Source organism: Rattus norvegicus, chromosome 1, assembly GCF_021556685.1.
Source record: "Rattus norvegicus strain SHRSP/BbbUtx chromosome 1, alternate assembly SHRSP_T2T, whole genome shotgun sequence".
NCBI classification, from domain to species: domain Eukaryota; kingdom Metazoa; phylum Chordata; class Mammalia; order Rodentia; family Muridae; genus Rattus; species Rattus norvegicus.
Window position 1 is genome coordinate 84,913,386 of NC_141534.1, and position 68,715 is coordinate 84,982,100.

General features: G+C 47.3%; 5 protein-coding genes and 1 pseudogene across 13 annotated transcripts; 1 reads left to right on the forward strand and 5 right to left on the reverse strand.

The window, feature by feature from the left end:
- Nucleotides 1-1,271: 1,271 nt before the first annotated feature.
- On the reverse strand, nt 1,272-5,421 carry Zbtb45 (zinc finger and BTB domain containing 45). Of its 3 annotated transcripts, none has more exons than XM_087554439.1 (3): nt 5,341-5,421; nt 2,614-3,916; nt 1,272-1,968 (listed from the first exon to the last, which is right to left on the reverse strand). In XM_087554439.1, exons 2-3 carry the CDS (start codon nt 3,914-3,916, stop codon nt 1,712-1,714), a joined length of 1,560 nt encoding a protein of 519 aa, XP_087410565.1. In that variant the 5' UTR covers nt 5,341-5,421; the 3' UTR covers nt 1,272-1,711.
- An 11,124-nt stretch (nt 5,422-16,545) lies between these two features.
- Nucleotides 16,546-18,709, reverse strand: LOC148007242 (uncharacterized; annotated as a pseudogene). The gene has a single exon (XR_015649755.1). The product of XR_015649755.1 is annotated as an uncharacterized LOC148007242, transcript variant X2 (transcript).
- Nucleotides 18,512-25,166, forward strand: Trim28 (tripartite motif-containing 28). Its single transcript, NM_053916.1, has 17 exons — nt 18,512-19,140; nt 19,430-19,542; nt 19,766-19,898; nt 21,786-21,921; nt 22,003-22,119; nt 22,190-22,304; nt 22,435-22,581; nt 22,685-22,799; nt 22,903-23,009; nt 23,106-23,142; nt 23,229-23,274; nt 23,363-23,615; nt 23,801-24,120; nt 24,218-24,341; nt 24,425-24,511; nt 24,590-24,727; nt 24,814-25,166. The coding sequence occupies exons 1-17, from the start codon at nt 18,795-18,797 to the stop codon at nt 24,985-24,987; spliced, it is 2,508 nt and encodes an 835-aa protein (NP_446368.1). The 5' UTR covers nt 18,512-18,794; the 3' UTR covers nt 24,988-25,166.
- Nucleotides 25,167-25,829: 663 nt separating this feature from the next.
- Nucleotides 25,830-28,342, reverse strand: Chmp2a (charged multivesicular body protein 2A). Of its 3 annotated transcripts, none has more exons than NM_001416000.1 (6): nt 28,219-28,342; nt 27,426-27,639; nt 26,457-26,636; nt 26,251-26,381; nt 26,107-26,168; nt 25,830-26,032 (listed from the first exon to the last, which is right to left on the reverse strand). In NM_001416000.1, the coding sequence occupies exons 2-6, from the start codon at nt 27,591-27,593 to the stop codon at nt 25,905-25,907; spliced, it is 669 nt and encodes a 222-aa protein (NP_001402929.1). In that variant the 5' UTR covers nt 27,594-27,639; nt 28,219-28,342; the 3' UTR covers nt 25,830-25,904. The 3 variants fall into 3 exon arrangements, with proteins under 3 accessions (NP_001402929.1, NP_001102376.1, XP_087432121.1); NM_001108906.2 differs by lacking the exon at nt 28,219-28,342 and adding an exon at nt 28,087-28,216; XM_087575995.1 differs by having other exon boundaries at nt 25,834-26,032; nt 26,251-26,636.
- Nucleotides 28,343-28,358: 16 nt separating this feature from the next.
- Ube2m (ubiquitin-conjugating enzyme E2M) lies at nt 28,359-31,899 on the reverse strand. Of its 3 annotated transcripts, none has more exons than XM_087568431.1 (7): nt 31,774-31,867; nt 31,218-31,299; nt 30,124-30,218; nt 29,991-30,029; nt 29,794-29,897; nt 29,425-29,488; nt 28,827-29,337 (listed from the first exon to the last, which is right to left on the reverse strand). In XM_087568431.1, exons 5-7 carry the CDS (start codon nt 29,847-29,849, stop codon nt 29,197-29,199), a joined length of 261 nt encoding a protein of 86 aa, XP_087424557.1. In that variant the 5' UTR covers nt 29,850-29,897; nt 29,991-30,029; nt 30,124-30,218; nt 31,218-31,299; nt 31,774-31,867; the 3' UTR covers nt 28,827-29,196.
- A 5,221-nt stretch (nt 31,900-37,120) lies between these two features.
- Nucleotides 37,121-48,527, reverse strand: Mzf1 (myeloid zinc finger 1). 2 transcript variants are annotated; one of them, NM_001108470.2, is given in 6 exon segments: nt 37,121-38,670; nt 45,291-45,411; nt 45,530-45,600; nt 46,002-46,185; nt 46,554-46,992; nt 48,351-48,527. In NM_001108470.2, coding segments are annotated over 5 exon segments (2,208 nt in total). In that variant the 5' UTR covers nt 46,953-46,992; nt 48,351-48,527; the 3' UTR covers nt 37,121-37,237.
- Nucleotides 48,528-68,715: the final 20,188 nt, after the last annotated feature.

Consider the following 68,715-nt stretch of genomic DNA (forward strand, 5'->3'; position numbering starts at 1 on the left):
TAAGGAAATCCCCTATCCCTGAATCCTAATTGGTAGAAAAATGCAACTTGGCACAGATATTTGTGGTTTTTAAAAGCCCTGCAACATTCTGGCTGGGGGTGGGATGGAACAGGGAGTTGCAGTTCAGCTCCCGAGTCTGCATTCCTGATCTACCAGTAGCGGATTGATTACATTTTTGTTTTGTTTTGACTTGCTCTTTGAGTTGTGCTGAATCTGAGCAGACCTCGTAACATTGGAACTCAGAGGCTGAGCTATGCTTAGAACGTCCAGCCATAGTGGAGCCCTCTGGGCCCAGAGGACACACAGGTAGGGCTAGGGCCTGGCTTTGCAGGAGGCTAGAGCCCTTCCCCTGGCACTGATCCTTACAGTGAGGTATGGATGCATAGGACCTGGGAAAAAGACAGGGAGGGTGATGCCTGTGTGAGCGGATAACAGGTCTAACGCTGGCTGCTTTGACACGAGGTCACTAGATCACTCATCGGCAAGCTGGCTCCCAGCCACACTAGGTCACTAGATCACTCATCGGCAAGCTGGCTCCCAGCCACACTAGGTCACTAGATCACTCATCGGCAAGCTGGCTCCCAGCCATGCTTGCTTCCCGCTCAGCTGACACAGCCATCCAGTTCAGTCTGGGTTCTCTAGTACTTAGTGCTTAACATCCAGGGTTCAAATGCCCTCAAAGCACGCTGGCCCCAAAGAACCTTCCTTTTTTTTTTTTTTTTTTTTTTTTTTTCGGAGCTGGGGACTGAACCCAGGGCCTTGCGCTTGCTAGGCAAGCGCTCTACCACTGAGCTAAATCCCCAACCCCTCCAAAGAACTTTCCTGAGCATCTCACAAGGAGGTGTCCATCAAAATGGGGGAGGTGGAATCTCAAATCTAAAAGGTTTCCGGTCCAAAGGGGATTCCATTTCTGCATTGTCGAAATGTAGCAGCTGGAGCTGGAGAGATGGCTCAGTGGTTAAGACCACTGGATGCTCTTCCAGAGGTCCTGGGTTCAATTCCCAGCAACCACATGGTGGGTATAGAGGAATCTGATGCCCTCTTCTGGTGTGTCTGAAGACAGGAATGTAGCAGCCAACATTGGGCCTAGGACTCCTGTGCCCACAGGGCTGAACATTCAAGACTGTTATATATGCAGCCCGCCCATGCACTGAAATCCCAAAACACATCGTGCCTACCTGCTCAGGAGATTCCAGGACACTGCAAAAGTGCAAGTCAGGACCACAGGGACCAAGCCCCAACCCCATAGCCCAGAAAGCCTATGAATCATGTACTGGCCCAGTGTCCTTTATTAGATTGGAGCCTAAAATCCCAAGGTAGGTCCATCTGGGCCTCTATAAGTGCCCAGTGAGGAAAGGGTGGCTCCAGAGGTCAGAGAATTCTAGCCCAACACAGGGGCAGAGGACAACCCTAGACACCATACCTGGTAGGGGGTAAGTCACAAATCCAGCATCAGGTACCAAGAAAGTGTTTGCCCAGCCCAACCTGGAAATGGTTCCTGAGGTGACAGGGGCCCTGATCATCTCACTGTCCCATCGAGAGAAGTTAAGCAAGTGTAGGAAAGAAATAGGATTCTGGGTCCCAAGTCCACAGGGGAGAACAGGGTCAGGGTGGGGAAGGGAAAGGGTCCATATTCCAGAGACTTCTGGTGGAGTAGACCTAGTCCAAGGCATGTGACAGCATCAGTCAGCTGTGTGAAGCTGGCTCCCAATCAAGGTGCAGGGTGAGCTGCCAGGTGTCGCTCTAGCAGCGCACGGTGTGAGAAAACTTTGCCACAGGCAGGGCAGGGCGCACGTTCAGGCCTATGTGTGCGCATGTGCACGTTGAGTGAACTCTTCTGAGTGAAGCGCTTGGCACACACTGCACACTGGAAGGCTCGCACACCGGTGTGTGTGACCATATGTTTGAGCAGGTAGTCGCGTAGCGAGAAGGATCGCCAGCACACAGCGCACTGATGTGGCTTCTCCCCTACAATGACAAAGCAAACCACATTTTAGTTCAGCATGCTCTTCCTGGACCCTGTCCGTGGTAGGGACTCCTCTATTCTCCCCTCCTGAGTCAAGTCAGGAAACTTCTCTGGAATTCTGCTCTGCAGGGAACTCCTCTCCTGCACCCTTATCACCATTTAACTATGCTATTGTCTACCGGGGATCTAAAAAGAGAACACTGTCTGGAATGACAACCATTGCCTATTTGGACTACATTCACAGATCTCACCCAAACTCAAGGACTCTTCTTGCCCAACTCGCACCAGACTCCTCTATCCAGACCATTATTATGAGCCACTTTTATGGGAATTAATCCCATCTTCCTTCACCTCAAGCCTCTTCCGGCAGCTCCCACTGAGGAAGCTGGCAAATTTCCCACCAACACTTCCTTTAATCTGGCTACGCCAGGCTGAGTCTTTCCCAAAGGCCTTGAAGGCTTTTTTGGAAAGTTAGGCTCCCACTTCCCAATTAACCGCTTTATAGGAAGTAGTCAAATTTCTAGGCTTTTAGGATTAACATAAAACAAAGCCCAATTGAGTGCCCAATCCCATCCAGGAACCAAATCTCCAATGATTTAAGGATCTAGGAATATGTGCGAGTAAAGGAGATTTCCTTTTCCACTCACCAGAGTGGATGAACATGTGCTTGGTGTAGTTTTTTCGAGAGCTGAACGTCTTGCGGCAGTGGCTACACTCATAGGCGGGTTGCTCAGCCCCTGGGGCACCGGGGGCACGCACAGGAGTGCCTGAGATGGCTGTGGCCTGAGCAGCAGGGGCTGCAGGCACAGCCGGTGTTTCTCCCAGCTGAGCACTGGGGGCTGCATCTGGCTGGAGCGTGGGGTAGAAGGTGGGTGGGGGTGCAGGGGCTGGCCCAGATGGAGTAGGAGGTGTTGGCGCTGGGGGACCAGGAGCACCCAAGTGAAAGGGAAAGAGAGCCACTGGGGGACCAGGGGTCTTTACACCGGTTGGGCGAGGCCCAGCCAGGGCACAGTCGGGTGGAGCAGACGTTTCCACCGGACAACCTTCTGGACCTCCGCTGCCTTCCTCATGCCAAGCGGACACATAACTATCTGGAAACACATCTTCAGTGACCCCAGTCCCCCGAAGGAAATCTCTTCCGGCACCACCATAATCAGTGATGCCAGTGGATGCAGGTGGATCTTCTCGCGCGCTGTCAGCTGCAGCGGTAAGGAAGCCCCCTGCACAGTCGGGGAAGGCAGGGGGAGCCTGGCCTTCACCCGGGCCGCCAACGCCTTCACCTTCTTCAGCGTCGGTTTCTTCATCGGTCTCCTCATCGTCATCCTCTTCACCTCTGTCTTCAGGCGCAGCAGTCAACACTGGCTCGGTATCAGGCCCCTCGGCCTTGATGGGCGTGGGGGGTGCAGGTAGCTGAAGACGCGCGGGCTGGCGCTGCTTGCGGCTGTGCGCGGCGTTGGGATGACCTGGGGGACGAGCAGCCAGCAAGTGGCGCAGACGGTGGCGCAGCTGCGCAGGTGCGAGTGGAGGGGGCACCGGTGGTGGCAGTGGCGCAGGCGCCGGGGGGTTGGGGACACGGGCACGAGCGATGATCTGTGTGCACTCATCAATGACGGTCTGGATGCGAAGCACCGATGCTGCAGTGAGTACCTGCAGTGCTTCGCCTTGTGCCACCACTAACGAGCCGCTGTACAGGAACTCGACCAGCTGGCGCACTGTCTGCGCAGGCACCACTGGTGGCACACGAATCTCCGAGTGGCCAAGCAACAGCTTATCCTGAAAGAAGGGTGAGCCTGCGGCCAGCACACAGCGGTGAGCACGCAGAGAAGCCTCACGGATGCGCACAGTCACATCACAGAAGTGACCACCTAGCCTCTGCCCATTGAGGGTCTCCAGTAGTGAGCGTGAAAAGTTCTGTAGGTGGATGTGGTGCACTGCCTCTGTGGCTGCCATCTGCAAGATTAGGAGACAAGGAGGATGGCTTTTCTTCTTTTCGTCTCTAGTCTACTCTAGTCCGATATCCTTATCCTAGCACCACTAAGGCCCCAAGCAGATCTAGGATTACCCCAAGAACCAAGCCCATTAACTAGTATCATGTGGAGGCTTTCACAAGGGTTGGGATGGATTTGCCTTCTGGCAGAATGATTTTGGGAAAAACCTTGTTTTTCTTTACATCACCTGAAAAGTGCTAACTTTGGGCTTTCAAACTGCACAAGGGAATGTGAAAGACCAGCAAGCTGAAACTCAGCGTAGTTTAACAATTCCCATACTTCTTATGAACCCGAGACTATCAGCCTGGCTGGCTGGCACTGATCATACTATCGTACTGAGGGACTGGACAAGGGAAGATATTCTCCTCTCTCTCTCTCTCTCTCTCTCTCTCTCTCTCTCTCTCTCTCTCACACACACACACACACACACACACACACACACACTCACACACACACAAAGGAGCTTGGAATCAGATTTGTCAGTTAACCCATCAAGCAGATAACTCCAGGTCTATGGGCCTGTTTCTTATTCAGCAAACAAGGGTGTTTCACTTGGATCAGATTGCATACACTACTCTAAAGGAAGAGAACCAAGATACAGGATACACCCTGACATCTATCCACTGTCCACCAGTCTGTCTCTCTAGGGCCCTGGCCCCAGAGCAGGGCCCCATTAAATCCTGCCCCTTACAAAGGGACGACTGAGATCTCAGACTCAACGTTTCTAGAACCTTAACACAAAAACACTCTTCCCTTTGGCGCGGCGATATTTCTCCCTTTCTCTCAGAGTATTGTATACATTGTGCCAGTTACCACTGGCCTGGACTGCTGGAAGCCACCTTGCAGGTCCCTTCCACAGCCCTACTTTTAGGCCTTTCCTTCACGCGGCAGCTAGGGGGAGCCTGTGAACCTAATTTATCTGGGTCCTCTATGACGATGTATTAGTTCTTAAAACGGACCAAGGCTTTGAACCTGCCTCTACCAAGCGGCCTCCTTTTTCAAATAATGTGCCAACCCATAACTCCTCAAAACCCACCTCACCTGACGCCCAGACTCCTAAGATGTAGCTGAACCTTCCTGGATGCCTCAGAACAAAGGCACACTCTCCCACATCTACTACTGCATCTCACCACAACTCCCTCGCCCATGCCATGTACCTTGCTCCATCAACCTCACTCCCACCCTATGCCAAAGACCCCTTCACGCCCATTACATCTGCCCCCACCGTTTCCCGCCTCCGCATCCTTGCCCTCACCCTGCCCCGATCCTGCAGCGCCCTCTTGCGTTCGCAACCTGCACACCGATCCTCACGCGGGCTTCCCTCTCCTGGCACGCCCCAGCCTTCTCTGAGACTCTGAGGCAGGGGGATGCCCGCTCGTCCCCCACCTCCGACTCCTCAGGCACCAGGCCCTGCAGTGGCTGCCTCCTGCTTGTCAACTTGAAGGCCGCACTTCCGGGCCCCGAAGCGGAACCGATAGCCGCGGCGCAGGCGGAACGATAGTCGGGAGCACGTTTCCGCTGTTCCCCCTAAAACTGGGGAGTCGTTGAGCAGAACTTCCGGTATGGTCCGCGCCAGAACCAAAATCGCAGAGCTGGGGATGATAGAGCTAGGGATCCCTAGGCTGGAGCACGCTTCCGTCGTCTCCTGGCTGATCCGAGTGAGCTGTCAATCAGTCCTCGGGCCACGCCTTCAGTATGCTGAGCCAGTCTGGAGAGGGCGCTGGAATCCGGGGACTGAAGGCCCGGACCTGTTCTGGTGGTTTTTCTCCTACACAGGAGAGGAAGTTTCTTTTGAGTCGCTTATGCCTTCACCCCAGAAGAAGCTTTGCAGAGCTTCCCTGCAGTCACCTAAAGAACACAGGCCCACCTTCCCAAGGAGGCGTCCTCATTCGGTCCTCCCACCTCACCCCACCCAGACTCCCAGGAATTCACGGCTCTATAAATGAAAGGTTGAAGAACCCCAGCTTGGCCACAAATAAGAATGTAGGACATGAAGTGAAGTCGAAAGTAGTCAGATACCAAGCAGCAGGGACTAAGTAAAGTGCCTAGCCAGGGAGAACAGCCCAGAGAGTCATCCAAACGGGGCTCCTAAGTGGTCCTTTTGTTGTCCAAGGCACCCGTAAACCAAACCTATCAAGTGGTGGGTTGGTCTTCCCTTCCCCTCTATTCTTGGGACAATCATCAGCCACCATGTAAGGTCAGGTACCAGTAAGTAGGGCTAGGGAGAGGCATAGAGCTCTGGGTCTCCTTGTAAAGTGGTATTGTGGAATCTAGCGGGTGGTGCCTCAGGGAGAAGATGTCAGGATGTTTTGTTTCCCATCCTGGACCCAAGCTGGACAGCTGTGTTGTAAATGTATTTGAAAGTCTGGTGAAATGTGAGCCAGGGAAATCTTATTAGAATCCAAATCTAGGACTGGGAATGTAGGTCAGTTGCTTGCCTTGGGTCAGAGGTCTTAGGTCTGATCCTCAGCATCACAGAAATCATGTGCATTGGGTCACACTTGTAATCCAAGCACTTGAGAGGTTGAGGCAGGAGGATCAGAAGTTCAAGGTCACTCCCAAATATCAGAGTTGAGCCCAATGTGGGCTACACAGGATGGTATTTGAAAAAGAAAAAAAGAAAACTCAAAATTTAACAGCTAGGAATGCTGGCAATCCTATAACTTGAGAGGGAGAAGCTGGAAGAATGGGAATTTAAGACAGCCTCAGCTGTAAGAACCTGTTCATCGGGCAGTGGTTAAGAGCAGGCACTGCTCTTCCAGAGGTCCTGAGTTCGAATCCTGACAACCACATGGTGGCTCACAACCATCTGTAATGAGATCTGATGCCCTCTTCTGGTGTGTCTGAAGACAGCTACAGTGTACTTATATATAATAAATGAATAAATCTTTTAAAAAAAACTTTATCAAAACAAAACAAAACAAAACAAAAACCACCCCAGTAAAAGAGCTGGGACAATGGCTTGCATGCATGAGATCCTGGGTTGAGGTAATTAACAGCAAAAGGACCAAGCATAATGGTGTGTCATCTTTATCTCCTCAGATTCTGAGCCCAAGGAAGAGACTTTGCCTTCCCTCACAGAATCACTTTCTTCATCCTGGACAGCCTTCTCTTTGTTCATTTCTCCTCAGCTAAATGGACCCCTGCTATGTGCCCTTGTGGTTCCCTCACTTTCTTACTAGACTGCTATGCCACCCAGGCCCTCCCTAACTTCATTTCATCTTCTGTCATGTAAATTAGAGCCTCCATCTCGGAGCCTCCTATGGTAACACACAGACACAGCCCTATCCTGAGTTGCCTTTGAGCTTTTCCCTGTTGGCCGATGAAGCATCACCAAATTAATCTGAGAAGGAGTTCAGCTCCTAAAACCATTCCCCCGAATCTGGGTGGGGTGGCATATCCCCGAACTGCGACTTTGAGGCCAACCTGGTCTAGAGAGTGAGTTCCAGGATAGCCAGGGCTACACAGAGAAACCCTGTCTCAGAAAAACAAAAACAAACAAAACAAAAAGATTCAAAAGGCAAGAAAAGTTTATTTAAGAGAGGCTGATCTAGTAGAGTTAAAAATAATAGTAACAAAACCAGGGCAGGCATAGCATAAATACCCAGCAGAAGAAAACAGAGGTAAGAAAGAAGACAAGCTAGCCATACTGTTTGAGTTAAGCCAGCATGGAAGTCAGCCACACAGTGGACAAACAAACACACGACAGGAACAGGAGCTTTACAGAAAGAAAAAGTACCAGAAAAAGTGTATTGGCCAGCATTGAAAAGAAAAAGGCCGGGGGTTGGGGATTAGCTCAGTGGTAGAGCGCTTGCCTAGCAAGCGCAAGGCCCTGGGTTCAAGTCCCCAGCTCTGGAAAAAAAAGGAAAAAGAAAAAGGCCAAAAACGAAACAAAACAAAATTGTACTTCAGCAAGATGGGCAGACCCAATGGAAACTCATGGAAGCTTGTGGGGATTGGGGGAAAGGAAAAGTACAGTAGGTCATTAAAGGTGTAATTATTCTGCCATTTCTCTGTTGTCATTTAAGATGAGGCCAGCTTCCTAGGTGTGGCCCCACCTTTCAGAAGGGCTGTCCCTTGGCCAGCTGATTGACCAGCCCATCTGGATTAACTCTCTTACGTTTTGAGTTGCTTGTAATGTTATGTCTCCACTACTAGTCTCCCATTAATGGGCATTTACTGCTGTTGTAGCACCGTCAGTCAGGAGGCTAAAGTAGGAGTATTACTGTGGGCTACAGAGTTGAGAACCAGGTTGGGCAGAGCTGCGTAGCAAGGACCCTTGTTTTTAACACAACAATAATGACAACAAAAATATCTGGCGCTCAAATCCCCAGAACCTGTGTCATGTTGAGTGAATACTCTGAAGAAAAAGTTTTTGCAGATGTGATCAACGTTGTTCATCAAATACTCTTAAAATAGGGGACCACTGAATCTTGCTGCTCATCCACAGTGAAGAGAGAGAGAGAGAGAGAGAGAGAGAGAGAGAAGAAAGAGGGAAAGGATATGACTGCTTCTAGGTATGTATGTGAAGGAGAAATTTTACTGTAGATAAAAGGGAGAACATAGCCAGTGGCAGACACATCTGGGAAAGTCCAGAGTGTAATGGCTCTGAGCCAAGTAAGCAGGGCAGGAGGGGAAGAGAGAGGAAAGAAGAACCAGGTGCATCAGCCAGGAGGCTCAAAAAAGTAGATGAAAAAGATCAGGTAACCAAAATGGTTAGATTATATAGGGAAAATCTGGAAAGGGGATAACATTTGAAATGTAAATAAAATAGCCAATGAAGAAAAGATTATATGGGGAAGGACGGGGGAGAACTTGGCAGCCATTTGTCCCAGGTTTGAAACCTAACCAAGAGGACCCAGGTTCAAGTCCTAGTGCCCACTGGTGGCTCACAACTATGCACAGCTCCAGTTCCAGGAGACCTGATATCCTCTTCTGTCTTACCTGAGCACCAGGAACTTGTGTGGTACACAAACATACATGCAAGCAAAACACCTATACACCATAAAGTAAGTCTTTGAGGTTTTTTGGTGTTCTTTATTATTATTATTTTTAAATAGATGATACTGGATGGGGTAACTCCAAAGTAATGAGAAGGATTCTTAGAGGCAGACATACTTATAGTTGAACAAGATTCCAGAAGCTTAGAAAGAGGTAAGCATGTGACAGAATGAGGGGGCAGAAACATTACATGCACCCTAGACAACGAGCAGGAGGAAAACACGAGCCTGAGGTACACAGCTGCACACAGGTAGATTTGCCTGCAACCTGATGATCTATTAAGTGGACTTTTCTCTGGGGCTTTCACATAAAGCTTGCCTGTCAGTGTGAGGCACAAGGATGCTCACTTTAGGTAGTCAGTTTCCGGTCACTCTCTAAAGTGGCAATAGGTGACAGAAGTATCTGGGGGCTGGAGATGTTTCTAAATTGGGATCTCCTACACTGCATGAAATCAGGGAAAGCAGACAGATCTCTGTGAATTGGAGGTCAGCCCGTTCTATGTAGCAAGTTCCAGGGCAGCAAGGACTACATAGTGAGATCCTGTCTTAAAAAGAAATAAATTAGGGCTGGAGAGATGGCTCGGAGGTTAAGAGCACTGACTGCTCTTCCAGAGGTCCTGAGTTCAATTCCAAGCAACCACATGGTGGCTCACAACCATCTGTAATGGGTTGTAACCATGTGGGTGGGGGGTATTGAACTTGCACCTGGTGGCTAGTGGGTGCCTTTACAGGCTTAGCCATCCATCTGTCTGGACCAGAACATGATGTTTTATCAGACTACATGGCTTGCAAATATTTTTAAAATTCTAGACCCTGGAGGGGAAAGAAGAGGTAGACAGTATGGATCAGTCACTGAAGGGAAAGAGAGGTCACAGTGACCAGTCCTGCAAAAATATTAATAAAAAATTAAGATTAGGGCTGGAGAGATGGTTCATCGGTTAAGAGCACTGACTGCTTTTCCAGAGGTCCTGAGTTCAATTCCCAGCAACCACATGGTGGCTCACAACCATCTGTAATGAGATCTGGTGCCCTCTTCTGGTGTGTCTGAAGACAGCGACGGTGTTCTTATATATATGATAAATTAATCTTAAAAAAAAAAAGATTAAAGTAGCTGAACCATACAGATCTTCCTCCTTTCGGTAAGTTGGGTCTTGTCTTTGAGTACCCTCAAGTGGGAACTGCTAGTTAGCATCTTAACCTCCTCTTGTAAGCTAACTTCATCTAAGGTCCTCCACTGGGACTCTTATTATCCAGGGTAAAGTACAAAACTCAGGTCTTTTGTCTACAAACCAAGCCTCACCCTAGTGGGCCTAGGCTGTCTCCAAAATACAGACATCTTGTTCTTTTTGTTTCCATTTCACCTAGGGAACAGACACTCAAAATACCCCAGGGAAATTGCTTCTTGATTCAAGACAGATTGGAGGCTGGAACAACCCCTGGCAAGATGCAGTGTGAGCAAAAAGGGACAATTTAGGAAGGGAGGAAATGGGAGCTCCTGAGTTGGGGAAGGGTAGTTTAAAACCCCAGAAAAGCCTTTTAGACTGCAGTTTAAGGTGGGGACCAGAGGAGACCCAAGGAAGAAGTAGAAAAAGGAGACTGGTCACATCCCGCTCTCTCCAAAGTTTACCATAAGAAATAATAGTATCCAGACAGAAATTAAAGACAACAAAGGGGGGTGGAGACGAGGAATGTGTGCTGAAGGGGAAAGCTGTCGGGGAGGAGCTTTCATATGTAAAAACATTCCTGTAGCTCTGAGCAAGAGCTGCAATTTCATGTAGAGATCTTCTTTAATTACCTCTGGAGGTTTCCACAACACATCTGGATCTGGATGTGGGGGTGAGAGGGGTATGGTATTCTCACTCTAGCCTTTGCACCACGTAGGGACAACTTTCCCTTCCTGAGAGCTTCAGCTTTGAAGGTTTCCCCACTTACTGGAATGTGACCTTATCACCTGCTGTTCAAACAGGAATCCCAGAAGGTCCAGTCTCTACTGGATTCTCACTAATCTAAAGTCACCTTGAAGCAATGGTTTGGGGCAGTACCTAGATGTGAAGTTAGACAATATAAGGTCTTGATATCTACTCTCTTAGTCCCTGTCACCTTCCCTTGGGCTCCAGATCCTCCAAAACATGAAAAGTTCTTTTTAATTAGAAAAAACAAATTATATTGCCAGTTGGGGTGGGGATTGAAGGGTGAGGCGGTATTGATGGTGGCACAAATGTTTCGTGCCAGCACTTACTTGGGCTGGTAGGCTGTAGGCAGATCTGAGTTTGAGGCTAAGTCCACAGAGCTAGTTCCAGGATAGCCAGGGCTACATACCTGTCTCAGAAAACCAAAATAAGAAAATTTTTATATTTTGGTTGTGAGCCTAGCCTTTAACGGCTGAGCCATCTCTCCAGCCCGAAAATTTTTAAAAAATGAAAAAAAAATCCATGAGTAATCTATAAGTACTTGCCTGCATCTATGTCTGTGCACCCCGCAAAAGCTTGGAGGCCAGACGAGGCCGGAACTGGAATTACAGACACAGCAAACCACCATGTAGGTGTTTGGAATTCAACACCAGTTCTCTGGAAGAGCAGCCAGGATTCTTACCCACTGAGCTACCTTTCCTGAAACTAAGACACTTAGCTTATGTGCTGCTGAGTGTTGAACCCAAAACTTCATGCAAGCATGTGTGTGTGTGTGTGTGTGTGTGTGTGTGTGTGTGTGTGTGTGTGTACTTATCACATTTATTTGTTGTGATAGGCCACACATGCCATTGAGTGCTTGTGGAGATCAGAGGACATTTTGGGGGGAGTTGGTTTTCTCTTTACTCAATTTAGGACATCAATATCTAGACAGCTGATTTTTTTTTTTTTTTAAATACAAGGATTCAGGGCTGGGCTGTGGTGGCATGCCTTTAATGTCAGCACTTGAGAGGCAGAGATATGTGGATTGCTATGTGTTGTAGGCCAGTATGTGGTTATGTGGTTGCTGGGAATTGAACTCAGGACCTCTGGAAGAACAGTCAGTCTTAACCACTGAGCCACCTCTGCAGCCCCTTCTCTGCCTCTTTCTTTGCCTGCCATTTATAGGAACCTCTATAGGACCCATGGATGAAAAGCCGTGCATACCTAAAGACTTACTGGAAAGCAGTGTAACAGCCCACGCTGCAACCACAGCACTTAGGAGGAGGGAACAGATCTGGGAGTGGTGGTGCACACTTTGAATCCTAGCACTTAGGAGGCAGAGGTAGGTGGGCCCCTGAGTTCAAGGCCAGCCTATTCTACAGAGTGAGATCCAGAACAAGAGGGCCACACAGAGAGACCCTGTCTTGAAAACCCAGAAGAAAAACCAGACTACCCACCCACCCACCCAACCAACCAATCAACCAAAACAAAATCAAGTGGAAGTAGAAGGATCAGACATTGAAAGTCATCCTCAGCTAAATAGCAAGTTCCAGGCCAGCCTAGGATCTATGAAACCCTATCTGAAGAACAAATAGATGAGGCTGGAGAGATGGCTCAGTGGTTAAGTCCCCCTCCAGAGGACTGGGGTTCAATTCTCAGCACAGACATGGCAGCTTATGCCTGTCTGTAACTCCAGGTCTTAAGTTTCTGACACCCTCACACAGACAGAACCTGAAGGCAAAATGCCAATGAACATAAAACAAAAATAAGTTCTATGCTAAAAAACAAAAAACAAAACAAAAAAAAAAAACAAAAAAAAAACAACCAAACAAAAAAACCAGGCTGATGAGATGGCTCAGTAGGTAGGCTCAGTAGGCAAGCCTGATCACCTGAGCTTGATCCCCGGGACTTGTAAATTGTCCTCTGACCTATGCACCCCCACTCCCACAACAAGGTAAGTACATAAATTTAAACTTAAAAAAAAAAAAAAAAACTTGCTGAGCTTCGGGCTATGTGCTCTTGGCTTACAGTCCTTCACCAGACATTGGCTAACAGCTGCTGCATCTGATGTGTGCCTTAATGTCGGCAGGTGCCAGCCTGACCTTCCTCTACACTATCAGGTATCCCCAGGCACTGACAGGACACATCCCTGGGCACCTCTTTTAGAAAACATAAGCAGATAATCCTGTGTTGCTCAGGGATTTCATTGCAATTAATTGAAAGGCGCTGTTTTTCACATTTTAGCATCTAATGATCAAGCAGTGTTCTGTAAGCAAGCTGCAGTGCCATGTGTCCCTGAGATTCTGTTCCCTCAGGGAAGGCAAGATTGATGCCAGGTTCTCTAAATGACTTTGACTACAAGGGAGCAAGCACCACAGCATCGTGTGGAGTCAGAAGGAGATATCTATATCTGTATCTATATCTATATATCTATATCTATCCTAGCTCACTTATTTTTATTTTTTATTTTTTTCAATTTATTTTTTATTTTCTTAGTACTAGGGATCAACTGAACTTACCACAGCCCACCACCCTATTTGCTTCCCCCACTCGCCCCCCCCCCCCTTTCTCCCAGGCTCTCACTCTAGCCCAGGCTAGCTTAGAATTTTTTTTTTTTTTTTTGGTTCTTTTTTTCCGGAGCTGGGGACCGAACCCAGGGCCTTGCGCTTCCTAGGCAAGCGCTCTACCACTGAGCTAAATCCCCAACCCCTTAGAATTTAATCTGCAGCTGAGACTGACTTGAATTTGGGGGTGATCCTCTTACCTCAGCTTCCTACTGCCCCAAGTACTGGCATTACAGATGTGTGCTGCTTTGGCTATTTCTTTTTTGTTTGTTTATTTCTTTGTTTTTAGGTAAGGCTCAGGTTGGCCTCCAGTTGAGGATGAACTTGAACTGCTAGTTCTCCAGTCTCAACTGCCCAAGTCTCTTGGGAGATAATATCTCAGCAAGTGGTTCAAAATTGTCTGGAACTCAATGTGTAGCTCAAGGTTCTTCTGCCTCAGTCTCATGAATGCTGGGATTACAGTGTGTGCTCCTGTGCCCAGCACCTTGAGCAGTGGGCATAGAACTCTGGGCCTTGTCATGCTAGGCAGGCAACTCTATCCCAAATCTGGCCTTCTCTCTAGTTTCTTTAGTGTGTGGATAGGGATCATGGATTCAGTGTGTTAGTTGGTGAACTGAGTGATTGTTCAGGCTAGTTTTCATGTCAACTTTACACAGGCTAGAGTCATTTGGGAAGAGAAAACCTCAGTTGAGAAACTGCCCCCATCAGACGGACCTGGAGGAAAACCTTGTTTTGTTTTTTTGAGATTGGCCGTTTCTATTATGTAGACCAGGCTGGCTTTGAACTCACGGAGATCTACCAGCCTTTGCTTGCTGAGTGTTGGAATTAAAGGTGAGCACTACCATGCTAGGTCTGTGTGGGATTTTAAAAATTAGTGCGAGATTTTAAAAATTAGTGATGGATGTAGGAGAGTGCAGATGGGTATCGCTGTTCTTGAGCAGGTGGTTTTGGGGTGTATGAGAGAGCAAACTGAGCCAGAGGCGGTGCTCCACGCCTTTAATCCCAGCATTAAGGCAGAAGCAGGCAGATCTCTTAGCTGGAAGTTAGCCTAGTGTACAGAGAGAGTTCTAATACAGTCAGGGCTACACAAAGAAACCCTGCCTCTGTCTTGAAAAACCAAAAATAACTAAACATACAAAAGGAAAGAAAGAAAGCAAGTTGAGAGAGCCATGGGGAGCTGGCAGGCAGCACTCTCTCACAGGCCCTGTGTCAGTTCCTGGCTTGATGTTCCTGGTACTGCTTCTGTAGCTGACAGATGGACAGACAGCTGTAAAATGATACGAACCCTTTCCTAAGTTAATGTTGGCCATGGTGTTCTGTCACAGTGTAGAAACCTTAACTAAGATAGTGGTCAAGCCTCTTTCTGTGGATGCTCTCTATTAGCATGGATGTAGGTGAGTACACGTATACACTGCGGTGCTCACATGGAGGTCAGAGGACAACTCTGTGGAGCTTTTTCATCCTTCCAACTTTTTTTTTTTCTTTTTCTTTTTTTTGGAGCTGGGGACCGAACACAGGGCCTTGCGTTTGCTAGGCAAGCGCTCTACCACTGAGCTAAATCCCCAACTCCCATCCTTCCAATCTTTAATGAAGCTTGTTGAACAATGGGCTTTGACCCTCTCCACCTTCTCCAGCATATATAGATTCTTCTTTTCTTTTCCCCTTGAGACAGGGTTTTTCTATATACTCCTGGCTGTCCTGGAACTCACTCTGTAGGACAGGCTGGCCTCAAACTCAGAGATCTGTCTGCCTCTGCCTCCCTAGTGATGGTGTGTCATTACTGCCCAGATAATTTTCTTAAAAGAGATTCAATTTTTTGTTGTTGAACGATTTATGTTTGTAAACATGAATGAATTTATGTGTGCCGCATGAGTGCAGGCTAAAAGGGTGTTGGATTCTCTGGAGCTCAAGTTGCAGGTGATTGTAAGCCACCACATAGGTGCTGGGAATTTACTTCTAGTCTCCCATATGAGCAGTAAGCACATTTAACTTTTAAACTGTCTCTTAAGCCCCAAGATATCCAAATCTTTCTTAGTGGAAAGTCTCTAGGAGTAGACTTGAGGCCCTTACAGTTTGTACATTTTTGTTTTGAGACAGGGTCTCTATTATGTAGCTCTGGACGTTTTGGAACTAGCTTTGTAGACCACCCTGGCCTTGAACTCACACCTTGATCTACCTGCCCCTGCTATCAAGGTGCTGGGACTAAAGGTATACAGACGTGCCACCACACCCAATCTATGTTTTAAAGATTTTTTATAATTTTATTTTATGTGTATGGCTGTTTTGCCTGTATGTATATGGGTACCACATATGTTGTAATTTATGAGGGGGGGGGCAGGAATATGTTAGATAGATCGAGGAGGTATGGTGAGGTGGGAGGCATTTCTTCCCCCGAGGTACCAGGCATACGATAGGTATAATATGGAATAGAGGTTATTATTTAGGGCATGGGAAGGGGAGTTGGGAAGGGAGGGGGGAGAGAGGGGGGGAGGGAGGAGGAGGGGAGAACAAAGAAGAGGAAGAAGCGGAAGAGGAGGAGGAGAGGAGGCTGGCCCCGGGAACACGTGGAGAAAAGGGGAGCAGGGGGAAGGGGAGAGAGGGGGAAAGGGGTCAGGGAGAGAAGGAAGTCAGAGAGAATAAGAGTAAGATAGAGAGGAAGGGGCAAACAGCCCCTTTTATCATAAGCCAGGCATACCTGGCTGTTGCCAGGTAACTGTGGGGCAGAGCCTAGAAGGAATGCTAACAAGTGTGCTTGGTACCCATAGGTCACAAGAGGATGTCAGGTCTCCTGGAACTATAGTTGTTTGCTACCATGTAAATGATGGAACCAAATCTTGCTCTCTGCAAGAGCAACAAGTGCTCTTAAACTCTAAGCCATTTCTCTAACCCCTTGCCACCAGGAGTAAGTTAGTAATGTCTAGTACATTATTAGTATTATTATTACTGGTTGTTGTGGCAGAGTATGTGTCCAGTTTGACTTCACTATGTAGCACAGGCTATATATACTTGGACTCATACTCTTCTACAAGTACCTGCATCTGTCTGTCCTGCCTCAGAGTTTAGCACCTGTTTCTGTCTACATTCTCTTTCCTGTTTGGGGACAGTGTCTGGATAGTTTTCTACCAATATCTATGTATATTTATTTTTTGTTTTTTTTTTTTTTCTCTTTTTTCTGGGGCTGGGGACCGAACCCAGGACCTTGCGCTTCCTAGGCAAGCGCTCTACCACTGAGCCAAATCCCCAACCCCGTATATTTATTTTTTAAATTTCACTAGGCATGGTGGTGCGTGCCTTTAATCCAGCACCCAGGAGGCAGAGGCAGGTAGATCCCTGTAAATTGGCTAGCTGAGTCTACAGAGTGAATTCCAGGATAGCCGAGGCTGTTACACAAAGAAACCGCCTTGAAAAACAAACAAACAAGCCCCAAAAGAAACAAAAAATTAAATTACATCTGTTAAATGTGTACTGAATACACACGCATGTGCCTCAGATTGAGCATGGAGTCCGGACAATCTGAGGGGGTTGGTTCTTTGCTTCTACTTTGTGGGTCTTGTGGCAGGTAGTGCCTGTGTTCATGAGCCACCTCTTTGCCTCTATCGCCGCTCTCTCCCACCTTTTGCCGTGGTGGTTCGGGTGTGCTGAGGATACAGTTTAGGGCTTTGTACAGGCTAGGCAAGCAAGCGTTCTGCCACTCATTCAAATTTCCAGTCCCCATCCCTTATTTTCTTTGACCTTGTGTCTCTGGTATCCTAAAGTCTGCTCCCGGGGTTTAGGTAGGCTTGGCTCACAGGCACCCTACCCTGGTGAGTCTGGCCCCAGCAGTCCGTGGGGCCGTGAAAATATTCGCAAATATTTCTACGGGAAGCCCGCACTCAGCTTCCAGATTATACTATCCTTTTCAGAGGTAGAAGTGAGAGTCCAGAGGCTGGGTCTGGTGGGGGCGTGGCCCGCCGAATGGTGAACGCAGAACTGCCGAGATAGGAACAAAGGCTGGGGCGGGGCAAAACCTTGGGCCCCCAGCTTGATTGGGAACAAAGGCCACACCCGGGACAGTGGCGGGACACTCCTCGCCTCTCCGCTGCCACGTGGGTGAACACCTGGTTCTGCACGGAGGAGGTAGACTCTTGTTGAGAACCCTAGAGTTGCTTGTGGGCAACTCACTCTAGCCCAGACCCAGACCGTACCCAGTACACTGCAAGGCTGCAGAGGCATCCACTCAGCACGGCAGTAGAATGGCAAGGGGTACAGGTTGCCTTTTTAACACTGATCCTGCATCTGAGATGAACCGCTTCACCGCTCTTGATCCTGCTATTCTTTTCCTTAAATCAAATTCTTCAGCCAAGGTCCTGCTCCTCATGCAAGATTATTCCCCAGGTCTTATTTCTCCCTCAGATGAGATTCATCACTCAGATCCAACTTTTATTCCTTCGCGTTAGATGTTCAGTTCTTCCACCTCCAAAAAACCCACTAAAACCAGAATAGCAGAGGACTAAAACAGAAGAGGCTTTCGAAAGACTGGGCAGAATTTTACAGAATGGTTTCTCAGTACCTCTCTGTGATCTGCGGTTTGACTTGGACAACTTTCCGCTTCCCGAGTTTAACAATAAAAAAAGTTTGGGTTAAGACCGCCTCCACGCTCGGCGGGAACTTCCTGCCAAAGACCCCCTCACCCCCTCCACCTGGGCTCGGTCTCTGTGCTCAGCCGTGGCTCCGCCCTCTTCGGATTGTCCCGCCCCTCTTCGCGGACTATAGGCCAAGCTGCGGCTGCGGACGTCGCCACGCCTGCTAAGGAGGCGGGGCCTAAGGTACGGTTCTGCACGACTCGCGCTTTCCAGCACGCGAGGAATAAGCCTCGGTGCACTGTACGGTGGGCATGGGAGACATCACGCACGTACTCCGCGGGTGAATTTCCTACCGGTAGTCTTGCTATCCTGGACCTAGAGGGGCGGCTGCGAGTAGAAGGGAGGGCCCTGGCGCGTGCGTAATCTGCCTGCGCCCCGCCCCCAGGCTGCGGTGCCCAACGCGCGTGCGCGACGTCGTCGGCGCCAGATATTTCTGTCCCGCCTCCAGGCCGCGGCTCTTTCTGCGAGCGGCGCGCGGTCGGGCGGTTGTTCGCAATTCTTGCGGCGCGAGTCTCAGCAGCAAGGGAGGAGGCGGCGCGGGTGGCGGCGCCGTCGTCTGTAGAGAGGCCGGCAGCCAGCGGCTTGGCCGCATCTCGGCAGCGCCTGGGGCGCGGCGGGCGTCGGCCCAGGAGACGCGTGGCGGCGCTCGGCCTCGCGGCATCGGCGGCTGCCTGGCCGTTGGCGGCGAGCGCACTTGCGCCTGCGCAGCGGGCTCGGTGCCCCTCCTCCCCTGGGCGGCCCCCCCAACCCCCCGGCGGCGTGTGAATGGCGGCCTCGGCGGCGGCGGCGACTGCGGCGGCCTCGGCCGCGACGGCCGCGTCAGCGGCCTCTGGTAGCCCAGGGTCGGGCGAAGGCTCGGCGGGCGGTGAGAAGCGCCCCGCTGCCTCTTCAGCCGCGGCGGCCTCGGCCTCCGCGTCGTCCCCTGCGGGGGGCGGTGGCGAGGCGCAGGAGCTTTTGGAGCACTGCGGCGTGTGTCGCGAGCGCTTGCGGCCTGAGCGGGATCCTCGGCTGCTGCCCTGTCTGCATTCGGCCTGTAGTGCCTGCCTTGGCCCCGCTACACCCGCCGCAGCTAATAATTCGGGGGATGGCGGCTCGGCGGGCGACGGCGCTAGTGAGTACTGGGTGGCCAGGTGCCCCTCCCCCCTCCTTGAAGCCCGTGCTCGGGACTGCGCCTGTGCGAGAGTATGGGGGCCCGGGTAGGGTTAAGTAGGCCTGCTGGTTTAAGAGGGGGCGGGGAACGGGTGCTGGCGGCTTGCAATGCCGGTTACCAGGTCTGGACACCGAGATGCAGACTGTGGGGTAGAAGTCAAGAAAGCCGAGTGTCTGGCTCGACTTTTGAGTTGGGGGCATAGCTTAGGTGAGCATGCAGTTAGTTTTTTCACACATTCTTGTCTTGGCAGTGGTGGATTGTCCAGTGTGCAAACAACAGTGCTACTCCAAAGACATCGTGGAGAATTACTTTATGCGTGATAGTGGCAGTAAGGCCTCTTCTGATTCCCAGGATGCTAACCAGGTATGTCCTTTGGGATATCTTGTAAGAGAGGGAGGCATCTTTTCTGAAGCATCTCACCAGCTTAACTAGTTTGGATAGTATGTTCATAACAGTCTGAGTCTCTGGAAGGGTAGTACAGATTTGAATGCATTATGTAAAATTTAGTTTGTGTTTTCTGGGAAGTAAATAGAGGTCCGTTGGATAGTTCTGCCTGTTCTAACCCCCGCCTTTACTTCACTCACAGTGCTGCACTAGCTGTGAAGATAACGCCCCAGCCACTAGCTATTGTGTGGAGTGCTCTGAACCACTGTGTGAGACCTGTGTGGAGGCTCACCAGCGGGTGAAATACACCAAGGATCACACTGTGCGCTCCACGGGTATGTTGAAGATTTGAAGGCTGTTGGAACTGCCCTTTCTTGGTTGACTCAAGTGCATACTTGCAGGATGGGACAAGGTGTTTTTTTTAGGAACCTGACACAACTCAAAAATGCTTTGGTTCTGGAGCAGACTTTGGAGGTCTAGGTGGAAAGGGAAAGGCCACAGGTAGAGGATGTGTAGGGTTATTTAACACCTGCTACAAGTCAATACTAGGGATTCAACTAAGGTCATCTTGGAAGTCTCCAGGGGAAGGTTGTAGGTCCTGGTGGTGGGTCGATTAGCATAAGCAGCTAATGAAGGCAAGATGAAGTGACTTGGATTTGGATGTTCTCTGGCACCTGGCTTTAGCTGCTGAAAAAGGGCTTTTGAACAGGGAGAATTTCTTGACAAGTTAAGACTCTTAGGCCATTGTTTAGGGTGAGTCCTGGAGTAATTCAGCAGCAAGCCTTCAGCATCTTCCTAACTAAAGCTTATGGTCAGATTGATACCTTGTTTTCTGGGTTTGGTCCTGACTCTGATGTGATGGTGAGTTTCTTCCTACTTGGAAGGACATTGTTAAGGTAGTAGTAGAAGGCAGTTGTAAGGCCGGTGTGAGAAGTCAGGAGTGATAGGAAGAGGACTGCTCTTACTAGTGGTATGTAGTTTGGGCTTGGTTAATACAGCCTGAATTGGAATAGCATCGGGGAGAAAAGGGACTGATAGGTCAGTCCATACTTTTCTATTTTGGTGAGACACTGCTCAGGCTAGCCTTGGACCCCTCCCCAGACAGTTTCTGTGTATAGCCCTGGCTGTCCTGGAACTCTGTATAGGAGGCTAGCCTCTCAGATTTGCCTGCCTCTCCCCTGGGATTAAAGGTGTGTACCACCTGGTTTTCCCTTGAACATTTTATGCCCCTCCCACAGCTCCAAAGTGCTGGGATTAAAATAGGCATTTGGAATGTGCATGTTCCCCGCCCTTTTTGTTCATTTGTTTTCAAGACTGGGTTTCTCTGTTACGCCCTGGCTATCTTAGAACTTTTTTTTATTTTTGAGGCAAGGTCTGTATATAATCCTGTTCTTTAACTCACTAAGCCAGGAATCAGGGTGGCCTTCATGCAGAGATTCTACCTACCTCTGCCTCCCCAAGCGCTAGGTTTAAAGTTGTGACCCACAAGGCCTTTTTTGTATAGGTAGATGATAGCTCAGCATATAGTTCCTACTAGCCCATCTGGCCTGTAACTCACTCACTGCAAATCAGATTGGTCTCAAAGTCAGATCTTTGTTTTTTTTCTTTTTTGCCTCCTGAGTCCTGGGACTCAGGACTTTTGAGCATTTCACTGTAGAATCAAGTTAAGATTTTAGGAATGTGAGTACACTGTAGCTGTCTTCAGACACACTAGAAGAGGGCATCGGATCTCCATTACTGGTGGTTGTGAGCCACCCTGTGGTTGCTGGGAATTGAACTCAGCACCTTTGGAAGAGCAGTCAGTGCTCTTAACCGCTGAGCCATCTCTCCAGTCCAACAAGTCTTTTTTAATTCACCATATGCAGTTCAAGCTTACCTTGAACTTGTGATCATTCTGTTTCCTGGGTGCTGATAATACGATTAGTATTTTTAACAATAAGTGCTGGTGTTAAGTACTCTGAGCCATCAGGACCTTGTTTATTTGGCAATGGTTCATTGGCAGATGGAAAGATAACTGAGAAATAGTAAGTAGATTGTCTTTTCATAAGCTTGTTTTTATTCCTTATAATGTTAGTTGGTGTGGTCATTTGGGAGTAAAATTTCCAGATCTAGGTCTTAATAAATGGGCCAGGGTTTTGGGAAAAGCTGGGATAGGGTTATAAGGGGTTTGTTTTCTTTGTTGCTTGAGTTGGAGGTGACTAAGGGCAATTCCTATTTCTTAGGTCCTGCTAAGACTCGAGATGGAGAACGAACAGTCTATTGTAATGTGCACAAGCATGAACCCCTTGTGCTGTTTTGTGAGAGCTGTGACACGCTCACTTGCCGGGACTGCCAACTCAATGCTCACAAGGACCACCAGTGAGTCTCAAGGCGTAGGGGGTTGTTGGATACCATTTCTTAAGTTTTGCATGCAGGCTCACTTTTTTTTTGTGGTCTCAGGTACCAATTCTTGGAAGATGCAGTAAGGAACCAACGTAAACTCTTGGCTTCACTGGTGAAACGTCTTGGGGACAAACATGCCACACTGCAGAAAAACACCAAGGAGGTTCGAAGCTCGTAAGTTCCGGTGCCAGGGCTATTGGGGTCCCAGGGCAAGGTTTCTGGCTTGACTTGACTTGTCCATTAGGATCCGCCAGGTGTCTGATGTGCAGAAGCGAGTGCAGGTTGATGTGAAGATGGCCATTCTGCAGATCATGAAGGAGCTGAATAAACGGGGACGAGTTCTGGTCAATGATGCCCAGGTAAAATTTAGTGCTGGAATGGTATTGGTCTGCTTCTGCTGGTGGCTGACATGACAGTATCCAGGGTGGAGAAGGATCCTTCCTAGTGCTCTGCTTTCTTTAATGAGGCTGTTTTTTCCTTGACTTGCAGAAGGTGACTGAGGGTCAGCAGGAACGTCTGGAGCGTCAGCACTGGACCATGACCAAAATCCAGAAGCACCAGGAACACATTTTGCGCTTTGCCTCTTGGGCTTTGGAGAGTGATAACAATACAGCCCTCTTGCTCTCTAAGAAGCTGGTGTGTAGTGGTGGCCTTCATTATTCAGCTAGGTGGCCCCTCAGCACCTTGGGATCCTGTAAGTTGCCAACTATACTTATGTGCTACATTTTTGCCCCATTAGATTTATTTCCAGCTGCATCGGGCCCTCAAAATGATTGTGGATCCTGTGGAGCCTCATGGTGAGATGAAGTTTCAGTGGGATCTCAATGCCTGGACCAAGAGTGCTGAAGCCTTTGGTAGGTTACTTAGTCCTTTGCTTTTTTTTTTTTTTTTTTTTTTGCTCAACCATGGGAGCATTCAAAGCAGTATTGTGCCTAATGGGGTTTCTCTTTTCTTCAGGTAAGATTGTGGCTGAGCGTCCTGGTACAAACTCCACGGGTCCTGGGCCCATGGCTCCTCCAAGAGCCCCAGGCCCCCTAAGCAAGCAAGGTTCTGGTAGTAGCCAGGTGAGCTGGGTAGAGGAACCAAGGAGAGGGAATGAGGGCCATGGGGGTTTGCTTATATCCCTGCTGATGGTACATGTTCTGTTCTTCTGTCTTTAGCCCATGGAAGTACAAGAGGGCTATGGCTTTGGGACAGGTAGGTAGCTTTGCCTAGGAAATTGGGCTTGGTAAGTACCCTCCCTGTCTTTGTCTTTTCTGCCAACTCTTTTGTTTTCTGAGCAGATGATCCCTACTCAAGTGCAGAGCCACATGTATCAGGCATGAAGCGGTAAGTATGGCAACCCATTGAAGTAGCAGGGGGTACAGGATTGGTGTGGTAGGGATGCATGTGAGCTCATGACAAAATATACTAATAGGTCCCGCTCTGGTGAGGGAGAAGTAAGTGGCCTCATGAGGAAGGTGCCACGTGTGAGCCTTGAACGCCTGGATCTGGATCTCACCTCTGATAGCCAGCCACCAGTCTTCAAGGTCTTTCCTGGAAGCACCACTGAGGACTACAATCTAATTGTTATTGAGCGTGGTGCTGCTGCAGCAGCCGCTGGCCAGGCTGGGACTGTGCCACCAGGAGCCCCTGGTGCCCCACCCCTGCCTGGCATGGCCATTGTCAAGGTAAGCCTGTCTTTTTTTTTTTTTTTTTTTTTGGTTCTTTTTTTTCGGAGCTGGGGACCGAACCCAGGGCCTTGCGCTTCCTAGGTAAGCCTGTCTTAATTACATACAGGATGATGCTTAGAGTGAAACCTGCTACCCTAGATTCTGATACTAATTCTGATACTAACACTCAAACTGTCTTGCAGGAAGAAGAGACAGAAGCTGCTATTGGAGCCCCTCCTGCTGCCCCTGAGGGGCCTGAAACCAAGCCTGTGTTGATGGCTCTGACTGAAGGCCCTGGGGCTGAGGGACCTCGTCTAGCTTCACCTAGTGGCAGTACCAGCTCAGGCTTGGAGGTGGTAGCTCCTGAGGTTACCTCAGCCCCAGTAAGTGGGCCAGGTATCCTGGATGACAGTGCCACTATCTGCCGTGTATGCCAGAAGCCAGGTGACCTGGTCATGTGCAACCAGTGCGAGTTTTGCTTCCACCTGGATTGTCACCTCCCTTCCCTGCAGGATGTTCCAGGGTATGTGTGAAGCCAGGCAGAATCAGATCGTGGTTGTCATCTTTTACAACTAGAGTTGGTTGTCATCTTTTACAACTCCTATTATTCTTCATCCTAGGGAGGAATGGAGTTGCTCACTCTGCCACGTGCTCCCTGATCTAAAGGAGGAAGATGGAAGCCTTAGCTTGGATGGAGCAGATAGCACTGGTGTGGTAGCTAAACTCTCACCAGCCAACCAGCGGGTGAGGGCCGAATGCACATGTGTTGGGTGGCCCAGTAGCTAAGGCCTTCTGTGCTACAACTCTCATATCTCTTGTCTGTCTAGAAATGTGAGCGTGTTCTGCTGGCCCTTTTCTGCCATGAACCGTGCCGCCCCTTGCATCAGCTGGCTACCGACTCTACATTCTCCATGGTGAGTAGTCCCAGAATAGGAGAGGTTGCAGGTGTCAAGTTGGTAGCCCCACTCAATGTCTGTTGTCTCTCCCTGCAGGAGCAGCCTGGTGGTACCCTAGACCTGACCTTGATTCGTGCTCGCCTCCAAGAGAAGCTGTCACCTCCTTATAGCTCCCCCCAGGAGTTTGCCCAGGATGTGGGCCGCATGTTCAAACAGTTCAATAAGCTGACTGAGGTGAGCCTGCAGAATGAAGTGGGGAGGGGGCAGCAGGGGGAAGAAAAGCCAGAACCCACTCACCAGTGTACTCTTAATTGGACCAGGACAAGGCAGATGTTCAGTCCATCATCGGCCTCCAGCGCTTCTTTGAGACACGAATGAATGATGCCTTTGGTGACACCAAGTTTTCTGCTGTGCTGGTAGAACCACCACCACTGAACCTTCCCAGTGCTGGCCTAAGTTCTCAGGAGCTGTCTGGTCCTGGTGATGGCCCCTGAAGCTGGGGCTCTTGTGGTCAGCCCAGTCCAGCTCTGGTCTCTGTATTTTCAACCCATACCCTGTCCTTCCTCTGGTGGCCTGACTACCTGTTCTTGCTGGCCCCATCCCTCAGTCCCTCCTCACAAAATGGTTTTTACTTCTGTGGATTTAATAAAAACTTCACTGAGTCAGTCGCTCATTCCTCAGCTGTTTGGGGACTGTTCCTGAGGACTTAGACTCTGCCTGCATGATACTCTACAGGGGACCTTACCTCATTTGGCAGGGTGAAAGATTTATTTGTACAAGTCTCTGGTGAAACTTGGAGTTCTCAAGTGTGCAATATGCCTCCCAGTGGCCAGATAGCATATTTAGACCTGCAGCTACTCAAAAGCTTAACACTCAAATTGGGTTGTGTGTAGATTCTCAAGGGGTTCTTGTTTTTACAGAGTCTGGCTATCCTGGAAACATATAAACCAGGCTGGCCTTTAACTCAGATTTGTCTACCTCTAGGGTGCCAGGATTGAAGGTATGCGTTAATACTTGAATTATTATCCTTGCTATGACCCATAACAGCACATAATGAGTAGACAGTCATTAGCTTAAATCTCATCTGTTGTCATGGATTGTTAGTATTAAACACCTCACTGAATGTGTTAGATGGAGGTATGCATTGTCTGGATGCTGCCAGCCCACTTTGGTCACTGGTTTAAGTTAACATACTAACTGGTGTCTCTAGTGCTAGTTAGTCGTGGGGGAGCCTGTACCTGATTGGTAGCTCTCAGCCCTTTGTATTAAGCAGAATCCTCTTCACTCCAACCTGGAATTTGGGTCTTAGTGTAACTAGTCACAAGCTCAGCCTTGGTAAGTTAGTGTCCAAATTTCTTTATTACAGGGGGGACAGGATGAAGATCCTAGGCATTGAGTCCAGGTGGAGTGTTCAGTCCCTGCGAAGGTTCTTGAGCCTCTCTTCCAGGTCTGCATCAGCATCAGCCAGAGCTGAGGCTGTGGCCTCTGCTTTCTTTCCGCCAGCAGCCACACTGAGTGAGCCTCCAGTGGAGGGGAGGTCTGCAGAGAGAGTTGAGGGTCAAGGGCTGTGGTTGAGCATTGGGTGGGAAAATAGGTGGATTTGGAACACTCACTTGACAGCTCATCTGTGAGGCTCAGTCCCAGCTCATCCAGTACCTGGGACACAACAGCATCACTAGGAAAAGAAAAAACTCATCAGGTCTATGAATGGTTAAGGGCCTGGTAAATATTCTTGCCTTCCTGTTAAAGTCCCACACCTCTCCTCTTCATCTTCCTCATCACCCATTGCATCATCAATGGCATCATTCATCATTTCTTCCTTCATGTCCATGATCTCTGCCTGCCGTTCAAACTCCATCATGATCTTCTGGATCTGGGGTAATTTCAGCTGGAAGAAGCAGGGAGGGTGAGTGACCTGCCTGAAGGTCAATGGGGATGGGAAAGTGGATTGGGAGGGACAAACCTGTCTGTTCATGGTGCCCATGGCCTTAGTAACACCCTTCATGGCTTGTGCCATTGAGTTGTTGGATTTTAGAGTTTGTATCTTGAGGGACACAGCCTGGATATTGGCCCGCATCAACACAAACTTGCGCACATATCGCCGGGTACGCACCAGGTCTTTTGCCATGATTCGAACAGCATCCTGCCGAGTGGGCAAGAGAAGGATGAAGCTGTGAGGTTATACTTTATTCCTGCTGTGGTCCAGAAAACTTATGGAAGATCTCTTCTCCCCTCTTCAAAATCTCACCCTTCACTCATGTATCTCAGAGTAGCCTATTGACAAGTTCTGCCTCAATCTCCCTTAATGCAGGGACTATTAACCTAGTCCTGACGTGTAGGAATATGCACATAAAAGGCCTAGGCTCAGCCCCTATTTCTTTTGATCTCCAGGATATCCACAACCTTTTTACTCCATTTTGACTTCTAGACTGTCAAGAGTGTCTTTGGGCCATGGATATTTTGTGCCTTGCCCAACACGCACAAAATTCTGAGTCTGCCATTGAATAAAGTTCACCTCAGGTTCTATCTAGAATCACCTATCCAGGGTCCAGCTTCTATTTCCTACCTAAATGTTGCAGCACCCCCCCCTCACCCCCCAGGAAATAACCATCTCTGATCCTCATTAGCCTAAGGCTGGTTAACTCTTGCCTATTCATCACAGCTTGTGTCTGGTCCACCACCACTCCTCAGCTCTTTTGTTCTCTGTTTGCTATTTGGCTTGGTAACATTTGGCTGTTGTCTGCTTGATGGCCAGCTTTTCTGGAAGCTCATTTGTACTACCTGTGAAGGGGTTTTCTCTGACACCCCAGACTGGGAAATTCCTGTTCACCATTATACTTTGCTCAAAGCACTCTGTTTCACTGTTATCCTTCCACAGTGTCTGAGATGACATCTTGCTTTGTGTCCCAGCCCCTGACCACTAGACACTTACCATCTGGCCTTGCTTTGCCATCTTTTTGATGTCTGCAATGATTTTCTTTTCCTGGGTTTCTAGTTTTTGTCGTTCCCTGTCCAGTTCTCTCATGGCTCGGTTCAGGGCCCTCTGGTTTTGCCGAAGTAGTTCCTCTGGCGTCTTCCGGCGCCCAAACAACAGGTCCATGGTGGTAGGACTCCACCAGCAGGTCTAAGACAGCCGTCAGACCTAGCTGTAGGGTGTAGGGTACAGGGCCCAGGGCAGCAAAAGACAGAAACAGTCTTATAAGAAGATAGGGTGTAGAAACAGGTACGCTTGAGTAGCCAGTGAGAACAGGCGAGAACTAGTTATAGATATATTGACTCAGGCACAACTCCTTTACTCTTTCCATGGACGATGGGGCAGGCCTGTTTCCGACTTAAGGGTGTGGTTCCAGGGAACCAAACCTGAGTGGGCACGCCAAGGTGATTGAGTACTGAGGAGGGGTTAGTTGTGAGGCCCTCTCGACAAGGGAGGATAAAATGGAGTAGGTTCTAAAATGTAAGGTGGAAGTTGGGCCCTAAGGTGGGGTAATGGACATGAATACCAAGGAAACAAAGCTCTCCGGGATAGAACTGACATTCTATGCTCAGGACGTGACAGGGACACGGAGCAGGTCTTGGGTGTTGAGCCTGCATACCGAGAGCAGGCAGAGGTGAAGACCTCGATGTGGGCAGGGACAGGCGGACCGCACGGCATCCGATGCTCCAGCCTAAAAGCCCTCCTACGCTGCCGCCCAAACGGGACCTGCGGCTCAGCAGAGACCACTCACCGGAGCCGAGAGAAGGATGGGCTTCCGCTTCCGGGTCACGCCCCTTTCCCTCCGAAGTCTGGGGACTCCACCAACGACAACCCCTCGGTTCGGTAGCCTCTGCTGCGGCCGCCGTTTCCGGATTAAACGATCTGACGTCACACGACCCACCCTCTCCGGGAATGCTGGGAAGTGCTAGGACGCACGCGCACAGCCAGCCATAAAAGCGCATGCGCAAAGGACCCCGCACCTCAGCAGAAGGTACAAGCCCCACCCAAGCCAGCATCGCAGGCCCACGGCGGGAGCGCAGCAGGACTGGCTATTCATTCTGGAAGGCCCATACTCCACCCAGTTTTGGGCAGATCATTTATCGTATCTTAGCAAGTGCCTGGCAGGAACCAAATTGGCGGGCCCACACATGGCATAAAGGGGCAAGCCTGGAAATGACTTGTAGGCTCCCTTATGTTGGTGTAAGGGCCAGGAGCTGAAATTACCTGATTCTTCCATTGCTTGCGCCTCATCCCAGTGAGTGGTCCCACCCAACCCAAGGCCACAAATTTATCTTCATTATAGACGCTGGTGGACCTCACTTGTACCTCCCACCCCACAGAAGGAAGAGGCAGAGGCCATGCAGTAACATTCCCCTTTAATAGCCTGGTGGGACCTCCAGTGGTGGTGGGGTGGGTTGCTTGAGCCTGGTGACCCAGGCCCATTGCCCACTTACCCCACAGTCAAGAGTGGGGGGTTGGACAGCACCCAGCGGGAGGGGGGGCGCTAAACAAGCCAATTCATTTCCCATCGCTGAGCAGGTCGGGGGAGGCAGCACCGACCATAATCACGTGGTGGTCAAAAAAAATAACTAGGGGCAGGTGACAGGGAGGAGAGGCAAGGCCAAGGCAGGGGCCAAGGCTACCCCACACACCCTACCTGGGCCCCCAATAAATATTTGCAGGGGATGCCTGGGCCAGTAACCCTGGCAGGGATGGGTAATTGCTAACCCTATTTCAGGCAGCGCTCGAAGTAGGTGGACCCGATGTAACCACCTCTCATGGAGCGCTGCACGTTTTGTTCAAACAGCCGCCGATTGTTCTGCAGGACCTCGGCAGCCTCCTTGTTCAGTGGGTCCTCGGGGTTGGGCTCCTGTGGCCAGTACAAGTGGAAGTCAACAGGCAAGAGAGGCAGAGATGGCCAACAAGCCCTCAGCCTCAAATGTCTATGCCTACTTACCAAGAAGAGATACTGCAGGCCATAAATTATGGAGTTTATCGTAAGGACTGGCTTCCAGTCCTCTCTGTGGGCAGAGAGCATCAAGGTTATCAGGGGCTGGTGAGTGGGAGGTTGCCACAGGCCCTGCTAACACGAAACAGGTCAGGCCCATAGAAGGGCCATTAACATTGAAGAGTGAGGGGGAAGATGTGGAACAGGGCAGGTCATGGAGAAAGCCAAGGTCAGGTCACTAGAAAAACAACTTGAAAAGGAAGACAGAAACCCAGACTGACCATAAAGGCAAGGACAGAGATGGATGCAGCATCCACAAAGGCTGAGAGGATTCCTAGAAGGCAAGCCTTGGGAGGGAAAGGAAGGCAGTGCCCTCACCTGAGGATGTTGAGGCAGACGTTGCCCTCGAGGTCAATGTTGGGATGATAAACCATTGTTTCACACTTCACCTTGGGAGGGTCATGTGGGTAACCCTGTCCCACCTGGCTCCAGAAAAAAGAGAAATGAGATGGGAGGGTGTTTTGGCTATGCCCCAGTCTTCTCCACAGAGCCACCTTTGTACACTTGAAACTCACCTTAAAGCTGAACACAAACTTGCCGCTCTTGTAGAAGCCCTGGAAGAGGAAGGGGGAAGAATGCATAAAGATCCTGCTCTTAGGGGGCCACCCCTGGACTGTTCTTGGGAATCCTGCCATGTTTTACTCTTACTTCATCAGGACAGATAACCAGTTTGAAGTTGAGGAGGTCGTCTGGGTCTGAGAAGCTGATGTCACACGTCTTGGGCAGGTTCAGCTCGTTAATGTCTAGGTTTGCACAGCAGGGAGAGGGAGAGAAAACAGGTAGAAGAAAGGAGGTAGGTCTGGACATGTGTCAGTAGAACCCCCAAGGTCTCCTGGACCTGAGGTGCTCTTTGTGTGCTGTGCTTTAACTCACTCCATAGGACTAACTACTCTTTCCACTTTTCAGTCTCTACTCTTCTGGATACACGGTATCCCACATACAAGCATCTTCAAGTGTAACTGGATGCCCATCTCTTGGGAAAGGGCAAGCCTTTATCCCCCAACCCCAAGTCCTCCGCAAGTTCCCACAACATAGTCCCCAAGAACCTTTACTCCCATAACCCTTACTTCCAAGAACCCCTGAGTACCTTAAACCTGAGGTTCTCTATTTCTAGTCACTATCTCCATTCACGACTGTTTACCAGTTCACCACTATTCAAGGACCATGACACCTCCCCCCACAACACTAAGTTCAACCTTCCCATCAAGTATCCAGCCTCCACTGTCCTCCCTCTTCTCCGGATTACTCCACGTTCCCATCTGATCCTTGAGATTTCTAGCATGGTAGCTTAAATTGACCCAAACTCCTTTTTTTTTTTTTTTTTTTTTTAAAGTTCCTGTCATTTTCTCTACCCCCCTTCACCTCAAACTCAAAACCACTCTGCCTAAACCCCTGGACTTGAGTCCTGGACCACCAGCCCCAGTATAAAACACTAAACCGTCTCCTACTTATCCCCAATTCGTAACCTTCACAATCTTCACGGCCCGTCACCCCAGAGCAAAGTTCCCCTCTGACTCTCCAAACTATACCCCTCCCCTAACAGATTCCGGGTCCCTAACACTCCAGGCCCAAATATCCCAACGCCCCATACTCGGCCCCAATCTCTGACCCTCCCTAGTGACCGCACCCCCCCACCCCGTCCCGTATCACAACCCTCGAACTCTGACCCTCGATACCAAATATCAGCGGTGGCAATTTCACGCCACGGTCCCTGACCTCGAACGCAGGGTCCCGACCCCTACCCTTCTGAATCCGCAGCTGCGCCGCCGACGCCTTCTTGCTGCTGCCCTTGGTGCCGCCGGCCGACTCCTCCTCCTTCTTCTGCTGCTTCAGCGAGAACAGCTTGATCATCCTGCCGCCGCCGCCGCCGCCGCAGCCGCCGCGGGGCCCGGGACCCCGGCCACCCGGCCCCCCGCCGCCGCCTGCGCCGCTTCCGCTCCTCGGACCCGCTACCGCGGCCTCCTCCGCTGCCGCCCGCCCGGCCTGCCGCGCTGCTCCGCGCCCACCGCACGGCCCGCCTCGGCTCCCGTAGTCCGGCTCTGGCCTGGCTTAGCACCTCGGGTGTGTTCGGAAGTGCTCGGGAGGACTCGGCTATCCTCGGCCCCGCCCCTGCTACGGCCCCCGCGCCCTCCTCCCCCTCTTCCGCTCGGGTCTTGTGAGTCCCCGCTGCGGCTGCGGACGCCGGCCTTTACCGGTCCGCCGCTCTCCCGCCTACTTGCTCCCTTTGCTAGGAGGCTGCGGTGAGGTGGAAGGAGGAGGCGGCAGCCGCGCTTGCGGCGGCAGGGTACCGCAGGGTACCGGTGGAGGCTCAGCTTCCGCGGCAGGCGCGGCTTCGATGCGGAGGTCGGCAACGGCCTCGGGCACCCCGCCGCTTCGGCACTTTCCGTCGTCTGTCCGCTTCGGTTTTTCCTGGCTCGGCTGCGCTCTGCGCCTGCGCAACTCTTGCAGCGCCCCCACCCCACCCCCCTGCTTGCTCCTCGTTGTAGTTTGAGGTTCGGTTTTCTTCGGTTAAGCTCGGGTATTTCCGTTTGTGGAGGTGACTATTTGGCGGTCCATCGGGTACTTCCTGGGATGCGCACCCAGGAGAGTAGGAAGCAGTGCTTGCAACCATTTTTGAACCAGGCAGGTAGTGGCTGTTTGGCTCTTGGTGGTTCTATTCAATATTGCACTTATGCGGATCTCAGCGGGACCAGGTTACCAGGTTAGACTGGATCCTTGCCCTCTTGAGGGCTCAGCAAAGGCAGAACCTGGACGTTGTAAGGAACGTTGCCTAAGGGTGCAGAAGCAAGCTCCCCTTTAATCCCACCGCAATCCCAGATTCAGATTGATGGGAACTAGTTTAAAACTCGAATTGTGGGTTGGGGATTTAGCTCAGTGGTAGAGCGCTTGCCTAGGAAGCGCAAGGCCCTGGGTTCGGTCCCCAGCTCCGAAAAAAAGAACCAAAAAAAAAACAAAAAAAACAAAAAAAAAAAAAACTCGAATTGTTCTGGAGGCTTGAGGTATCAAGTTGGCTTGAGAACAGGCGTTAAGGGCTGGAGAGATGGCTCAGTGGTTAAGAGCACCAACTGCTCTTCCAGAGGTCCTGAGTTCAAATCCCAGCAACCACATGGTGGCTCACAACCATCTGTAATAAGATCTGATGCCCTCTTCTGGTATGTCTGAAGACAGCTACAGTGTACTCATATATAATAAAAATAAATCTTTAAAAAAGAGAGAGAGAACAGGCGTTCAGGGACACCCTAGGCAACACATCGAGACCCTTGTTCCTTAAATTTCTGTTGTGTAACAGACGTGAGCAACCGTGTAGTTCTAGGGTCCGAGGTTGACGTTGGTATAGGTAGGGCTTACGACTGCGATCTAGAGACCAGCAGAAGTGGCACTGTGCTTCTTGATTAACTTGTTCAGTGAGCTTGCATCCAACCACAGTGCTTGGGAGGCAGAAGAAAATAATAGCTCAGGATGGGCCAGTGACTTTGGCTGTCATCTAGGAAACCAGAAGCCAGAGTCGCTGTTGAAAAACATGACCGGAACAGGTTAGGACTATGTTCTGCTCTTATAAAGGCTCTTTGCTGACTGACAGCGTTTGCACCACCCAGCATGGCACAGTTCTACATTCCTTGCCGGCTAGCCCATTTTGAGACCCAAGACAAATCACTCTAGAACTGTTCATTACTGTTTTCTCAGCTATCCTACTCTAGGCTGATTATTTTTGTATATCTGCTGTTTTTCTGGCTTGCTTTCTTCCAGATAGAATCCATCTCTGTAGTCCAAACTCAGCATGTAGTCGAGGTGGATCTTGAACTAACGTTTTTTCCTGTTGTCTCTGTTTCCTGAATGCTGTGTTTACAGGTATATCCCTCCATTTTTGACCCTTCCAAAGTCCCATGGCTGTGGCTAGATGGGGCTCTGGCTAATCTTTCTTTTTTTTTTTTTTAAAGATTTATTCATTTATTATATATAAGTACACTGTAGCTGTCTTCAGACACACCAGAAAAGGGCATTAGATCTCTTTACAGATGGTTGTGAGCCACCATGTGGTTGCTGGGAATTGAACTCATGACCTCTGGAAGAGCAGTCGGGTGCTCTTAACCGCTGAGCCATCTCTCCAGCCCTCTTTTTTTTTTTTTTTCTTTTATTCGGAGCTGGGGACCGAACCCAGGGCCTTGCGCTTGCTAGGCAAGCGCTCTACCACTGAGCTAAATCCCCAAACCTGTGGCTAATCTTTCTGGTCCTGTAGTTCTGCTGACTGGGGTAGCACTCGCCTGCCTGTGTTCTTTCACTACCCTTTGGATTAGATTCTAAATTCTTCTTATCTTGGCTCAGGATCTTTGGCAGTCCATGAGGCAGGAGAGATCAACACTGAAAATTATGGGGACTTAAGAAAGGAATAGAGCCTCTGACTCTGGGGCCTGTTGAAGTTGATTTTTCCCTTAGAGAAGTAGGAATGCCAGTACAATTAACAACTGCTTCAAGGATTTTCTCCCCTCTCAGCTGTGGACCTACAGTTTTCTAAGAATCTCATCAGAAAATCCATTTATGGGAAAAGGATGTGTACTAAATGTGTACAATTCTCATAGGTTCTGGTTTTACCTCATCCGATTATAATCCCATCTAAGGCATCTCTACAGCTACCTTCTAACCTTTTCAAAGAGGAAAGGAAAAAGGTTTCTTAGCAACCGTTTGTAATGTAACTTGAGAGCCACCAAAAGTATCATAGTGAATGCTAATACTATTGAGGTTATTATCCCTTGAGGGTCCTATATGTACTACCTTCCCTCATTCTTCCTCTGAAGACATAATAACCATACTTGATTATATGTTGTCTCTTTCTGAGCACTTCTCTCATGCTTAGTGCTTATATTAAAATATCTATACTTTGCTTTTTACTAGCCAGGGTTGAAATTCTTTTCTGCACTGGAGCCATGAATCTCAGTTTGTCCTGAGTCCAGATCTTTTAAGATTAGGGGTATTCCACAGGTTGCTAGGGGTTGCCTCATGGAGCTGTGTCTCTGTCCTCTCACAGCTGACAGTTGGAGGGAACAAGAGAGTATCATAGGGATCGGGGACCCGCTTGTTCTGCACAGGATCAGCCTCTCTGTAACTTGGTTTGGCTTGTCTACTTAACCTTGAAGCTAGGTCCATGTTTGGAGTGTCACGATGAAGTAGTGAGAACAAGTAAAACTATCCGCACAAAAGTAGCTTAGACACACTGCCCTTAAAATGGAATTCCTGGAGATGCCAAGGCTAGAGCCAATCTGATACAGCTACCCAGAGAAAGGCCTTAACTGTGGCTTAGGGCCCGAGCTGAGTCATGTTACATGGGGCTCCTTTGACTACTTGCACCCCAGTACCCCTCGGGAAGAGGGGAACAACTGTGTCAAAGTCATAGCCAGTGAGATGGAAAGGAAAATGGCTATTGCAAAGGAGGCAAATGTCATGGGGCACCAAGCCTGAAGTGTTCAGGGTCATGTCAACTGTTGTCAGCTCTATTTCCTGTGACTTCCTGCTGAATGCACTCCTTCTGAAGACTTCTCTGAAGGAGACCCTTGTAGAGCTGTGAACAGAGTCGTGTTGAAGGAGCCTGTGGCTGGAATGAGGGGAACAAATTCTAGAGTGTAGAGCAACTGGTCATGGGCCTGCAGCCTGTGTTCTATAACTTGGGAGTTTCACACATCCTTTCTTAGTATCTGTTGGCTGCAAAGCCATGGGGGTAGGAAAAGCTTGACATGTCTGAACTTCTAGGTTAAACCTCCCATTTTGTATCATGGCCACCTCCTATGTTCACTCCTCCGTGCTCCCACAGGCAGGAGGAAAGCTTTGCCTGCTTGTGATAGCTTGAGGGGTTGGGGACAGGGTGCTGCTAGGATGAAAGTGACTGGGCAGTGGGTTTGGGCACAGGGAAACACTGTCATGGGAATTGGCTTAAAGCAAGATGGATGGCTTGAGACGTAGGCAATCCTTTGGAGGCCCATGCCCTCCCAAGGCTCTGGAATGTGGTTGCAGTGTCGGGGAAGACACCACGAGATCCTGTCTCCTGACAAAGGCTGGGATACCAATTAAATTCCTGTCTCTGAGCTCTAGACTTGTCTCTCTGGGCTTCACCATAGGGCGGAGACTCCACAGAGGCCTCCAAACCTCCTGTTCTGAGAGACAAGGTGCCACGGGGTGTGGGAAGCATGTCACCAGGGCACCAGGGCACAGCAATCTCTTCGCCTGGCAGCTAAGGCCTTTCTAGTAGAATGCTATGCCACCCTGAACCAGGCCTTTGAGCTCCCTGGAGAGAAAGCCCTAAAGGTTCTTCCTCAGGATTCTTCACTTTGGGACAGGATGCTCAATGATCAGAGCTCCCAAATGGCTGCTCCTAAGTTCCACCTCCTTCACACTACACTTTTACATACACACTGGGAAGTTGCTTACAGATCTTCACTGCTAAGCCCGATCACTTTTCTGAGTTCTACCTCAAAAAGCTTTGGATACCTACAAAAGTCCTATCTTTGTTCTTGCCCTGGTACTACGGACAGTCTCACTCTCTTTGATGATAATCCCAGCCCTCAGCTCCCATCCGGCTGATTGCTGACAACCATTGCTGAACCTGCTTGCTTTCTGGGGACCCTGACTCAAATGGCATAGTTCTTACTCTTCCTCTCTTTACTGTTCATCTCTCTCCTCTCAGCAGCAACCACGATTTCTAGTTTTCCTGACTTGTTTTTCTTTCTAACTCATAAAAATAGGCCTCAAAACCTAATGGGGGCGGGAGGTGGGGGGAGCACACCCATGGCCTTGTGAATACTAGCCTATCAATAAACTTTCTGACTCTGGCACCTTTTAAAGTTTTTTTCCCATTTATTTACTTGTGTATGTGCATGTGCAAAACAACCCAGGAAACACAGATTGTGGAGGTCAGAGGACAACTTTCAGGAATTGGTTGTCTCCTTCCAACATGTGGGTTCCAGGGTTCAAACTCAGGTCATCAGGCTTCATGACAAGCAGTGTTACCTCTGAACTATCCCACTGCAAAGGCCCCGCCCCAAGCAGGCGTTGAAATAGCAGTTCACCCACCTCAGCCTCCTGAATAGCTGGAATGGTTACAAATCTTGTGCCATCACACCACCACGTTTGTATTTTCTGTTTCTGTTGTTGGTTTTTTGTTTGTTTGTTTGATAGGTTCTCACCATGCAACTCTGGCCATCTAGGAACTTGTTACATAGACTTATCTGTTGAACTTTTGGCAATTATCTTTTTGTCCCCAAGTGCTGGGATCACACGTGTGTGCCACCTCAATGTGTGCTTTTGAAATGACATCTTATGGTGTTGTCCATACTGAACTCAAACTCAATGCAATCCTGTCTCAGCCTCCTGAATGCTAGGGCTAAATGTGTATACTACCTCACCCAGCTGGACTACCCTTTTCAGTCACCCACCAGTGACATACTTGGTAGACCTCTCTCTTGACTAGACCCATAGCAGACGTAAAGAACCCTTTCCTTCTTTGTGAATGTGGCTGCTCTGCCCCATCTGAGGCTGGGCATCCCCTCTGCGTAAGCCAGAAGTATTGTGTGGTAGTGCTACTGTGGAAGGAGGTGTGTAGCCTCCCCCTGGCAGCCGTGTGTGCAGAGCTTATACCAGCATGGAAACTGCGGTAAGGTTGGGGAAGCATTATCTATTTATTGAGCACCTACTGAAGGCTCTACTTGGGCCTGTTGGAAGATGGCAGCCTCACAACAACCTAATGAGGTGTTTTGACCTACTCAGTGCTGTACAGCTACTCAGTGCTGTGGATGCGTTGATGTTGGATGAGCTTGGTGCTCTGGTGAAAGCGGCGGCCACAGTCCTGGCAGGCGAAGGGCTTTTCGCGCCGGTGGGTGCGCAGGTGCTGCGTGAGCGTGGGCCGCTGGCGGAAGGCCTTGCCACACTCGGGACACGCGTAGGGCCGCTCGCCTGTATGGATGCGCCGGTGCTGGATGAGGTTGGCGTGCTGCCGGAAGCTCTGGCCACATTCGGGACAGGCGAAAGGCCGCTCACCTGTGTGGATGCGCTGGTGCTCGGTGAGCCGAGACACCTGCGTGAAACCGAGGCCGCATTCACTGCAGCGGTAGGGCTTCTCGCCCGTATGGGTCCTTTGGTGGCGCGTGAGCTTGAGTCGCTGGCTGAAGCGCTGGCCGCACTCGGGGCAGGCGAAGGGCTTCTCACCGGTGTGCACACGCAGGTGCTGCGTGAGAGTGGGCCGCTGGCGGAAGGCCTTGCCACATTCTGTGCAGGCGAAGGGCCGCTCGCCGGTGTGGATGCGCCGGTGCTGGGTGAGGTTGGAGCGCTGCCGGAAGCTTTGACCGCACTCGGCACATGCGAAAGGTCGTTCGCCGCTATGCACGCGCCGATGCTGCAGCAGCACCGAGCGGCGGCCGAAGCGCTCGCCGCACTCCACGCATCCGAAGGACTTGTCTCCGGTGTGCACCGCTTGGTGCTCGAGCAGTACTGCGCGTCGTGGGAAGCTCTCGCAGCACTCGCTGCAAGGGAAGGGGCCCGGAGGCTCGGGCACTCCAGCGAGGGACCGGACGGGCGGCGCCGGACCTGGCGGGTCACCGTGGATGCGCTGGTGCTGCAGTAGGTTGGAGCGCTGCCGAAAGCTCTGGCCGCACTCTGCGCAGCGGAACGGCTGCTCGCCCGTGTGCACGCGCCGATGCTCCTCCAGGCGGGCGCTGCGCACGAAGCCTTGGCCACAGTCGCGGCACACGAAAGGCCGTTCCTCAGTATGCGTGAGCTGGTGGCGCAGCAGGTGAGAGCTGCGGCTGAAACTTCGGCCACACTCGCCACACACGAACGGTCTCTCGCCTGTGTGGATCTTCTGGTGCCGCAGCAGATTGCTTCGCTGGCTGAATACCTTGCCACACACGTCGCAGCGGCCGCCTCGCATCACTCCAGTCCCTGTGCTAGGGTGGCCCTGGCTCCGGTCCCTTGGGGCATGCCAGCGAGTCGCCACCAGTGCTGGGCCCACACTGGGGCAGGGATCCTCACAGGCAGGGTCCTGTTCATTTCCTGGATCGCTGGGGAGTACGAGGGCATGGGCAAAGCCACCTTCTCTGGTAGGGGACTGCATCTGTCCAGAGAGGCTAGCCATGTCCAGATCCCAGGGGACATGGAGGTGGGGGCTCACCGTATCTGGCTCTGCTGTGATGCTGTCCATCTGCAGCGTGAACCCTGCACAACGGGACCCATTCTTTTATGAGACTCTGGCTTTCAGCGCTAACCCATGGAGTTCTGGGAGACTGAACTATATATAGACTTGGAACTGGCTGGTGAGGCAGAAAGGAGGTAATAATAGCAGTTCTACCTGAACAGGTTTCCCTGAGATGGGTAGAGCCCCGAGGAAAACACTGAGGTGTGTAAAGGCTTTCCTGATTTGACTTAAGTCGTAGGGGTGGGGAACTCTTTTTGGAAGAATTCTGGTGTGACAGTAGGACCCAGTTTAGGTGGCCAATGAGGGTCTTGGAAAATGCAGAGAAGAATGTAGATTCAATAAAAGCCAGATGTGACATTAACAGGTAGCATTAAAATAATGCAGTTCTTTAGTCGTGGGTTTGGACTTGTCACACTTAAGATGACCCAGGCAAGGAGATTCCATGAAGGCTTGGGGGTTAGAGATGAGATGAACATGGCATACATGTGATCGACATGGGAGTTGTCTATGTAGAAGTATGTCCTTGCTACAGAGTGAGCCTTCAAGGTGCCGGCCTCAAGCATAATGGACTACAGGGTGAGTTTGTGAGAGAGGATACTGGAGGGATGAAGTGTCCACCAAGGTCACTGGGGATGGAGACAAAATGGGTGACAGAATCCAGGAAGCATCAAAGGGAAGTAAGATGAATTAGAGTACAGCAAAGGAACCAGAATCCAAAGCCAAGCTAACAACTCTCCAGAGACGGAGGGCTAATTAATTTACTACAGAGCTCCCATAAACCAACAGTGGCCTGGATGTGGACATGAAAAAAATGTAACTAATTGTTTAAATTCCATAGAATAGGGTAGTCATTGCTTAGAAAAATTCACAGTAGGGATGAATTGACATATTGTTTCTGATTCTCAGCATGAGGTCCCAGGTGCTAGGCAAATAATCTACCATTGAGCCACATCCTTTCCCCCATATATAGGTGTTTTTGGGCTGCATGTATGTCTGCATACTGTGTGTGACCAGGCGGCTTCGGTGCCTGAGGAGGCCAGAGGAGGAGGCTGGATCTCCTGACTGTGGAGTTATACTTGGTTGTATGCTGACATGTGGGTGCTAGGAACTGCAAGAGAAGCCAGTGTGCTCTTAACTGCTGAGCCATCTCTCTAGCCTTGTTTCCCTAATCGTAAGTGTCTGTATGCATTGCTGGTACAACACATGTTGGGTTGGGAAACTGAATCAATGCACAGGGCATTGGTGGTAAGTATTTCCAATCCCAGACTCTGAGGGATAGAGGTAGAAGTTCAAGGTTCTCAACAAATCAAGTTCAAGGCCAGCTGTGTTATATAAGATACCACCTTCAAAATGAAAACCAAAACAACCTCACAAAAATTCAAACGGCAGTGTTCCACACTGTCCCAGGAATTCCACGTATCTCTATCCCAAGTATTCCTATCTAGTAGTTGTGCTCCTCGTGTTAATGACCTGTGAACAGGGTTTTCCAGTACTTAATGAGGAGCAATCCAAAGGAACTCTTGACAAAGGAGTGACGGCAGTGGGCTAGGAGTCTACAGAGCTGTCTGAAGTCCTGTGCTGACCCCTGCTGTTTGCCAAGCACATGGCACAAAAACAGCAACAGAATAAGGACATTTGGGCATCCATGAGAATTTTTTTATATATAAATATATTATGTGTAAGTACATATGACTGCATGAGTTTGTGTAACCATGTGTATGCAGATGCCCTAGGAGGTCAGAGGGCATCAGATCCCCTGGAACTGGAGTTACAGGATATTGTGAACTTCCTGATGTGGGTTTGAAAAGCAGGAAGCAATCTTAGCCATTGAGCACCCTCTCCCCCCATTTTTTCTTAAAATATATATTTAAAACTTATCATTTGGGGCTGGAGAGATGGTTCAGTGGTTAAGAGCGCTGACTGCTCTTCCAGAGGTCCTGAGTTCAATTCCTAGCAACCACATGGTGGCTCACAACCATCTATAATGAAATCTGATACCCTGTTCTTGTGGTGTTTGGAGATAGCTACAGTGTACTCATATAAATAAAATAAATAAATCTTTTAAAAAACTTATAATTTGTGTGTGTGTGTGTGTGTGTGTGTGTGTGTGTGTGTGTGTGTGTGTACGCACATGTTTATCCTACAGGGCACATGTGGAGGTCAGAGGACAACCTGGAGGACTGAGTCTTTTCCTTTCACCACGGGGATTCTGGTGAACCATCTCACCAAACAAGGTTCATTCATATTCTTCCTCCCCCACCCCCCCGTCTCTTTTTGAGACAGAGTCTCACTATGCATCCTTGGCTGTCTTGGAACTCACTATGCAGATGAATGGCCTTGAATCTCCCAAGTGCCCCTCTGCCTCTCAAGTGCTGGGACTAAAGGTGTGTGTCACTATGCCTGGCCTGTTCATTAAAATATATATTTTTAAGCTTATTTTGTATGTATGGGTGTTTTGCCTTCATGTATGTCTGTACATCATGTGCATACCTGGGGCCAGAGGAGGCCAGAAAGGGTGGAACTGGAGTTAAGATGGTTGTGAGGCATTCATTTTCTCCAGCCCCAGGGTTGTTAATTTGAAAACACTATTTTTATTTTGAGACAGGGTCTGTATAGCCCTGGCTTGCCTGAAACTCATTATTTAGACAATGCTGGCCTTGAATTCACAGAGCTCTTCAGTCCTCCATATACTGGAATTAAAGATGTGTACCACTACGTCTCCACATAAGTATATGTCTATGTGCATGTGAATGCAGTGAAGTCAGAGCTCAGAAGAGAGTATCGGGGCCCCTGGAGCAAGATGTACAGGGGCTTTTGAGTTGCCTGACCTGGGTGCTAGGAATCCAACCTTGGTCCTCTGAAAAAAGTATGCTCTCTTATCTGCTGAGCAATCTCTCCAGTCCCTTAAGCACCTTCTTCTTTTTAAACTTTTCTTGCCAGTGCATAGTGGTACATGCCTATAATCCCAGATATGTTTGGTGTCTGAGGCAGAAAGACTAACATAAATTTGATACCAGCTTGATACAAGTGGGATCAAGACTCCCTGGATACATAGAGAAAAACAACAACAAAAAAAGAAAGAAACCAAACTAAAAAAACTGTGGACACTCAAACACACACCAAGTAACAAAAAATCTTTCATCTTTAAATGCTTTTATTTTATATATGTATGGGTGTTTTGCCTGTATGTATGTCTGTGTACTGTGTGTATGCAGTGTCTGCAATGGCCAGCCAGATTCTCTGGGACAGTTTTGAGCTACCATGTGGGAGGTGGGAATCAAACCTAGGTCCTAGCTCTCCAGCTCCATTAAAAACAAAACAAAACAAACAAACAAACAACAACAACAAAAAAAAACCCAAAAAACCTTTTCATCTTTCTGCTTTTTTGTTTTTGGTATAAATCAACAGGTCTCACTATGAGCCTTGGCTGGTCTGGGACCTGTTATGTAGACTAGGTTGTCTTTAAATTCACAGAAATCTGCTTACTTTTGCCTGTCCAGTGCTGGGATTAAAGGCCTATAATCCCGTGCTACCATTTCTGGTTTGCTGTGTGTTTTTGAGCCAGTGCTTCAGGCTGGAGAGATGGCTCAGTGGTTAAGAGCACTGACTGCTCTTCCAGAGGTCCTGAGTTCAATTCCCAGCAACCACATGGTGGCTCACAACCATCATAATGATATCTGATGCCCTCTTCTGGTGAGTCTGAAGATAGCTTCATTGTACTCATATAAAATAAATAAATCTTTAAAAAAATAAAGAGCAGTGCTTCACTATGCACCCTATACTTGTTGACCGTGTTCATGAAAGGCTACTGAGCACCTGGCTGTAGAGGTATGTGTTTGTTAACTAAAGGGAAAACTCTATAGAAAGGTGTTGTCAAGTGGTTTTGGTTTTTACATTCAAATAATTATTTTTGCTGTGTATGTGTATTTATGGCCACGTGTATTCCATATGATGCATATGTGGAGGTCAGAAGACAACTCATGGGAAGTGATTTTCTCCTTCCACTATGTGGGTCCCAGAGACACAACTCAAGTTGTTAGGAGCAAGTGCTCTTTCTTCTTGAGCCATCTTGCCAGCCTTAACTTTTGAGAGAGGATCTCACATTGTAGTATAAACCGACCTTGAAGAAATGGCAGTCCTCTAGCTTCTGCCTAACTCCTGCCTCCACCTTCCAAGTGCTAGGTGTGTAGAACCTTTGACAATATCGTAAGGTAATTGTTGTTTGTGGTCTGGGCTGACCAATGCACTGTTATGCAGCGTATGGTTATATTGTGTCTGCTCCTTTGCATACAGATTCTTTCTGGAGGGCACAGACAGAACTTGTCACCTTGGCTGTTGGACACTGATGGGGCACTGTACTGTTGTACTCATGGTATATCATTTGGAGATTCCACCATGTGAATGCATTAACTATGGATACTGTTCTAAGCTCATGTAACTTTGTGAAACTAGCTTGCTTTTGCCTCCTGTCAGGCTGGTTTCATATGAGCAGGACTACTATCTGCTAGCTATGTAGGACAAGCCCTAGCAGCAAAGTACCGATGTAGATTTAGGATGGTGGTCCTGCAGAGCCAATTCTGACTCAGGATAAGTCAAATCATTATTGCCTCTAGTCTAGGCTGTGGCTAGCCAGGATATACCCCAAATGCAGGGACTCCAGGACACTGAGATGTTGGTTGACTGTACACACCGGGACATACTGCTACTGGAAGCAGCTAGTATAATGGCTCTGTGAAGACAGACTCTCTTTACTGCCTTGCTTGCTGATGTACCACAATCTATCAAATCTTGTGTCTTTAGTGAAATCACTTACCACTAGCCTGCCAATGCTGTCCCTTATATGGTGTTAACATTTAAAGTAGCACCATAATGAAGTACTAAAAGGATATCTGGGAGTATAGCTCTAATAATAGAATGAATGTTTAGCATTTGAAAAAGTCTAGGGTTCAATCCCTGGTACACACTACACAGACACACACACACACAGACACACACACACACACACACACACACACACACACACACACTGTACCATCACTACCACCTCCAAATCACTAATACAGCTTGGGATGTGTCTCAGCTGGTAAAATGCTTGTGGCATGCATGAAGCCCTTAGTTCTATCCCCAACACTGCATAAGACAGGAGAGGTATCCTACTCCTGTAATCCCAGCACTTGGTAAGTAGAGGCAGGAAGGAGCATCAGTTGTTCAAGGTCAATTTCAGCTATATACTGAGTTCTAAGCCAGCCTAGGATACAGTAGACCCCATCTCAAAACAAAACAGGACCCTCTCTCAATACCCAAAACTCTGTCTGCCACAGAAGGCCCAGCTGGAGGATGAGGTAAGTAGCCAAGGGGCGTGCCAGAAATCATGGAGGCAAAGATGAATTGATGCTTGAAAGCAGGAGCTATGGTTGTCTACAGCAAGAGCAGCCCAAGAGGAGGAAGCAGCCAGGAGGCCTGAAACAGTGCTGTCAATGTGCCTGCAAGAGAGCTGAGAGACTGGAGTTGTGAATAAAGAGGGAAGCAGGTCCAAGCAGGACAAAGTGGTTCCTGTGCAACACAGGCATGGCTAGTCAGGACGGGTGAATTCTGAGGCAGCGGGTGCTCACGATGGATGATCTTTCTGCCACGCCTGATGACCTGAGTCTGATCTTGAGGTGCCATATGATGGAGAAAGAAAACTGACTGCTGCAGTTTGTAATCTGAACTCTATGTGTGTGCTATGACACACACCACATGCTGGAATTCACACACAACAAAGAAGGTGGAAAACTGGGTGATAAGATTAGAGGACCATCCCAGAGCCCAAGAGCCTCGGTCAATCACATCATGCTCCAAGAAACATTTCAAGACAATTTCCTACTAGTGAGAGATGTGAATTCCAAATAGAGAGGGCCTATCAACAGCAGCAATTAAAAAAAAATCCTGCAAATGAGTCCAACAGAACAGTTTTGGGATTGAGGTTATAGCTCAGTGGTAAAACTCCAGGAGGGGCTAACACATGGCTCGGTGGCGGGACAAAGGCTTGGAATCTACCAGGGAATGGTTGGAGGCACTGCTCAATAGTAGAGTTTTTGTCCGTAATCCACTGGAAGGAAGCTGGGGGATGTAGTTCAGTGAGAGTGTGCTTACCTAGCATGCACAATCCCTGAGCTCCAATAATGGAAAAAGAAACTATCTAATAAGGGCTAAACAAATGTGTTTCAGATCTGTAACCTCTCAGAGTTTTACTTCCTATACCAGAATTTACAGGTAAGGAAGTAAATGAAGAAAGAGAGGAGAGCCTAGGTGACTAGGCAGAGTTTTGGTCTGTCCTTAGTAGTTACTGTGTCAGAACTACTCTTGCCTTGTCTACTAATAAGCCCTCTTTGTTAGGTCCCAAACTTGCCTACTCTGTTATCCAACAGGCAAGACGCACACCACAGTGTGGAGGCCATGTAGAATGTTATGGCTGGGAGAGGTTGTTTTCAAGAAGGTATTATGATTCAAGGCAAAGTCAGAAAGAGCCAGGGGCTCAGTGGCAGAGAGGGCTAAAGGAGGCACTGCAGTGACCGTGCTGTCTGGAGTAGGGACAAAGGTCTCATGGATGTAGCAGATCACGAGGAGGGCTCAGTCCCACCATGTCCATTTCACTAACCTGGCGACAAGATGCCTTCTACTTCCTCATGCCACAGGGGCATAGGGTCCTCGCTCCATGGGGGCACATCAGGTTCAGTGTCGCTGTGAGGAGAGGTCTGGTCCAGTGCTATCCCATGGCCCTGAAACCACAGTGGTCAGTGTTGGACTGTGTCTGGTTGGCTTCAGAGGACCTATCTGACACTCACCCATTATAGACTCATAGGGCAGAGGGTCGATTACAGTCTGTATAGATCTCACCTGGGCCACCTTAGGTAGGAGAGTGGCTGCAGCCTCTTGAGCAGCAGAAAGAGGCTCAGACTCCAGGAGCTCTGGGGGAGAAAAAGTGGGGTCAGGCAGCTCAAGAAAGTTTCCACCTTTCTTAGTGGTGCTAGGTGCTAGCTAGGTTCCAGACGTGAGGGAGACATAGGCACGATCTCGAAGCTGGGAAGGACAAGGTAGGGCAGCTGAGGGCCCAGTGGGAATGGTGTCAAATAGGGTTTTCTGGAAGCACTGGTTCCTGCATCTGTATCTCTGTGGGTCAGCTTGTCCCATGATGCTTGGAAATGGGGCCGTGGTGGTCAGGGACAGTGTCTGTTCTGGTTGGACTGGAGGTGAGAGAAAGACCAGAGGTACACTGGAACTATTATCATCTAGTGGGGGCCTGGCTCAGTGGAGTGGAGTATCTCTGCTCAGCTAGGCTTTAGGGCCTGCCCACTTTGCCTGCTCTCACCTGGATTCTCCATCAACTCTGTCTCCTCTTTCATTTGTAGGTCCAGCGGCAATTCCTGCGTGGCCCCTGGGGTAGTCTCAGACCCAGCCTCTGGAGTCTGAAGCTTGACTTGAGGTCTAGGCTGGAAGCTGGAAGGTTCCATCTTCTCTGATAGGACCTCCTTGCCCTGTACCTGGACCGTGACCTAGGGAGATGCACGGACCAGGGAGAGAGTGGGGCTGGGCACAACCCATGCTCTATGGGCACCAACTCCAAAGCAGACTGATTAGGTCCTCCAAATTCCTAAACCTCCCATTCCCCTCTTTTGACCCTGAGCAAAGGGACTATTTGCTGGTACAGGGGGTTGCATGGTACCCATTGTGTTTCATCTAGCTTTGGGATGACAGGTAATATAGCTATGGGCTCTTGTCCTGAGCAGCTTCACAAAGGATCCATTATAAGTAGACACTTCTGTATGACCAAGGAACATGTCTGGCTAGGCATGGCACTCTTAGAGTGAGGTAAAACGTGACAATGCTCCAGCCCTGACCTTCTATTCAGCTACCGACTCACCCATTTCCGAGGTCCATCAAGCTCCCATCGAAGTCTGTCAACCAAGGCAGCAGCCTCTTCAGGGCTGCCTGGCCACTGCTCTTGCACACGGGCCTGGATCTCAGAAGGCAGTGCACCTAGGAACTGCTCCAGCACCAAAAGTTCCAGGATCTGTTCCTTGGAATGTACCTCTGGACGTAGCCACTGGTGACACAATTCTCGGAGCTGAGCCAGGGCTTCCTGAGGACCTATTGCCTCCTCATACCGAAAGCACCGGAAGCGTAGACGTGCAGCTTCAGGGCCTGGGTCCCACAGTGTATCTTCTCTCTTATCGTAGTTGTCAGAGTCCTCCAGCTTCACCACAGCAGGCTCATTTTCTGGGGGTGCACGGCCTGAGGAGTCTGGCACAATGGGTTTCATCAGGAGAACCAGATCAGGTCTTTGAGGCCAGTGTCTGTCCCTAGGGAAGGAATAGTATGAGGCGTGTGAAGTAAGGACAGCCAGGGGCAGTGAATGTTTACCGAGTGCCTACCACACGCTGTTGTGATCCTGAGACCTTCTCCATGAGGAGAACATCTGAGGGAACAGGCACTCCCCAGAGTCCCTTTGGAACTCTATATGAGCCACGTGCTTTGTAGACCTCATTTCAGTCAGGTCTGGTAGCTTACTCTGTTCTAAATACAGGCTGTTGCTTAAGCTTAGAAATATTTCTCTTCCTTAAATCCTATTTTCTATAGCAGCAGCTGCTTCTCTACTTGCATTACCACTGCTGCCTCCTCCCGGACTCCCAATAACTGAACCTTAATGTTTTCTACCAGTCTTGGACTTGGCCCCTCTCTCAGGCCCGAACATTCCCATCCCAATGTGGTATCAAGGGGACAGTCCTACTCCACTGGGTCCCCCATTTCAGCTCTTCTCAGACACCTTTCCATATATCTCTAATACCAGAAGCTAACTCATCACATGTAACAGCGATACAAATCTTCAGCTCTCTAATTTAGTTGGGGTTGGGAGGTGACTGGGGCACTTCTGGGGACCCTCAAAGGCTTCCAAATCACTGGACCGAACAGTCTGCAAGGATACTACTTTTGCTGTGCCTAGGTGAACTATAGTTTCCTCACTTGCAGATAAGACTGACTTCTCCCATGACACTTTCTGTAACTGGGACTTTGTGAAAATCTAAATTTGGGCTGGGGATTTAGGTCAGTGGTAGAGCGCTTACCTAGGAAGCGCAAGGCCCTGGGTTCGGTCCCCAGCTCCGAAAAAAAAAAGAACCAAAAAAAAAAAAAAAAGAAAATCTAAATTTATTTTATTGGGATGGCAGCATCTTAGAGGGAGCTTGATTTCTGTGGGTTACACCGCTGCTCCCTTAGAGTACTAAGAACTCGAAACCCTGAGAGAAACTTGGGAACAGCCACTAAGCAAGTAGCGGAGGTTCCGGAAATACATTTCCCAGAACTCTAAGCGAGCATCACCGCTTTAGGGTGCCAATGAGCCCGGTCGCCATGGCAACGCTGGCGATCAGCTTGCTTAGTGTGACAGCACAGGGCCAGTTTGTAGGAGTTCCTGGATCCCTGCCGGCGCTCCAGATCTAGTTGGACAGACGAAATCCCAGAGTCCACTCTACCCAGTCCCCTCCCAAGGCCTAACGGTGAAGGGACTCCCAGCCTTCCTTCAGTGCTCCGAGGGAGGCTATGCGTTCGTGAACGTGAGCACTCCCGTTCGCTTGCTCCAGACCAGACTACATCTCCCAGACTGCTCTGCGCGCAGTTCTAAGCCCTTCTGCCCTTCCCCCCCGACCCCCGCCTCCGTTTCTACCCTTCTTCCCGTCCCCAAGGGATTGCGCTGGTCGCAATAATCAGGTCGCACTCCTGGCCGTCTCTTCCCACACTCCCCGTCTCGAATCCAGGCGTCAGGGCCCCGTCGACGTGCACAATCCTCTCGGGGGGCAACAGATGGTAGCACCGCCTTCCACACCGCGCATGCCCCCCACCACATTTTTTTTTTTCTCGGTCAGTTCTCTACAGGCCTTCCCAGGATTTGCAGGGTTCTGCACCAATCACCGCTCTCACTCGGACGCCGTCAGCCTCTCCGTCTCCATGGCAACCACGGTTCGGGAGGCGCGTCCGCTGGGCTAGCTTCTGAACCGAGAGACAGGTTTAACGAAATGCTCTCTGGGCGTCGTAGTCCGGAGGGTGCTGCGTGTGTGCGCAAACGCAGCATCACCGGATCGCTTGTATTTCTGTGGGGTGGGTAGGAGTGAGCGAGTGTCCATGGTAACCAGGGGACCAGACAGGGTGGTATCCTAGGTAACGACGGGACTACTTGGTTTAGGAAAGGTCCGGTTCTTTGGCGAGGCCAAGGGGAGGGGACAGGGAAACAAATACTAGCTGTCTATACAGGAAGGCAGACACACCCGCATTCAGAGTCGGGGAAGAAAGAGGAGAAGGACGCAAAAATTTTAAGGGCGGAGACTGGATGCGAGGATGAATATAAGTGAATATAAGTGAACTCAGAGAGATATAGGTGTGAATGAAAGCGGAGTGGGGAGGGGTTTCATTCATTAGAATCAGAGTTAGGACCCGAATCATGGCAGAAAATTTAACGAGAGGAGGAAGAGAGAAGCAGAAAGGGGTTGGGATTAGGAAAGTGAGACATCGAAAATCCAGTACAAAGGTTAAGTCAGTAGACAATAGAGATACACTAAAGATGTTAATAGAGGCCATAAGACCGTAAGAAGGACTGATAGGTTTCAAAGACTGAAAGATGGCAACAAAAAAGATTAGATATGCGTGTAGGGGAGACATTTTCAGAGAAACACACACACACACACACACACAATGACAATACACCACAAAGAGGACTGGAAGTCCTCTAGTTTCCTAGCGTCATTTACCAGACAATTTTGACTACGTAAACATAGCAGTTTCCCCCCTTCTTTAGCTGGGATTGAAGTCATAACACTATTCTGGTAGAAAATGATTTACAAGAAGCTGACAGGTTACAAATGAGTTCTGCCCAGCACATCACCTGGAAGGTAGCTAAATAGTTCTGTATCCCTACATCCAACCTTTTGTTTTATTTCAAATTCATCTGTTGCATCTTCCTGGATCTACCTTTGCTACTTTTCTGTTTTCCTTGAGACATATATGTTTGTTGTTGTTGTTTTTTAAACAAAATCTCAATTGTTTGATTTTACCAATGAAGACTTAGAAGCCAGATGTTGGAATGAAAACCTGCTAGCTCAGAGAGGCAGAAAAAGCACCCAGGTGACCTTCTTTCTCAGCTGAAGTCTTACCACCAATGCTTATTTCTCGGTGTCCCAAGAAACCTTCAAACTGAGGGTTTCTCCTTCTACTTTCTGAATGTCTATCTGTCCTCCAGACTCCCTCTTACTCTCTGTGTTTTTTTCTTAATATGCCTATGTTCTGTATTTGTCAACTGGTTTCTTGTTCTGCTTCTTGATCTATGGTTGACATTATTTAATCCTGTTTATAGTATTCAAGCAGAAAGCTCTTGGATGAAAGGTGTGTGCTTCATTGATAAGTGGCTATTAGCCCAAACGCTTGAATTACCCTAGATGCCTAGAACAAATGAAACTCAAGACGGATGATCAAAATGTGAATGCTTCACTCCTTCTTTAAAAGGGGAACAAGATACCCTTGGCAGGGAATAGAGAGGCAAAGATTAAAACAGACACAGAAGGAACACCCATTCAGAGCCTGCCCCACATGTGGCCCATGCATATACAGCCATCCAATTAGACAAGATGGATGAAGCAAAGAAGTGCAGGCCAATAGGAACCGGATGTAGATCTCTCCCGAGAGACACACCCAGAATACAGCAAACACATAGGCGAATGCCAGCAGCAAACCACTGAACTGAGAACGGGACCCCCATTGAAAGAATCTTAGAAAGGACTGAAAGAGCTTTAAGGGGCTTGAGACCCCATATGAACAACAATGCCAAGCAACCAGAGCTTCCAGGGACTAAGCCACTACCCAAAGACTATACATGGACTGACCCTGGACTCTAACCTCATAGGTAGCAATGAATATCCTAGTAAGAGCACCAGTGGAAGGGGAAGCCCTGGGTCCTGCCAAGACTGAACCCCCAGTGAACGGGATTCTTGGGGTAAGGGCAGTAATGGGGGGATGATGGGGAGGGGAACACCCATAAAGAAGGGGAGGGGAGAGGGGGATGTTTGCCCGGAAACCGGGAAAGGGAATAGCACTCGAAATGTATATAAGAAATACTCGACCGGAAGTCCCACACCCGCGGATCCCGGCCCGCAGCAGCTCTCTGCTCCCAGACCCGGTGAGAGAGAGACCCAACCGCCTGGTCAGGTGGGCACTCCTGAGGCTGCAGAGCGGAAGAGACCACCAACACTGCTCACCCCTGCCGACAACCCTGGCCCAAGAGGAAACTGTATAAGGCCTCTGGGCTCCCGTGGGGGAGGGCCCAGGAGCGGCAGGACCCCTGCCTGAGACACCGCCGGAACCTGAAAGAAACAGACCGGATAAACAGTTCTCTGCACCCAAATCCCGTGGGAGGGAGAGCTAAACCTTCAGAGAGGCAGACAAGCCTGGGAAACCAGAAGAGACTGCTCCCTGCACACACATCTCGGACGCCAGAGGAAAAAGCCAAAGACCATCTGGAACCCTGGTGCACTGAAGCTCCCGGAAGGGGCGGCACAGGTCTTCCTGGTTGCTGCCGCTGCAGAGAGCCCCTGGGCAGCACCCCACGAGCGAACCTGAGCCTCGGGACCACAGGTAAGACCAACTTTTCTGCTGCAAGAAAGCTGCCTGGTGAACTCAAGACACAGGCCCACAGGAACAGCTGAAGACCTGTAGAGAGGAAAAACTACACGCCCGAAAGCAGAACACTCTGTCCCCATAACTGACTGAAAGAGAGGAAAACAGGTCTACAGCACTCCTGACACACAGGCTTATAGGACAGTCTAGCCACTGTCAGAAATAGCAGAACAAAGTAACATTAGAGATAATCTGATGGCGAGAGGCAAGCGCAGGAACCCAAGCAACAGAAACCAAGACTACATGGCACCATTGGAGCCCAATTCTCCCATCAAAACAAACATGGAATATCCAAACACACCAGAAAAGCAAGATCTAGTTTCAAAATCATTTTTGATCATGATGCTGGAGGACTTCAAGAAAGACATGAACACACTTAGGGAAACACAGGAAAACATTAATAAACAAGTAGAAGCCTACAGAGAGGAATCGCAAAAATCCCTGAAAGAATTCCAGGAAAACACAATCAAACAGTTGAAGGAATTAAAAATGGAAATAGAAGCAATCAAGAAAGAACACATGGAAACAACCATGGATATAGAAAACCAAAAGAAGAGACAAGGAGCTGTAGATACAAGCCTCACCAACAGAATTCAAGAGATGGAAGAGAGAATCTCAGGAGCAGAAGATTCCATAGAAATCATTGACTCAACTGTCAAAGATAATGTAAAGCGGCAAAAGCTACTGGTCCAAAACATACAGGAAATCCAGGACTCAATGAGAAGATCAAACCTAAGGATAATAGGTATAGAAGAGAGTGAAGACTCCCAGCTCAAAGGACCAGTAAATATCTTCAACAAAATCATAGAAGAAAACTTCCCTAACCTAAAAAAAGAGATACCCATAGGCATACAAGATGCCTACAGAACTCCAAATAGATTGGAGCAGAAAAGAAACACCTCCCTTCACATAATAGTCAAAACACCAAATGCACAAAATAAAGAAAGAATATTAAAAGCAGTAAGGGAAAAAGGTCAAGTAACATATAAAGGCAGACCTATCAGAATCACACCAGACTTCTCGCCAGAAACTATGAAGGCCAGAAGATCCTGGACTGATGTCATACAGACCCTAAGAGAACACAAATGCTAGCCCAGGTTACTGTATCCAGCAAAACTCTCAATTAACATAGATGGAGAAACCAAGAGATTCCATGACAAAACCAAATTTACACAATATCTTTCTACAAATCCAGCACTACAAAGGATAATAAATGGTAAAGCCCAACATAAGGAGGCAAGTTATACCCTAGAAGAAACAAGAAACTAATTGTCTTGCCAACAAAACAAAGAGAATGAAAGCACACAAACATAACCTCACATCCAAATATGAATATAACGGGAAGCAATAACCACTATTCCTTAATATCTCTCAACATCAATGGCCTCAACTCCCCAATAAAAAGAAATAGATTAACAAACTGTATACGCAACGAGGACCCTGCATTCTGCTGCCTACAGGAAACACACCTCAGAGACAAAGACAGACACTACCTCAGAGTGAAAGGCTGGAAAACAACTTTCCAAGCAAATGGTCAGAAGAAGCAAGCTGGAATAGCCATTCTAATATCAAATAAAATCAATTTCCAACTAAAAGTCATCAAAAAAGATAAGGAAGGACACTTCATATTCATCAAAGGAAAAATCCACCAAGATGAACTCTCAATCCTAAATATCTATGCCCCAAATACAAGGGCACCTACATATGTAAAAGAAACCTTACTAAAGCTCAAAACACACATTGGCCTCACACAATAATAGTGGGAGATTTCAACACCCCACTCTCATCAATGGACAGATCATGGAAACAGAAATTAAACAGTGATGTCCACAGACTAAGAGAAGTCATGAGCCAAATGGACTTAACGGATATTTATAGAACATTCTATCCTAAAGCAAAAGGATATACCTTCTTCTCAGCTCCTCATGGTACTTTCTCCAAAATTGATCATATAGTTGGTCAAAAAACGGGCCTCAACAGGTACAGAAAGATAGAAATAATCCCATGCGTGCTATCGGACCACCACGGCCTAAAACTGGTCTTCAATAACAATCAAGGAAGAATGTCCACATATACTTGGAATTTGAACAATGCTCTACTCAATGATAACCTGGTCAAGGAAGAAATAAAGAAAGAAATTAAAAACTTTTTAGAATTTAATGAAAATGAAGGTACAACATACCCAAAGTTATGGGACACAATGAAAGCTGTGCTAAGAGGAAAACTCATAGCGCTGAGTGCCTGCAGAAAGAAACAGGAAAGAGCATATGTCAGCAGCTTGACAGCACACCTAAAAACTCTAGAGCAAAAAGAAGCAAATACACCCAGGAGGAGTAGAAGGCAGGAAATAATCAAACTCAGAGCTGAAATCAACCAAGTAGAAACAAAAAGGACCATAGAAAGAATCAACAGAACCAAAAGTTGGTTCTTTGAGAAAATCAACAAGATAGATAAACCCTTAGCCAGACTAACGAGAGGACACAGAGAGTGCGTCCAAATTAACAAAATCAGAAATGAAAAGGGAGACATAACAACAGATTCAGAGGAAATTCAAAAAATCATCAGATCTTACTACAAAAACCTGTATTCAACAAAACTTGAAAATCTTCAGGAAATGGACAATTTCCTAGACAGATACCAGGTACCGAAGTTAAATCAGGAACAGATAAACCAGTTAAACAACCCCATAACTCCTAAGGAAATAGAAGCAGTCATTAAAGGTCTCCCAACGAAAAAGAGCCCAGGTCCAGACGGGTTTAGTGCAGAATTCTATCAAACCTTCATAGAAGACCTCATACCAATATTATCCAAACTATTCCACAAAATTGAAACAGATGGAGCACTACCGAATACCTTCTACGAAGCCACAATTACTCTTATACCTAAACCACACAAAGACACAACAAAGAAAGAGAACTTCAGACCAATTTCCCTTATGAATATCGACGCAAAAATACTCAACAAAATTCTGGCAAACCGAATCCAAGAGCACATCAAAACAATCATCCACCATGATCAAGTAGGCTTCATCCCAGGCATGCAGGGATGGTTTAATATACGGAAAACCATCAACGTGATCCATTATATAAACAAACTGAAAGAACAAAACCACATGATCATTTCATTAGATGCTGAGAAAGCATTTGACAAAATTCAACACCCCTTCATGATAAAAGTCCTGGAAAGAATAGGAATTCAAGGCCCATACCTGAACATGGTAAAAGCCATATACAGCAAACCAGTTGCTAACATTAAACTAAATGGAGAGAAACTTGAAGCAATCCCACTAAAATCAGGGACTAGACAAGGCTGCCCACTCTCTCCCTACTTATTCAATATAGTTCTTGAAGTTCTATCCAGAGCAATCAGACAACAAAAGGATGTCAAGGGGATACAGATCGGAAAAGAAGAAGTCAAAATATCACTATTTGCAGATGATATGATAGTATATTTAAGTGATCCCAAAAGTTCCACCAGAGAACTACTAAAGCTGATAAACAACTTCAGCAAAGTGGCTGGGTATAAAATTAACTCAAATAAATCAGTTGCCTTCCTCTATACAAAAGAGAAACAAGCCGAGAAAGAAATTAGGGAAACGACACCCTTCATAATAGACCCAAATAATATAAAGTACCTCGGAGTGACTTTAACAAAGCAAGTAAAAGATCTGTACAATAAGAACTTCAAGACACTGAAGAAGGAAATTGGAGAAGACCTCAGAAGATGGAAAGATCTCCCATGCTCATGGATTGGCAGGATTCATATAGTAAAAATGGCCATTTAACAAAAGCAATCTACAGATTCAATGCAATCCCCATCAAAATACCAATCCAATTCTTCAAAGAGTTAGACAGAACAATTTGCAAATTCATCTGGAATAACAAAAAACCCAGGATAGCTAAAGCTATCCTCAACAATGAAAGGACTTCAGGGGGAATCACTATCCCTGAACTCAAGCAGTATTACAGAGCAATAGTGATAAAAACTGCATGGTATTGGTACAGAGACAGACAGATAGACCAATGGAATAGAATTGAAGACCCAGAAATGAACCCACACACCTATGGTCACTTGATTTTTGACAAAGGAGCCAAAACCATCCAATGGAAAAAAGATAGCATTTTCAGCAAATGGTGCTGGTTCAACTGGAGGTCAACATGTAGAAGAATGCAGATCAATCCATGCTTATCACCCTGTACAAAGCTTAAGTCCAAGTGGATCAAGGACCTCCACATCAAACCAGACACACTCAAACTAATAGAAGAAAAACTAGGGAAGCATCTGGAACACATGGGCACTGGAAAAAATTTCCTGAACAAAACACCAATGGCTTACGCTCTAAGATCAAGAATTGACAAATGGGATCTCATAAAACTGCAAAGCTTCTGTAAGGCAAAGGACACTGTGGTTAGGACAAAACGGCAACCAACAGATCGGGAAAAGATCTTTACCAATCCTACAACAGATAGAGGCCTTATATCCAAAATATACAAAGAACTCAAGAAGTTAGACCACAGGGAAACAAATAACCCTATTAAAAAATGGGGCTCAGAGCTAAACAAAGAATTCACAGCTGAGGAATGCCGAATGGCTGAGAAACACCTAAAGAAATGTTCAACATCTTTAGTCATAAGGGAAATGCAAATCAAAACAACCCTGAGATTTCACCTCACACCAGTGAGAATGGCTAAGATCAAAAACTCAGGGGACAACAGATGCTGGCGAGGATGTGGAGAAAGAGGAACACTCCTCCATTGTTGGTGGGATTGCAAACTGGTACAACCATTCTGGAAATCAGTCTGGAGGATCCTCAGAAAATTGGACATTGAACTGCCTGAGGATCCAGCTATACCTCTCTTGGGCATATACCCAAAAGATGCCCCAACATATAAAAAAGACACGTGCTCCACTATGTTCATTGCAGCCTTATTTATAATAGCCAGAAGCTGGAAAGAACCCAGATGCCCTTCAACAGAGGAATGGATTCAGAAAATGTGGTACATCTACACAATGGAATATTACTCAGCTATCAAAAACAATGACTTTATGAAATTCGTAGGCAAATGGCTGGAACTGGAAAATATCATCCTGAGTGAGCTAACCCAAACACAGAAAGACATACATGGTATGCACTCACTGATAAGTGGCTATTAGCCCAAATGCTTGAATTACCCTTGATCCCTAGAACAAATGAAACTCAAGACAGATGATCAAAATGTGAATGGTTCACTCCTTCTTTAAAAGGGGAACAAGAATACCCTTGGCAGGGAAGAGAGAGGCAAAGATTAAAACAGAGACTGAAGGAACACCCATTCAGAGTCTGCCCCACATGTGGCCCATGCATATACAGCCATCCAATTAGACAAGATGGATGAAGCAAAGAAGTGCAGACCGACAGGAGCCGGATGTAGATCGCTCCTGAGAGACACAGCCAGAATACAGCAAATACAGAGGCGAATACCAGCAGCAAACCACTGAACTGAGAATAGGACCCCCGTTGAAGGAATCAGAGAAAGAACTGGAAGAGCTTGAAGGAGCTCGAGACCCCATATGTACAACAATGCCAAGCAACCAGAGCTTCCAGGGACTAAGCCACTACCTAAAGACTACATGGACTGACCCTGGACTCTGACCTCATAGGTAGCAATGAATATCTTAGTAAGAGCACCAGTGGAAGGGGAAGCCCTGGGTCCTGCTAAGACTGAACCCCCAGTGAACTAGACTGTTGGGGGGAGGGGGACAATGGGGGGAGGGTGGGGAGGGGAACACCGATAAGAAAGGGGAGGGGGGAGGGGGATGTTTGCCCGGAAACTGGGAAAGGGAATAACACTCGAAATGTATATAAGAAATACTCAAGTTAATAATAAAAAAAAATTTAAAAAAAAAATTAAAAAAAAAAAGTCTAGAAAAGAAAAGAAAAAAAGAATGGACAAATGGGATCTCATAAAACTGCAAAGCTTCTGTAAGGCAAAGGACACTGTGGTTAGGACAAAACGGCAACCAACAGATTGGGAAAAGATCTTTACCAATCCTACAACAGATAGAGGCCTTATATCCAAAATATACAAAGAACTCAAGAAGTTAGACCGCAGGGAAACAAATAACCCTATTAAATAATGGGGTTCAGAGCTAAACAAAGAATTCACAGCTGAGGAATGCCGAATGGCTGAGAAACACCTAAAGAAATGTTCAACATCTTTAGTCATAAGGGAAATGCAAATCAAAACAACCCTGAGATTTCACCTCACACCAGTGAGAATGGCTAAGATCAAAAACTCAGGGGACAACAGATGCTGGCGAGGATGCGGAGAAAGAGGAACACTCCTCCATTGTTGGTGGGATTGCAGACTGGTACAACCATTCTGGAAATCAGTCTGGAGGATCCTCAGAAAATTGGACATTGAACTGCCTGAGGATCCAGCTATACCTCTCTTGGGCATTTACCCAAAAGATTCCTCAACATACAAAAGAGACACGTGCTCCACTATGTTCATCGCAGCCTTATTTATAATAGCCAGAAGCTGGAAAGAACCCAGATGCCCTTCAACAGAGGAATGGATTCAGAAAATGTGGTACATCTACACAATGGATTATTACTCAGCTATCAAAAACAATGACTTTATGAAATTCGTAGGCAAATGGTTGGAACTGGAAAATATCATCCTGAGTGAGCTAACCCATTCACAGAAAGACATACATGGTATGCACTCATTGATAAGTGGCTATTAGCCCAAATGCTTGAATTACCCTTGATCCCTAGAACAAATGAAACTCAAGACAGATGATCAAAATGTGAATGCTTCACTCCTTCTTTAAATGAGGAAAAAGAATACCCTTGGCAGGGAAGGGAGAGGCAAAGATTAAAACAGAGACTGAAGGAACACCCATTCAGAGTCTGCCCCACATGAGGCCTATACATATACAGCCACCCAATTAGAGAAGATGGACGAAGCAAAGAAGTGCAGGCCTACAGGAACCGGATGTAGATCGCTCCTGAGAGACACAGCCAGAATACAGCAAATACAGAGGCGAATGCCAGCAGCAAACCACGAACTGAGAATAGGCCCCCGTTGAAGGAATCAGAGAAAGAACTGGAAGAGCTTGAAGGGGCTCGAGACCCCAAAAGTACAATAATGTCAAGCAACCAGAGCTTCCAGGGACTAAGCCACTACCTAAAGACTATACATGGACTGACCCTGAACTCTGACCTCATAGGTAGCAATGAATATCCTAGTAAGAGCACCAGTGGAAGGGGAAGCCCTGGGTCCTGCTAAGACTGAACCCCCAGTGAACTAGTCTATGGGGGGAGGGCGGCAATGGGGGGAGGGTTGGGAGGGGAACACCCATAACGAAAGGGAGGGGGGAGGGGGATGTTTGCCCGGAAACCGGGAAAGGGAATAACACTTGAAATGTATATAAGAAATACTCAAGTTAATAAAAAAAAAAATACCAAAAAAAGAGAAATACTCAAGTTAATAAAAAAAAAAAAAGGAAAAAAAAGGTGTGTGCTAAGGCTGCACCACATCACAACTAAAGACAGTTCCCCCCCAGCAAATAGCACAATTTCGGGGTTCACAGTGTGATCATATATCCTGCAACACACAAATTTTTGACACAACCTTGATAGCTGTGGTTCTAATCTAAAAATTATTTATTTTAGACAAGATTTCATTATGTCGTCCTGGTACTCCGTGTAAACAGAGTAACCCCATACTTAAAGATCCCCCTGCTCTTGCCTCCCAAGGGCTTGTGCCATGGCCACTGTGCCCAGTGTTTTGGTTTTTGATAGTGTCCTGAGTAGCCTAGTTAGGCCTCCCGCTCACTGTACAGTTGATGAGCTTGAACACCTGATCCTTTTGCTTTTACCTCCCAGTTGTTGGACGGTGAATATTAATACCAGAAGAGAAAGAATAGGAGAAAGCACTGGATCCGTGAACCAGCATGAATCCGGAATCCCACTATAAAAACAATAAATCTTGTCACATCAGGTCCAGCAAGCTACAGTGGTTTGATGGCGCTTTAGTGGATCCTGGGCAGCCCCTAGGGCCTTACTATATGTACCTCGGGTGACCTCTTTCTCATGCTGGCTCTGATTATTGTCTGTGTCTTTTCTCCACAGGCACACCATGTGTTACATTCCTGCCTTCTTCAACATCTTGGGGTCTTCTCCCTTAGGTTATCACACCCTGCCCCCTTGTGGGTGGAAGAGGAGGAGGTGTCTCCCAAAGACTAAGAGGAAGAAAACTGCAAAAACAGCATTGTGGCCTGTTTAGTGTTCATAAGTGTGGGTTGGTCAGTGCTCTCCTGTAGCAGAAGCTTAGCAGGACTGTTTTATCTGGCCTGGATTCCGGAGTGATGGCACCTAAGCTTAGAAGTGACCTTTTGCCAGTGGTTGTTATCTGAGATTTTATGGGGTTCTTTTGAAGGATACTCAGAGCCTTTGCATAACTTAGTCTGGAGACTAAGTTATTTGCCCTGGCAAATCAGGAAGTCTCTTATGGTTAAGAATTGCTTAGGTGATGGGTTTTTCAAGACAAGCTGAACTTCAGATAAGAGGTTTTGATATGTGGAAATTGCTAAAAGTGCCTTTAGTGTAACAATGGAAAGAGCTTCTAGGAAGCTAGCATCATCTAGTCCTTGAGAGGCCGAACCCCTGCTTGTTGAAAAGCCTAAATTCATCCTGCAGTGTCTCTCTTTTCTTCAGATAAGTATAACAGGACACCCTAACAGGGCATGCGAACTCACTGCATCTCTCCTGTAGACCCTCTCTTCCCCTTCTCTTCTCATTCTAGCCATTACTGCCTAGTAGTTTCAAACACTCGATCAAAATGTATGTAGACATATATGAGAAAAAAATGCATAAAAGCCTTAACTCTATAACATTTGGGGCTCTAGCCTTTGGATGCAAAGGATGGCCAATACAACAGACTATTTCCTATTAAAAGAAGCCTTGAGTTCTGGCTTCTTTTCTTTCTTTTAAACAATATTTATGGTCCCAATTGTTTTTTCTTTGTTTTTTTTTGTCTTTAGATGCTTTTATTTAATGTGCATGAGAGTTTTGCCTGAAGGTATATATGTACAACCTCCAGTGCCTGGGGCCTTAAGAGGTCAGAGAAGAACAGCAAAAGTCAGAAGAAGGTATCTAATCCCTTGGAACTGAAGTTGCGGATAGTAGTCCTCTATGAGAGCAATAATGATGCTTAATTTCTGAGCCATCTTTTCAGCCCCAGGGTCCAGATTCTAGCGTTAAAAAGCCTGCAAGTCTCTCAAGGGTTGCTGCACACAGGGACTCTGACTCCACTATACATTAGCTGGATTCCCAAGCCAGCCTTGGAAATCTGACTGTGAGTCTTTATGATTTACAGCCTGCCTGTTTGCAAAACTAGTCAGTGCCTTAACCCTCTTAGACTGTGGTTGCAGCAACCTCTGAGCCGAATCTGACCTGAGGACTGGGGACACATTTCCCTAGCTGCTGGTTCTGTTCAACTAGCGAGTTCCCTTCTCAAAAGGAAAGGTTTACCTTTTCACACTTTTGAGCCAGGGATGGGTGATGTCTCTCAAAACATTTTTCCTACTGTCCCAATGAAAATTTGAAAATCTCTCTCTCTCTCTCTCTCTCTCTCTCTCTCTCTCTCTCTCTCTCTCTCTCTCTCTCTCTCTCTCTCTCCCCCCCTCCCCCACAGTCTCACTATGCAGCCCTGGATATCCTGGAACTCACTATGTAGACCAGTCAGGCTGGCTTCAAATTCACAGAGATCTGTCTGCCTCTGCCTCCCAAGTGAGGATTAGTCACACACAACAGGCTTGCTTGGACTGTCTTTGATGGGGTTAGTGTATTTCACAATTTTGCAGCCACTAAGTTATCCACAACTTTCAACATACTTCTTTTCTGGTACCCCCCCTCCCCTGAAACAGAATATCAATATGTAGCTCTGCTTGGCCTTGAACTTGGACAAATCTAGTTGCAAAGTTACATTGATCCACCTGCCTCTCTGCCTCTGCTTTCCCAGTGCTTGAATTAAGCCATTTACCATCATTCTTGGCTCTTGGCTGCATTTTAAAAAATAAGAACTTGTGTGTGTGTGGTTGATCTATATGTGTGTGTGTGCCTTTTTTTTTTTTTAAGATTTATTTAGTACACTACCATTACAGATGGTTGTGAGCCACCATGTGGTTGCTGGGATTTCATCCTGCCTATTTATGTTTATAAGTACCACATGCATGTAAGTTTCCACACAGGTCATAAGTGAAGGGATTCTAGCCAACCCAAACATGACAAATAATGGCTCTGTTGGGCCCTGCCCTTCTCCCCAATTCCTTCTGCTTAGATAAAAACTGTTCCATTATGTCCTGAAAGCTAGCCATCAAGGTCTGTTCTCCTTAGTTGGCTACTTCCTCCTCCTGAGGTTTATAGAGTTTAGCTACAAAGTATTGAAATCCACCAATCAATAAAGCCCCCTTTGTCTTACCTAATTAACATGACTAATTAAAATTAGGTGCTTGTCCCGGCCCTCGGGAATCGACGGAGACCCTGGAGAGGGGAGTGGTTGGATGGGACAAGAGGCGTGAGAAATGGAGATAAGACAGTATTCTGATCAAGTCTCATTTAATCAAGCAAAAAGCACTTGCTTATAAGCAGAAAAATCACACAACACAAACTGGTAGTCAGGGTAACGATAAACATACGTCACATCAGAAACCAATGGTGTAAGTTTTGATTTTCCAAAAACTTCTTATCTACAATAAGTTTCAATTTCCTGAAGTCTCTAACTAACAATAGAGTGAAACTCATTCTTGTGCAGAAGCAGGCTACCAGGAAGTCTCCAGTATTCTTGGCTGGTGGTAACCCCCACTTATGCTACTTGGAAACAAGGTCTCATGATGTGGAAAACAACTAGCTCAGGCAAAGAAAGGCATAGCAGGCCGGGTGTCCCTGGACAGGCACTTTGGGGCTGGACAGATGGCTCAGAGGAAACAATCGCTGACTGCTCTTCCATAGGTCTTGAATTCAATTCCCAGCAACCACATGGTAGCTCACAACCAGCTGTAATGGGATCTTATAATCTCTTCTGGTGTGTGAAGACAGCTACAGTGTACTCAGTACTCACATAAATTAAAAAAAGGAAATCTTAAAAAAAATTAAGCACCAGAACTTAATAAGGTTTGTCCTTTTATCTTTATAAACCACTGTTTGCTTGAGGGACACGTCTCCTCTCTATCCAGAGACAGTCCTTTGCCCTTCTACATGACAAATACTCCTCCTTCCTCTCCCTTGTTCCCTTGTTCCCTTCCCCTTCTTCTTCCTTGTCATTTCTCTCCTGTCTGAGTCTTTTATTTTTTTTTATTTATTTTATTATTATTTTTTGGAGCTGAGGACCGAACCCAGGGCCTTGCGCTTGCTAGGCAAGCGTTCTACCACTGAGTGAAATCCTCAACCCCTCTGTCTGAGTCTTATATTCTGCCTTTTGTCTCTTTGGGGCAAATAAATCATCTTTGTGCTAAGAACTTGGTCTTGGGGTCCTGAGCCTATACCAATCCTTTTAAGAAAGAATGGGATCCCTTGTGTCACAAGCAAGAAGGTAGATGCACACTGTTAATAGGACAAAAGTTATATTTTATTATGCTGAGGGCCATCGTACAAAGTTCCCACTCCGAAGGCTGTTCACCTGTGTGAAACTTGTGATGTGGAGGGGTTGCACTATTTAGATCTGCTTTGTTAAGTTTTTTAAAAAAAATTTACTTGCTCTCTTGCTCTTCCCCTCTTCCCCCCTTGTCCCCATTCCCTTCCTCCCTCCCCACTCTCTCTCCATATGCTCATGGCCAGCCTCTACTCTTCTACTTTCTCTCTCTCTCTCTGCCTTTCTCTGCCCCTATTATCCTCTTAACTCCCTTCCCCATGTCCTGAATAAACTCTATTCTATACTAAAAAAAAATTACTTATTATATATAAGTACACTGTAGTACACTGTTTTCAGACACACCAGAAGAGGGCATCAGATCCCATTACAGATGGTTGTGAGCCACCATGTGGTTGCTGGGAATTGAACTCAGGACCTCTGGAAGAGCAGTCAGTGCTCTAAACCGCTGAGCCATTTCTCCAGTTCTGCTTTGTTAACTTTTTTTTTTAATTTATTTAATACTTAATAATAATTCTTTGGTTTCCGGGCAAACATCCCCCTCCCCCTCCCCTTCCTTATGGGTGTTCCCCTCCCAACCCTCCCCCCATTGCCGCCCTCCCCCCAACAGTCTAGTTCACTGGGGGTTCAGTCTTAGCAGGACCCAGGGCTTCCCCTTCCACTGGTGTTCTTACTAGGATATTCATTGCTACCTATGAGGTCAGAGTCCAGGGTCAGTCCATGTATAGTCTTTAGGTAGTGGCTTAGTCCCTGGAAGCTCTGGTTGCTTGGCATTGTTGTACATATGGGGTCTCGAGCCCCTTCAAGCTCATCCAGTTCTTTCTCTGATTCCTTCAACGGGGGTCCTATTCTCAGTTCAGTGGTTTGCTGCTGGCATTCGCCTCTGTATTTGCTGTATTCTGGCTGTGTCTCTCAGGAGCGATCTACATCCGGCTCCTGTCGGTCTACACTTCTTTGCTTCATCCATCTTGTCTAATTGGGTGGCTGTATATGTATGGGCCACATGTGGGGCAGGCTCTGAATGGGTGTTCCTTCTGTGTCTGTTTTAATCTTTGCCTCTCTATTCCCTGCCAAGGGTATTCTTGTTCCCCTTTTAGAGAAGGAGTGAAGCATTCACATTTTGATCATCCGCCTTGAGTTTCATTTGTTCTAGGCATCTAGGGTAATTCAAGCATTTGGGCTAATAGCCACTTATCAATGAGTGCATACCATGTATGTCTTTCTGTGAATGGGTTAGCTCACTCAGGATGATATTTTCCAGTTCCAACCATTTGCCTACGAATTTCATAAAGTCATTGTTTTTGATAGCTGAGTAATATTCCATTGTGTAGATGTACCACACTTTCTGTATCCATTCCTCTGTTGAAGGGCATCTGGGTTCTTTCCAGCTTCTGGCTATTATAAATAAGGCTGCGATGAACATAGTGGAGCACGTGTCTTTTTTATATGTTGGGGCATCTTTTGGGTATATGCCCAAGAGAGGTATAGCTGGATCCTCAGGCAGTTCAATGTCCAATTTTCTGAGGAACCTCCAGACTGATTTCCAGAATGGTTGTACCAGTCTTCAATCCCACCAACAATGGAGGAGTGTTCCTCTTTCTCCGCATCCTCGCCAGCATCTGCTGTCACCTGAGTTTTTGATCTTAGCCATTCTCATTGGTGTGAGGTGAAATCTCAGGGTTGTTTTGATTTGCATTTCCCTTATGACTAAAGATGTTGAACATTTCTTTAGGTGTTTCTCAGCCATTCGGCATTCCTCAGCTGTGAATTGTTTGTTTAGCTCTGAACCCCATTTTTTAATAGGGTTATTTGTTTCCCTGTGGTCTAACTTCTTGAGTTCTTTGTATATTTTGGATATAAGGCCTCTATCTCTTGTAGGATTGGTAAAGATCTTTTCCCAATCTGTTGGTTGCCGTTTTGTCCTAACCACAGTGTCCTTTGCCTTACAGAAGCTTTGCAGTTTTATGAGATCCCATTTGTCCATTCTTGATCTTAGAGCATAAGTCATTTGTGTTCTGTTCAGGAAATTTTTTCCAGTGCCCATGTGTTCCAGATGCTTCCCTAGTTTTTCTTCTATTAGTTTGAGTGTATCAGGTTTGATGTGGAGGTCCTTGATCCACTTGGACTTAAGCTTTGTACAGGGTGATAAGCATGGATTGATCTGCATTCTCCTACATGTTGACCTCCAGTTGAACCAGCACCATTTGCTGAAAATGCTATCTTTTTTCCATTGGATGGTTTTGGCTCCTTTGTCAAAAATCAAGTGACCATATGTGTGTGGGTTCATTTCTGGGTCTTCAATTCTATTCCATTGGTCTATCTGTCTGTCTCTGTACCAATACCATGCAGTTTTTATCACTATTGCTCTGTAATACTGCTTGAGTTCAGGGATAGTGACTCTCCCTGAAGTCCTTTTATTGTTGAGGATAGTTTTAGCTATCCTGGGTTTTTTGTTATTCCAGATGAATTTGCAAATTGTTCTGTCTAACTCTTTGAAGAATTGGATTGGTATTTTGATGGGGATTGCATTGAATCTGTAGAATGCTTTTGGTAAAATGGCCATTTTTACTATATTAATCCTGCCAATCCATGAGCATGGGAGATCTTTCCATCTTCTGAGGTCTTCTTCAATTTCTTTCTTCAGAGGCTTGAAGTTCTTATTGTACAGATCTTTTACTTGCTTGGTTAAAGTCACACCGAGGTACTTTATATTATTTGGGTCTATTATGAAGGGTGTCGTTTCCCTAATTTCTTTCTCGGCTTGTTTCTCTTTTGTGCAGAGGAAGGCTACTGATTTATTTGAGTTAATTTTATACCCAGCCACTTTGCTGAAGTTGTTTATCAGCTTTAGTAGTTCTCTGGTGGAACTTTTGGGATCACTTAAATAAACTATCATATCATCTGCAAATAGTGATATTTTGACTTCTTGTTTTCCGATCTGTATCCCATTGACCTCCTTTTGTTGTCTGATTGCTCTGGCTAGAACTTCAAGAACTATATTGAATAAGTAGGGAGAGAGTGGGCAGCCTTGTCTAGTCCCTGATTTTAGTGGGATTGCTTCAAGTTTCTCTCCATTTAGTTTAATGTTAGCAACTGGTTTGCTGTATATGGCTTTTACCATGTTCAGGTATGGGCCTTGAATTCCTATTCTTTCCAGGACTTTTATCATGAAGGGGTGTTGAATTTTGTCAAATGCTTTCTCAGCATCTAATGAAATGATCATGTGGTTTTGTTCTTTCAGTTTGTTTATATAATGGATCACGTTGATGGTTTTCCGTATATTAAACCATCCCTGCATGCCTGGGATGAAGCCTACTTGATCATGGTGGATGATTGTTTTGATGTGCTCTTGGATTCGGTTTGCCAGAATTTTATTGAGTATTTTTGCGTCAATATTCATAAGGGAAATTGGTCTGAAGTTCTCTTTCTTTGTTGTGTCTTTGTGTGGTTTAGGTATAAGAGTAATTGTGGCTTCATAGAAGGAATTCGGGAGTGATCCATCTGTTTCAATTTTGTGGAATAGTTTGGATAATATTGGTATGAGGTCTTCTATGAAGGTTTGATAGAATTCTGCACTAAACCCGTCTGGACCTGGGCTCTTTTTGGTTGGGAGACCTTTAATGACTGATTCTACTTCCTTAGGAGTTATGGGGTTGTTTAACTGGTTTATCTGTTCCTGATTTAACTTCGGTACCTGATATTTGTCTAGGAAATTGTCCATTTCCTGTAGGTTTTCAAGTTTTGTTGAATATAGATTTTTATAGTAAGATCTGATGATTTTTTGAATTTCCTCTGATTCTGTAGTTATGTCTCCCTTTTCATTTCTGATTTTGTTAATTTGGACACACTCTCTGGGTCCTCTCGTTAGTCTGGCTAAGGGTTTATCTATCTTGTTGATTTTCTCGAAGAACCAACTTTTGGTTCTGTTGGTTCTTTCTATGGTCCTTTTTGTTTCTACTTGGTTGATTTCAGCTCTGAGTTTGATTATTTCCTGCCTTCTACTCCTCCTGGGTGTATTTGCTTCTTTTTGCTCTAGAGCTTTTAGGTGTGCTGTCAAGCTGCTGACATATGCTCTTTCCTGTTTCTTTCTGCAGGCACTCAGCGCTATGAGTTTTCCTCTTAGCACAGCTTTCATTGTGTCCCATAAGTTTGGGTATGTTGTACCTTAATTTTCATTAAATTCTAAAAAGTTTTTAATTTCTTTCTTTATTTCTTCCTTGACTAGGTTATCATTGAGTAGAGCATTGTTCAATTTCCACGTATATGTGGGCATTCTACATTTATTGTTATTGAAGACCAGTTTTAGGCCGTGGTGGTCCGATAGCACGCATGGGATTAGTTCTATCTTTCTGTACCTGTTGAGGCCCGTTTTTTGACCAACTATATGGTCAATTTTGGAGAAAGTACCATGAGGAGCTGAGAAGAAGGTATATCCTTTTGCTTTAGGATAGAATGTTCTATAAATATCCGTTAAGTCCATTTGGCTCATGACTTCTCTTAGTCTGTCTACGTCTCTGTTTAATTTCTGTTTCCATGATCTGTCCATTGATGAGAGTGGGGTGTTGAAATCTCCCACTATTATTGTGTGAGGTGCAATGTGTGTTTTGAGCTTTAGTTAGGTTTCTTTTACGTATGTAGGTGCCCTTGTATTTGGGGCATAGATATTTAGGATTGAGAGTTCATCTTGGTGGATTTTTCCTTTGATGAATATGAAGTGTCCTTCCTTATCTTTTTTGATGACTTTTAATTGAAAATTGATTTTATTTGATATTAGAATGGCTGCTCCAGCTTGCTTCTTCTGACCATTTGCTTGGAAAGTTGTTTTCCAGCCTTTCACTCTGAGGTAGTGTCTGTCTTTGTCTCTGAGGTGTGTTTCCTGTAGGCAGCAGAATGCAGGGTCCTCATTGCTTATCCAGTTTGTTAATCTATTTCTTTTTATTGGGGAGTTGAGACCATTGATGTTGAGAGATATTAAGGAATAGTGCTTATCGCTTCCTGTTATATTCATATTTGGATGTGAGGTTATGTTTGTGTGCTTTTCTTCTCTTTGTTTTGTTGCCAAGACGATTAGTTTCTTGCTTCTTCTAGGGTATAGCTTGCCTCCTTATGTTGGGCTTTACCCTTTATTATCCTTTGTAGTGCTGGATTTGTAGAAAGATATTGTGTAAATTTGGTTTTGTCATGGAATCTCTTGGTTTCTCCGTCTATGTTAATTGAGAGTTTTGCAGGATGCAGTAACCTGGGCTGGCATTTGTGTTTTCTTAGGGTCTGTATGACATCAGTCCAGGATCTTCTGGCCTTCATAGTTTCTGGCGAAAAGTCTGGTGTGATTCTGATAGGTCTGCCTTTATATGTTACTTGACCTTTTTCCCTTACTGCTTTTAATATTCTTTTTTTATTTTGTGCGTTTTGTGTTTTGACTATTATGTGCCGAGAGGTGTTTATTTTCTGGTCCAATCTATTTGGAGTTCTGTAGGCTTCTTGTATGCCTATGGGTATCACTTTTCTTAGGTTAGGGAAGTTTTCTTCTATGATTTTGTTGAAGATATTTACTGGTCCTTTAAGCTGGGAGTCTTCACTCTCTTCTATACCTATTATCCTTAGGTTTGATCTTCTCATTGAGTCCTGGATTTCCTGTATGTTTTGGACCAGTAGCTTTTTCTGCTTTACATTATCTTTGACAGTTGAGTCAATGATTTCTATAGAATCTTCTGCTCCCGAGATTCTCTCTTC

Excerpts from the sequence above, each read along its gene's own strand:
- Trim28 (NM_053916.1), top strand. The coding sequence starts at position 18,795 with ATGGCGGCCTCGGCGGCGGCGGCGACTGCGGCGGCCTCGGCCGCGACG. Across the intron at positions 21,922-22,002 it reads AATGCTCACAAGGACCACCA|GTACCAATTCTTGGAAGATG; the intron begins GTGAGTCTCAAG and ends TTGTGGTCTCAG. Across the intron at positions 22,582-22,684 it reads TCTTGCTCTCTAAGAAGCTG|ATTTATTTCCAGCTGCATCG; the intron begins GTGTGTAGTGGT and ends TTGCCCCATTAG.
- Zbtb45 (XM_087554439.1), bottom strand. The coding sequence starts at position 3,916 with ATGGCAGCCACAGAGGCAGTGCACCACATCCACCTACAGAACTTTTCA. Across the intron at positions 1,969-2,613 it reads GCACATGTTCATCCACTCTG|GGGAGAAGCCACATCAGTGC; the intron begins GTGAGTGGAAAA and ends TTGTCATTGTAG.
- Chmp2a (XM_087575995.1), bottom strand. The coding sequence starts at position 27,593 with ATGGACCTGTTGTTTGGGCGCCGGAAGACGCCAGAGGAACTACTTCGG. Across the intron at positions 26,637-27,425 it reads TGGCAAAGCAAGGCCAGATG|GATGCTGTTCGAATCATGGC; the intron begins GTAAGTGTCTAG and ends CCCACTCGGCAG. Across the intron at positions 26,033-26,106 it reads CCTCACAGATGAGCTGTCAA|ACCTCCCCTCCACTGGAGGC; the intron begins GTGAGTGTTCCA and ends CTCTCTCTGCAG.
- Ube2m (XM_087568431.1), bottom strand. The coding sequence starts at position 29,849 with ATGGTTTATCATCCCAACATTGACCTCGAGGGCAACGTCTGCCTCAAC. Across the intron at positions 29,489-29,793 it reads GTCTGCCTCAACATCCTCAG|AGAGGACTGGAAGCCAGTCC; the intron begins GTGAGGGCACTG and ends CTCTGCCCACAG. Across the intron at positions 29,338-29,424 it reads GCCTGCAGTATCTCTTCTTG|GAGCCCAACCCCGAGGACCC; the intron begins GTAAGTAGGCAT and ends TACTGGCCACAG.